General features: G+C 38.9%; 3 protein-coding genes and 1 non-coding gene across 4 annotated transcripts; 2 read left to right on the top strand and 2 right to left on the bottom strand.

Moving 5' to 3' along the window:
- Positions 1-4,999: 4,999 nt before the first annotated feature.
- On the top strand, positions 5,000-5,108 carry LOC141635834 (small nucleolar RNA R71). Its single transcript, XR_012540492.1, has one exon. It is a non-coding gene; the product is annotated as a small nucleolar RNA R71 (small nucleolar RNA).
- A 25,187-nt stretch (positions 5,109-30,295) lies between these two features.
- Positions 30,296-31,293, bottom strand: LOC141627624 (protein FAR1-RELATED SEQUENCE 3-like). The gene is made up of 2 exons (XM_074440857.1): positions 30,884-31,293; positions 30,296-30,749 (listed from the first exon to the last, which is right to left on the bottom strand). The coding sequence occupies exons 1-2, from the start codon at positions 31,291-31,293 to the stop codon at positions 30,296-30,298; spliced, it is 864 nt and encodes a 287-aa protein (XP_074296958.1).
- A 22,341-nt stretch (positions 31,294-53,634) lies between these two features.
- LOC141627623 (protein FAR1-RELATED SEQUENCE 5-like) lies at positions 53,635-55,438 on the top strand. Its single transcript, XM_074440856.1, has 3 exons — positions 53,635-53,687; positions 53,927-54,027; positions 54,480-55,438. The coding sequence occupies exons 1-3, from the start codon at positions 53,635-53,637 to the stop codon at positions 55,436-55,438; spliced, it is 1,113 nt and encodes a 370-aa protein (XP_074296957.1).
- Positions 55,439-59,453: 4,015 nt separating this feature from the next.
- LOC141627622 (uncharacterized) lies at positions 59,454-61,324 on the bottom strand. Its single transcript, XM_074440855.1, has 8 exons — positions 61,113-61,324; positions 60,792-60,969; positions 60,615-60,659; positions 60,390-60,551; positions 60,103-60,288; positions 59,872-60,008; positions 59,655-59,744; positions 59,454-59,547 (listed from the first exon to the last, which is right to left on the bottom strand). Exons 1-8 carry the CDS (start codon positions 61,181-61,183, stop codon positions 59,454-59,456), a joined length of 963 nt encoding a protein of 320 aa, XP_074296956.1. The 5' UTR covers positions 61,184-61,324.
- Positions 61,325-72,089: the final 10,765 nt, after the last annotated feature.

Raw genomic sequence — 72,089 nt, 5'->3', positions numbered from 1 at the left:
ATCGACTGCGTACGCTGGCAATTAAACACAAAATCGTCAAAAATTTATTTTTCCACTTCATTTTCCCGTCTCTCTCTCATGAACATTCAGTAAATCATCTTACGCATTGTGCATAAAATAAATTCCTGCAAAAAAAATCTCAAAGGCGCACATTTTTCAAACCAAGAAATTGCTAATTAAAAGAAAATAAGTTGAAAGTCCTAATGCAATTCAAATGAAATAACAAAGTAAAAAACCTAATTATAAAAAATGTACAAGCCGGGTTGCCTCCCAGTTAGCGCTGGTTTAAGAGGTCCCGCACGACCTTTTTACCTCAGTTTGCAGCTTCTAAAATTGGGTCAAAGTATAGTACTTCGACCTGCCCAACGAAATCGTCTGCACCGTGATAATGTTTTACATATTGGCCATTAACTTTGAACCTTTCTCTCAGAGAGGTCTCAATTCAACCGATCCGAATTTTGTAATGCTCTTGTGACCGTATATGGGCAGTCCACCTGGATTTCAGCTTACCAGAAATAAACAGATACGCGCATTAAAAAGAAGTACCTTATCGCCAATATGGAACTCGCGCTTGATGATTCTCTTGTCGTGTCGCCGCTTCGTTTTCTCTTTGTAGATCCTAGCATTATCATAGGCCAGTGACCTAAATTCCTCCACTCATTCAATTGTGTCATGCGTTTCTCACGAGAGAGGTTAGGATCCAAATTCAAATCACATATAGCCCACCAAGACTTACACTCCAACTCAACAGGTAAATGACATGTCTTACCATAAATCAATCGGAATGGTGACATCCCAATTGGCGTATTAAACGCAGTCCTATAAGCCCATAAGACATCATCTAACTTAAGACTCCAATCTTTTCGTGATTTAGAAACAACTTTAGCTAAAACCTCTTTCAATTCCCGTTAGAAATCTCGGCGACCACTAGTTTGGGGATGATACCCCAAACCTCTACGATGTTGGACACCGAATTTAGTCAATAAAGCACTAAGTTGTTTCTCTTTAAAATGCATTTCCCCATCGCTAATGACAACCCTAGGGACACCAAAACGAGGGAAAATAATCTTTTTAAACAGTTTAATCACGGCCTTTGCGTCGCAATGGGGAGTAGCGATAGCTTCTACCCATTTGGACACATAATCTACAGCTACGAGGATATATTTATTACCTTGACTGCTCGGAAAAGGTCCTTGATAATCAATGCCCCAGACATCAAAAATCTCAACCTCTAGAATGCCTACCAGTGGCATCTCATGTCTCTTGAAATATTCCCGATCTTTGACAAGCATCGCACTCAGCAACAAAATTGCGACTATCTGCATGCAAAGTTGGCCAATAGAAACCAGATTGGAGTACCTTAGCCACAGTCTGGGACGGACCATGGTGACCACCATAGGCAGAAGAGTGGCAAGATTCTAGGATATGCTTCACCTCCCATTGAGACACACATCTCCGGATAAGACCGTCTGCGCATTCCTTGAAAACATAAGGATCATCCCAAAAGTATTGTCTAGCATCATAAGCGAACCGCTTCTTCTGCTGCCATGAAACCTCGGGTGGTATCTTACCTGTCACAGCAAAATTAGCATAATCAGCAAACCACGGAGTGGATAAGACCCTGAAGTAGTAATAGCTAACAGACTCTCATCAGGAAAAGAATTATTAATAGGTAATGAATTCTCCCTTTCTGTCAGCTGCAGACGAGATAAATGGTTAGCCACCACATTCTCTGCTCCCTTCTTATCTTTGATCTCCAAATCAAACTCCTGCAAAAGGAGTATCCATCTCAAAAGTCTTGGCTATGCATCCTTCTTAAAAAAGAGAGTCTTCAGCACTGCATGGTCAGTATAAACAACAACCTTAGAACCTAACAAATAAGATCGAAATTTTTCTAAGGCAAAAACTACAGCCAGAAACTCCTTCTCTGTGGTATAATAATTGACTTGAGCCTCATCCAGAGTTCGGCTTGCATAATATATGGCATTCAAAGCTTTATTCTTCCGATGTCCCAAAACTGCACTGATCGCATAGTCGCTGGCATCACACATAATCTCAAATGGGAGGTCCCAATCAGGTGGCTGAATGATTGGCGCAGAAACTAGGGCCTCCTTTAACCTGTTAAAAGCTAAAAGACACTCATCAGTAAACTCAAAGACAACATCCTTAAGGAGCAAATGTGTAAGTGGTTTAGCAATTTTTGAAAAATCCTTAATGAAGCGCCGATAAAAACCAGCGTGACCAAGGAAACTCCTCACTCCTTTAACATTCACGGGAGGGGGCAATTGCTCAATCACCTACACTTTTGCCTTATCAACATGTATACCTTTATCAGATATCAGATGCCCTAACACAACTCCCTCATTGACCATGTACTGACATTTTTCCCAGTTTAAAATAAGATTAACATCTATACAACGCTACATGACTTTATCAAGGTTAGCTAAACAACGATCAAAGTCATTACCATAAACTGAGAAATCATCCATAAATACCTCCATAATGTTCTCTATATAATCAGAAAAAATCCCCATCATGCACCTCTAAAAGGTAGCAGGGGCATTACACAATCCGAAAGGCATTCTACGGTATGCAAAAACACCCTGTGGACAGGTAAAAGTGGTCTTATTATGATCATCCGGATGAATAGGGATCTGAAAGAACCCCGAATATCCATCTAGAAAACAGAAAAATTTGTTAGAAGCAAGTGTTTCAGTCATTTGGTCAACAAAAGGGAGGGGGAAGTGGTCTTTCTTGGTGGCGGCATTCAACTGTCTATAATCAATGCACATCCGCCACCCTGTCACAACTCGTGTTGGTATTAATTCATTTTTCTCATTCTTAACCACGGTAGTCCCTCCTTTCTTCGGAACTACCTGAACTGGGCTAACCCACTTGGAGTTGCCAACTGTATAAATAATACCTGCATCGAGTAGTTTCATCACCTCAGCCATAACAACTTCCTGCATCTTTGGGTTCAACTTGCGTTGACCCTGTCTGTAAGGCTTGTGGCCTTCCTCCAGCTCTATCCTGTGCATACAAATATCAGGGCTGATGCCCTTAATATCGACCAAAGAGTAACCTAGAGCCTTCCTGTTTTTCTTAAGCACACACATTAAAGCAGAAAGCTGGTCATCATTAAGCTTAGCACTAACAATAGATGGGTACTGCTCCGTATCATCTAGAAAAACATACTTAAGATTAGGAGGAAGTGGCTTACGCTCTAACACCTTTACCTCTACAGCATAGACAGAATCAGCTTCAATGGTATAGCAAGTATTTACCAAATTCTCGTTGACCAGGCTTAAGAGCATCTCATCTTCTTCCTCTTTGAGCTCGTAGCTCTCCATTGAGGCTACCAAAGCATCGGCTCCTCAAAGCATTCTCCGTGTATTACCGCACACTCATCTAAACGGGTTAGATCGGCTAAGGGATCCTTGGCTAAGGATTCCCTCCATTATAATTAACGAGCCACTGTCAACAATATCAATGGAATAACATGTATCATCATCGGAAAAGTGTAGCCTTACGAGCAAGATCGAACTCAATGGTGTCATCCCCTACCTCTAAGGTAATGATTCCGTGTTTGACATCTATTACAGCTCCAGTTGTATGTAAAAATGGTCTACCTAAAATAATAGGTATCGACTGTCCTCTCCGCAATGTCCAAATCAACGAAATTGACAGGAATAAAAAACTTACCCACTCGAACGGGTACATCCTCTAAGACTCCTAAAGGTCTCTGAGTCGATCTATTTGCCATCTGAAGGGTGATATCGGTTACCTTAAGTCTACTAATATTTAGCCTTTCACAAAACGAGAATATGGCATGACACGACACTGGCCCCTAAATCGCAAAGGGCCTTTCCAATTTCATGGTTACCTATAGTGCAGGGAATTGAAAAACTACCCGGGTCCTTTAATTTAGGTGGTATATTAATTTGCGAAAGAGCATTGCATTCTTCCACAAAAGCAACATTACCATCATCATGAAAATTTCTCTTACGATTCAAAATGTCTTTCATAAATTTAGCGTAAGAGGGCACAGGTAATTAGGTCGGTGAAAGGAATTGTTACCTCGAGATTCTTGACCATCTCCAAAAACTTACCAAACTTGCGCTCCAGCTTAGTATTCTTTAAACGCTCCGGATACGGGACTGCAACACTAGCCGTAGGATCAGTAACCTTCGGCTTCCGTAAGTTTAAAACCTCCGTCAAATCATCAATAAGTGTAGAATCATGCAAACTAGTTGACGGATTTGCGTCCTGCACTGGAGACCCGGTCGATCGACCATTGGGCTCGGTCGATCGACCAATCACTTTGGGCGTGAATAGTTCTGGACAGAGACTTTTTCATCGACATCCGGTCGATCGATCGGCTTGTTGTTGGTCGATCGACCGTAGTATCTTGGCAATAAAGCTCGTTTTTGCACCAGATATTAAATTCTTCTTTTCATCCTTTCCCGAGTCTTCTCTTGGCTTATCAGGACCATCATAAGAAAGGCCACTTCGGAGATTGATGGCATTAATGGTTTCAATTGGCCCTTCACATTTGCTTGAAGAATTGGCAACTTGCTTAGCCTCTAAATTCTCCAATTGCTTGACAAAATTCTTTGTAGACTCAATCCCGGCTGCTTCTATTTTCGCGACTTGAACCAAAAGAGTTCGGATTGTCTCTCTCAATTCCTCGGTCTCATTTGAGTTATGAACAAGAATTTTAATTTCTCTCTCGGGAACCTTAGAAGTCTCGAGCTTTTCGAGCCGGGCTGTAATAGAAGCTATAAGTGTCGCAACGGCACTCATTTCATCACTTTACTTTCGCGAGTTTCCACGTGAGCTCCTAAACTCAGCTCTATGGACTGCCATCTCCTCAATATTGTTCCAACCTTTATTCTGACCGGTATTATTTTGGAACCTACCATTCGCAGCTGCGTCCAGGATAACCTTGTAGTCATCATATAAAGCATTATAGAATAAGTTGCAAAGGTAACACTACTGGAAACCATGGTGAGGGACGGCCCGAACCAAACTCTTGAAACGTCCCCATGCTTCACAAAAGCCCTCATCAGGTCCTTGCTGGAAATTTGTAATTTTACTTCTCAAGGCATCAGTCTTTGCAAGTGGGAAGTACTTTTTGTAGAAAGCTAATGCTAGAGATGTCCAATCTGTGACTCCAGCTGCTACCCTATCAAGGTAGCAGTACCAATATCGCGCCGAATCCTTCAAGGAGTATAAGAACGTTATCCCCTTTACTTCATCCTGGGTCACCCAGTAGCCAGACATGGTATGGAACAATGATGAGTCCGTGAAAATTTCCATGTGCTTCAAAGGATCCTCGTCCAGGAGAAGAAAACCGATTTCGCTCCACTAAATCAATATAAGAGGAACGAAATTCGAAGTGACCAGTAGTGGGGGTAGGTAATACGTGTCCCTTTGGAATGTGCTGTTCTTTTGGCTGAAGATTGCCATATATCGTTGTCATGTTCGCAAAACTGAGAGTACTCAAGTCTTCCTCTCAAAAACGTGTCTTCTAACTGTGCAAGAGCAAAACTAGAAGCAAGAGTAAGCAACGGCCTCAAGGAACCAAAGTTCCTTAAGACAAGAAAAATAAAGCAAACAGAATTACACCGTCTCCCCAGCAACAGCGCCAAAATTTGATACCGTCGTTTTGTATCAAATTAAATTTATAAATCCGAACTAAAACTATAGCTAGTGATAGTAAGGGTCGAACCACAGAGAGACAAGATCAGTTCTATTTGCTATTTTCAATTAATAAAAGTAACAATTAAATGGGGGTTTCGAATTTGTTTGATTCTAATGACTAATTGCTAAAATACGAAATTTCTCAACAAGATAAAAAGAAGATCAGGAACTTCGGTTCACCATGGCTAAGGTCAGGTCAATAAGGTAGTAGAGGTCCTGTAATACGGTCTCAGGAAATATGAGCAAGCCTTTCGATCAATGATCAAATTAACCTTACGGTCTTCTAATTCCCTAGAATTTCTCAAAACTTTCGTTCAAAGGAAATTCAAAATCTAATGATAACTTAACTACTAATCTTTCAATCTAGCATGATAGGTTTATCAAAAGAAAACAAGATCAATATAGAAGAAAATCATACTAATAAAATTGACCCTAATTTACACCATGGCTCACCTCGTTCCCAATCAAGAAGATTACCTATGCATGATTAAAATTATAACAATTGCAAAATTAAAAGCAAAGAATAAGCTTGACATGATTGGAATTGAAATTAAGACAAAAAATTAAAACTGAATTGCTGAAAATAAATTAGTAACAACAAGAATTAAATTGACAAGAAAATGAAAGAAGAAGGAAATCGCATTAAAGCTTACTAATTAATTGATGAACAAAGTAATAGAAGTCGGAATCCGTCGTCGCACTTTCTTGTCTCCCAACTAGATCTAAAACTCAGTTCTTGAATAATGAAAAGCATTGTCTAAATTATTCCTCCGTTCTACTAATAAACAATGGCAAAAAGTTAATTACAATTGGGCTTTTTAAAAGTCTAACACGAAAAATCAATCTCAGCCTCGCGGCCTGGTCGATTGACTAAGGGGCGTGGTCGATCCACCAGCCAGTGCAGTACAGTAACTCCTGCTGAATGTCCACGGTCGATCGACTGAAGAGCTTGGTCGATCGACCAACTGAGCTGTGCAGTAACCTCATTTCCTATTCAAATCAGTCACTTCACTCCAATGCACGCATCCCAAAGTGAGTGAGTACGAACTCCCTTCTTCCAAGCTTCCCTGAAGATGCCTCCGGAGGACGATTTAGGCTTGATTTAGCTCACTTCCACTCATTCCTACAATAAATCATAGAAATTGCAAAGTAAACCGTTTCGGGAGAAATAGTAGCTTTAAGCTAACGAATACGCATGGAAATACATGCCAAAACTGCGAATAAAGTGTATAGAATATGCACGTATCACATATGTTGCCGGGTATCCTAAAACGGGACGGAAAAGGGTTGAGGGTTGGATTAGGCGGACCGCAACCGCGGATCCGCCTAATCCAACCCTCAACCCTTTCCCTTATTTCTCATTCTAAGGTGAGGTTGCATTTTGTGAGGCTGTCAAAATTAATGTTGATTAGTTCATGCAGGTGTAGGGTTGTTTAATGTACATATATTTTTCTTTCATGCATGTGCAACACTAATTCATGCACTGATAAGGAATTTTTTGTCTCATGAATGTGCAAGAGTAAACTGATTTTCTTACTCAAATTGCTTGGGTCAACAACATCTGTTGTTGCAGCTTTCGATTTTGCTGAAAAATAATCTTTGACTGACCGACCTTCTTTTAGTAGAACTTTTTTCTTGGCTGAAACACTCTTTCGCCCCATATCTATCAATGATTTGAGGGATATTGTAAAGACAGTTGAAAGATACACTGTTGTACAAATCACATGTTTATAATGAAGACGGATTGCAACATTTCACAGTAAATTATGTTGCAAAACAATGGTGAAGAGCATAATACAACTTGATGAATACAGATCAAAACTAAGTAAAATTGGGAAATGAAAGAACGTTAATGTAAAAGTCAAACCAAAAATATAAAATATAAAATATATATATATATATATATATATATATATATATATATATATATATATATATATATATATATATATATATATATATATATATATAGTCGGAATTCGGTGAGAACTCCTAAATATTTGAGGATTGAGAATTAGTGAATACAATATCACGGGTTCTTCAATACAATATCATGAAAAAAAATTAGACTTGTCCAAAAAAAAAATTTTTTTGAAAAAAAAAAAATTTTTTTTTTTTTTGCCAATTTTTTTTTCGTGTGATATTGTTTGAATAACCCGTGTGATATTGTATTGAACAACTTTTTGTGATATTGTAATGAAATCCTCAATCCTCAAAAAGATAGTGTATACTCACATGATCCCATTCCTATATATATATATATATATATATATATATATATATATATATATATATATATATATATATATATATATATAGAAATAGGATCCTGTGCGAACCTAAAGTTCGGTGCGAACTTACGAACTAACTAAGATTAGCCTTATCACACATACTGCATATCCACACAAAACACAACAAGACTGACACTCCTTATCTCCTCTCTCCTCCCATTTTCACTTAGCAACCACTCATCAACCACTTATATCCCAACGTCAGCTGCCGGTGGCCGGACGTTTCACCGGCGAACCATCTCCGACAAGAGCCCCACCAACTCGCCGGCGACCGTACGTTTATAACCACGACACCTCACAAACACTCCACGGACAAACGACCCTCTTTTCGTCGCCTTCAAAACCGCCCCACATACTCGCCCCATCGCACTGTTTCCCATTTTCGACACCAACATTCACCTTATTCTCCGTCTTAATCACGACCAATGTCGCCCCTTTCATAACCTGTCCATTACTTGGCAACTCCAATTCTTTCACATACCACAATTTCATCACCAAATTCCCGACATTTTGGAAATTTTCCGGCTACAAAACATTTAGATTCAATTTTCCGTCTCCAAAATCCCCGATAACGTTGCTGGGTCAGTTAGATTTTTGAAATTTTAGTTCGTTTTTGGTAGATCTAACATTTAGATCGAATTCTAAGAAGTATAAAACCGAAACTTAACTAGTTCTGGTTGTGAATGCGGATGAGATGTGTTGTGTGGAGGTGTGTCGCGACGAGGAAGGCGTGTGAGCAGCAACGAATAGAGTGTCGATCTGTATGGTCGCTGTGGTGGCGTAGGGCTGCTCGTAGTGGTCTTCGGTGCTGCTTGGTGCGGTCATTGTGGTGGTGGTTGCATTGGTATTTGCAGTTGTGATTGTTTTACTGTAGATTCGTGGTGTTTTTCAGTATTGTTTGTCGGTGGCGGTGCTGCTGCTGCCTGGTTGTTGCGGTGATGTGTGGTCAGTGGCGATGGTCGTGAGATGGCAGGGCTGGTGATGTCGTATTAGTGGGGGTGGTGACGTGTCATGAGTGGTGGTCGTGGTATGGTGTTTGTCGGCAGTTGTAGTGTTGGTGGTGGCAGCGGTGGGGCAGTGGATAAACAAAATACCGTCCTAGTTACACTTCGTATAACTACTACATACACCTCGTATAACTACTAGATACACATGTATCCAGTAGTAAGACCATGTGTATCCAGTATTAATAACATGTGTATCTGGGGTAGTTAAATGCAGTTTCGCACCGTACTTTAGTTCGCACGACCCCGACCCATATATATATATATATATATATATATATATATATATATATATATATATATATATATATATATATATATATATATATATATATATATATATATATATATATATATATATATATATATATATATATATAGAGAGAGAGAGAGAGAGTGAGTGAGCATCCCATGAGTCTATCATCTTAGATGAGTCTAGCATATCAATAAGAACTGTTGGATCTTTTGATCCAACCGTCCTGTTTATGACACGTGTTTTAATTTATAAAAAATAAAAAAAAAATAAAAAAAAGAAGTAGGCGCGCTAATATAATAAGAACGACACATTCATTATTCCTCATAAATTTTCACTTCCTTTTCTCTCTCTAAAACGCCTCTCTCTCTCCCTCTAAAAACCGTTTCTCTCCTTTTCTCTCTGGCAGTTAATTCACTAAACCATAAATTTTTTCCGGAAATTTTATTACATCAAGCAAAATCGCACTAATCAAGTGAAGATCATTATTATATTTACTCAGAACAATCGTTTCGAAGACGACGAAGAGGTATAAAATCGCTCTATTTCATTATATTGTTTTTAAACATATTTCGCCACTGCATGTTGTTGCTGTTGCTATTATTGTTGTTATTGTTGTTGTTTTTAGTGTTGATTATACTCTTTCTTCTTCAAATATTCATCGATTTAGGGTTTCTATTTTGCTCAAAGCAGGGTATTGATTTTTCCGCGAAAAATTAGGTTATTATTGTTGTTGTTATTGTTGTTGTTGTTAGTCTCGATTATAGTGATTTGAAGCGTTTATTAATTGATCGAAGAAAGAAATTGAGTTTTCAGTAAAAAAAATTAGGATATTACTGTTGTTGTTGTTGTTATTGTTGGTGTTGTTAGTCTCGATTATAGTGATTTGAAGCGTTTATTAATTGATCGAAGAAAGAAATTGAGTTTTCAGTAAAAAAAAAAATAGGTTATTACAGTTCTTGTTGTTAATGTTGCTGTTGTAATTGATTTAGGCTAATTGTTTTGCTCGAAGTGAGTAATTGATTTTCTGCGTTCAAGTTTTTCGCTTCAAAATCAAGGTTAATGATTTGTAATAAATGAGCAATTACTGTGTGTTACCGTTCTGCTTTCGATTGATTTATTTGTTCGTCGTGTTGAGTTATTTGTGATTTGCAGGGAATGTTCATTTTCCTGAAATTAATAATATTTACGAACAAATCTACGAACAAATATTATCAGAAAAGCGCTATAGTAAAAGTGTATCCCCTATCCTTTTAAAGAGCGACAATTGCTTCGTGATGATGTTATCGTAGTTTTATATCAAAACAATTGTTTGAAAATACCGTAACATTGTCTCATTCTCGTGAGGATACTATCATTCTTATTCCATTCCACATTCTTTCTCAGACTCGTCCACCATCATTCCTCTTGAGTTTAATAGTGTAATTGTTTTAGTTTTAATGTTATTTGTTTTGGTTTTTGATAAACAATCTCGGAAAGCGGTAGGTAGTACTGAAAAATCTGCCGTCAGTAAGAAGGCTAAAGTGGAAGCATCGGAAAAGACAACGAGCAAAAAAGCGCCGACACGAAGCCTTCAAAAACCGTCGGCCACGAAAAACGTCGAACCATCTCATGTCGATCAAGTATGTCCCTATAACTCTTCGTCGTGTTGAGTGATTTGCATGAAATGTCCCTTTTCCGAAATTAATAATATTTCTCAACAGATCTACATTATCAATTGTTTGTAACACTATCGAGTAAAAGTGTATCCCCTATCGTTTTCAAGAGCGAATCGCTTAGCATACGTAATAGTGTTCGTAGTTTTATATCAAAACAATTGTTTGGCAATACTTCGTAACTTTGTCTCATTCTCTCGAGGATACTATCATTCTTGCTCCATTCCACATTCTTTGTCAGACTCGTCCACCATCATTCTACTTCAGTTTAATAGTTTGTAATTGTTTTATTTTTAATGTTATTCTGTTTTGGTTTTTGATAAACAATGTCGGAAAGCGGACGTAGTGGCGAGAAATCATGCCGTCGATAAGAAGGCTAAAGTGGAAGCTTCGAAAAGACAGCGAGCAAAAAGCGGCGACACGAAGCCTTCCAAAATGCCAGCACCGAAAAACGTTGAAGCATCTCATACGGATCAGTATGTCCCTATGACTCTTCGTTGTGTTGAGTTGTTAGTGATTTGCATGAAATGTCCCTTTTCCTGAAGTTTATAATATTTCTCAACAGATATACATTAACAATGTTACTGTAACACTAATACAGTAATAGCACATACTATCTCCTATCCTTTTAAAGAGCAGCATCATTACCTATCAGTGTAGTAGCTATAATTGATTTACTTTTAATCTTATTCTGATTTTGATTTTTGGAAAAACAATGTCAGGAAAGCGGAGGTGCCCGAGAAATCAGCTGCGACGAAGAAGGCAAAAGTAGCAGCATCAGAGAAGACACCTAGCAAAAAGGTGCCGACACAGAAGCCATCAAAACCAACAGCACAGAAGGAAGTCGAAGCATCTCATGCATCTGAGTATGTGTCTAAAAATCTTTGCTCGACCGCAAGTCACTACTATTAGGGTTTATGATATATTGTCTCATTGTTACAGTAAAACAGAATCAATTGATCTTTAAAAATTTATTCGACCGCCATTATTCGTATTCCATTTGTCATTTCTTCAACGACTTGACTACCATCATTCCTTTTCAATTTAATAGTTATGCATTATATTGTTATTGTAAACTTCGATTTTAATTTTTGAAAATAACAATGTCGGGAAAGAAGAGGTACGAGAAATCGGCTCCCACTAAGAAGGCTAAAGTGGCCGCATCGGAGAAGACACGAGAGCAAAATGGTGCCGACGGAGAACGTGCCAATCGACTAAGAAGATGCGGACCGAAAAGTTGTCAAATCCTACAAATTGAAAAGGCGACGAAGGTGCCTACAGAGAGTCTACGCCAGGCAACACCTGCTCCTTCAAAAAGGTGCCAGTGAAGGAAATTAAGGTGCCCTGCGAAAAGGTGCTTAAGCCACCAGCCAGCTAGTACCAAAGGAGCGGGTGCGAAGGTTCCGATCCAAGCAAAGTAAAAAAGAAACCAATGTGCCGAGGAAGAAAGCGAGCGAGAAAAGCCGTCGCATGATGTGCCGGTGTTGTCGAAGGAGCAATCGGTGCCCATTGAGAAGCAAGCAAGTGCACCTCCTCAAAAGGCGAGAATCGTGCCAACGTCAAAAGGCGACGACTAAGCAATCAAAATCGGTTGCAAAGGAGCCAAAAGAAGAGGTGCCCAAAAAAGTTACTGTAACAAAGGGTCAAACCCCGAAGGCAGCAATGGCTAAATCTGCAGAGTTGGTGACAGAAGAGGTGGCAAAGAAGGTGCCCAAACAAAAGACGGCGGAGAAGGTTGTAGCAAAAAAGAAAGTTTCAGCGGCAAAAGACCCAACACCAGAAAAGGTAGTAAGAAAGAAAGAGAGCGTGAAGGTGTCTGTAAAAAAGAAACCGACAAACGCAGTGCCAAAAAAGGTGGCAGAAACAAAGAAACCAATACGAGTAACAAAAAAGAGACCTAGAGATAAGCCCATGTCATCTGAAGAAGAAAGTGATAGAGATTATAAGGTTTCAGATGACTCGAGCGTCAGCTCCAAAACGTCGAAGAGGGCTAAAACAGAGAAGAGACCAGCCAAGACGGTGGTGAAGACTGAAAAAGAAGAAGTCTTAAAAAAGTATGTGTCTTTCTAGTGGCCAAAACTTGTATGTTTAAAGTTTCGATTTGATTTGATGTTAAAGAACACCTATCGTAACATTTTTATCTTTGTTTCAGTGCTACTGTAACAGATGTACCGTAACATTGTCGATTATACTTGTTTGTTAATTGATCGTAGAAGGAAATTAATTTTCCATTAAACAATTAGGTTGTTGTTGTTCTTGTTGTTATTGTTGTTGTTTGTGTCGATTATACTGATTCGTAATAAATTTAGCCTAACTGTTTTGCTCGAAGTCAGTAATTGATTTTCTGCGTTCTAGTTTTTCGCTTCAAAATTAGGGTTAATAATTTGTAATAAATGAGCAATTATTGTGTGTTACCGTTCTCCTTTCTACTGATTTATTTGTTCGTTGTGTTGACTTGTTTAAAGTTTCAGTGTTACAGTAACACCTTTACTATATCCTTGTTTTGTTGCTTTCTTACTGTTGGTTTGTTGGCATAAAATAGTGTCACACTATTTAAGCAGTGGTGCTAATTTACACTTCCTTATTACAGGCCGGATAAATACCCAACTAAGTGCAGGGCCCAGTCGTTGGTCGATGTTATGAGCAAGTTTTCCGTAAAGCAAAAGAAAGCCATTAAAGAAATTGGTTTTGGAGGACTATTGAAGATGAATATATCAGTAGTCCCTTCAGGGCTAACAGACTTGCTTGTTGAGGCTTTTGATTACGACAGTTTCAAGGTTCATGTTACTGAAATAGAGGAGTTTGTGCTGTCACAGTATGATGTTCATGACCTATTTTTACTGCCGGTGAAGGGTAATAATGTGATGCTGACCGCGACTGGTCACGCATCCCAGGCTGAGGACACTGAGTTAAAAAAACAAATGGAGAAGGAAGTTCAACATCTCTACAGCACAGAACATCAAGCTAGATTTGGTGACTAGTTGGTTTAAGAATAACAAGGGCGCCTGCGGTGATGAGTTTAAGCAGGTGTTCATTCTTTATGCGCTCTCCACTTTTTTAGCGCCGACTCCAAATTATTCTGTTGATTTCAGGTTGTTGAAGGCTGTGGATGATGTTGAAAAAATAAAAGGTTTTAATTGGTCAAAGTATGTCTTTGAGAAGGTAGCTGAGGGTGTCAAGGGGTTGAAGACAGGAACGGTTAAGTGTCTTTGTGGGTGTATTGTGGTGCTACTGTTAGCCTACATTCACCGGTTTGAGTTCCATGGCGAGGTACAACCAACCGACTTACCTCGATACGGCATTAGACAGATGAAAGTCTTTCAAAAGAGTCAAAGACGAAGGAAAGATTGGCTGTCTAGGAGCTGATAAGTTGTCAGAAACTGTCTATCCTATTTGTCTTGGCAAGGGATCCCCAACTGAAGGTAATGTGGCACTGTCAGTGTAATATCATCACTGTAATATGGTCACTGTAATATCGTTACTGTAATGGCTTTACTGTAATAACATTAATGTTACCTTATGTTTTAGCAGGATTTTCGGTGATCTAGAGCGTCCTGCCAGGGATTTATATGTAGGGTGATCTAACTCGAATAACTTGCCTGATTGATATAATTAAATGTAAAACAAACTAATAAATAATGACACAAGGATTTTATAGGTGGAAAAACCCTGGGAATAAGGGAAAAAACCACGGGCACCAAGCCAGGAGTGATTGTTACTATGATTTTGGATAGCTTTGACGGGGGTATTGTTATATCAGGCGTGACAGACGAGTATATTGCTTAAGAATACAAAGTATATGAGTAAAAGTGATGGTCTCTCAGATGATCCTTCTTGTCTTCCCTTTCTTTCTATTTATAGGTGGTTGCTTTCAATCCCTTTGTGCCGTTTAGGTTTTCCTGGTAAATAGGGAATGTGCCCTATTTACCCGGAGATGGTTGCTTCTTTCTTAGCCGTTGCTTTGACTGCTCCCTATATTTTTGCCTTACGGAATTGGTCTTCCTTTTTTGTAGGGAACATATGAGCGCTTGTTTGTTGCCTGCAATGGCCTGGTGCTTTACCTTTCAGTGCTAGTTATTTCTACTTTGTCTTCAATCAACTCCTCGCTTAGTGCTGTCCGTCTTAGAGTAATGCCTGGCTTTAGATCTCTAGAGCCTGGAAGTTGTCTTTGGCTGTTGCCTGGCCTATATCAGGTCAGGCAGGATAATTTAGGGCCCAACAATTGCCCTTATCTTCTTATTCCTTTATTGGTCGGCCGGGAATGAGGAGATAAAAATTTGGGCCGTGCAAGTGATTTGTGCGGGGATTTTCTATCGGATTCGAGAATTTGTGTTTGCTTCAACTTCTTGTAACGGTTACTTGCCATAAATAGGGTAGGTTCACAAAACCCTAGGAGAGTCATGATTGATCTTAACCACTTGCTTTCCTAGCCGTTATGGTTTTGCGGCTATAAATATCTTGTTTGTTTCGTGTATGTCTTCACATTCCAATCTCTAACTTTCTTCTTTCTCTTTCTAAAAAATTCTTCCTTTGCAAAAATTCATCTTTCAGAAAAAATAATATATGGCTGGTGGCAGGAGAAGGAAGGACAGCTTCAAAAGCTCTGCCGAGGTTGAAAAAGTTCTGTTGAAGTTGAAATGGCTTCGCCGAGGTTGAGGGGGTCCTGAAGTCATTCCCGAGGATGACGTGGTGGAGGTTGTTCCTCCTCCGAGGTTCGTCCATGTCTTATAAGGGGTTGAGTATTCTCCTAATAAGGCTTTAGCGATCTCTTTCCATGAGGCTAATCAATCGAAACTCGCTTTTGAGCATTATATAAAGGGCGGGGGTCTCATTCCTCATGGGGCCGAGGTTTGGATTCCGAGAATGGTCCTATCGGGGCTAATTGGAGTAGCCGGGTTGGTTCTGTATTTTTGAGTGGGCTTTCGGGGGTGGTGGTCAACTTCCCCTTTCTCCTTTATGGCCGAGGTGATTAGGGCTATTAGGGTTCCTCCGTTTCAACTCATGCCAATGGTTTGGAAGATTGTCCATTCTATTGAGCATTTATGTTCTAAGCATAAGTTGGTTATTACTCTGGATGATTTTAAGAATGTTTATCATCTGAAGAGTCATTCTACTGGGAGGTTCAATTTTCGAGTCAGGTCAAAGATGGCTCACCCGATCACCAATTTTGATTCGGGGGATGATAAAGGCCGGGCTCAGACTTATATGTTTATCAAGGTGATTCAATTGCCCCGACTGGACTATCTCAATTATCCATTGTTGAAGGAGGTAATCTTTCTTTCCGCATAATTTTTGGTTTGGTAATAGTATTTTTGGAGAGTTTACTTACTTTGCCCATGTTTTCTTTTAGTAAATGACTGGGTGAATGATCCACGATCTTGAGGGTCGGGCGACCGGATAGCGAGCGTTTATGGCGTTACTGAAGAGGAGAGGGCTTGGCACGCATGCAGGGCAAGCCGCTATGCCTCGTTTTAAGAAGGCTAAGCTGAGCACTTATAAGCCTGTGAAGAGCACTAAGGTTCCAGGGGCATCTTCATCAGGGAGTAAGTTCTTTTGCTTGTTTTGTCATTCTGTTTTCCTGTATTGGATCCATGCTTTTATTGCTGATTTTAGAAACTCGTCGTGCAGCTACCCGGGGCTTGCCGGGATTGCTAGTTTTGGTCTGTCTTTGGTGAAGGCGGGGTTTCTCAAATTACGGGGAGAAGTCAAAGAGCGGTGAGGCAACGGGGAGTGATAGTCTTGTTCAAATTCGGGAACGTGCGGGGGCTCGGTTGGTATCGCCCGAAAAGGTCGTGGATGAAAGTGATCGTCCGAGAAGAGGAAGAGAGTGGATGAGTCTTTGGGAGGAGTTCATGAGGTCAGGGGAGTCGGGGCTCGTATGGATGAGGTCCGGTTGCTAAGGATCAAATTCGGGCTCGGCTTTTGTGGTTGATGATCCTTATTTTAAGTACCGGCGAGAGGAGGCTTCGCTCGTGCTTTGGCCGCTATGTATCGTTCCGGGGATTATGCCGCCAACCTGGTTACCATGCTTCGGGGAGGTTTATATTTTTTGTCTTTGTTTGTTGTGGGTTTTTGTGTGTGTTTTCTTTTTTGTGGCTTAGATGGGCATTTTCTTTTGTTTTTAGAATGTTAATGATGTCTTTGAGGAGTGCTGTCAACCGGAATCGATCCATGGTCTAAAAAATGCCTTGGATTGGGAGGTACAAATCTTGAAAAAAGATCTTGACAAGTTTAAAGCGATTTGGAGGTGTCAAGGTGAGAATCATTCGTTGAAGGAGGATAATGAGGCGGGGAAGGCTCGGTTCTTTGGTGGAGTCTGCTAGGTGAAATCGCTCGGGATGCCTTGAAAGCTCTTCGAGGCCAAGTTTGATATTGCCCGGGGAGGAATTGAAGGGCTGAAAAGCGAGGCTATGCGGGAGCGATTAAAAGTAAATGAAGAATTGGGTGGAGAGGGACGAGGTTCGGGCCAGGTATAAAGATGCTGCCCTGTATTTCTTTGGCAAGGGTCGTGTGGATGCTATGAAAGAGCCTCTTTGAAGTCATGCCTTTTTGGAATCCCGATCGGGAATTGGGTGATCTCAATACCACGTATCCGAGCTTTGTAAGTTGCATCGATGAGGAGGTGGATTCTCCTCCATCCAAAGGGAAAAATAGTGATGTTGAAGGGGATGGAGATGAAGAAGAAGAGGCTGCTGATGAGGGGATTGGCTCTCCGCTCTTGTGTCCAAGGTGGGCTAGTTTGAAATATTTTTATATTTTTTTTTTTTTGTGTTGTTTTGGCCTATTCAGGGGGGGGGGGGATGTTCCCTGAACAAATGATTTAGGATTTGTTTTGGTTTTTGTTGGCTTTGCCTGAATGAACGGTGTGTTCTTTTTGCAGGAAGGATGTATTCTGGGTAGGTTTGAATATATATGTCCTTTCCCTTCTTGATTTTCTTTCTTTGTTTTTTTGACGGAATTTGTACCTGTATATTCATGTGATATTTTTGTTAGAATAATGCCTGTCGGGAGGGCTTATGGCCCTCATTCCTGTGTTTATGGGGAATGGTGGCTTTTACGCTGTCGGGAGGGCTTTTAAGAATGAGGGTGGTTGCGGTCGGGAGGGCTTATGGCCCTCGGCTGTCGGAGGGCTTTTTGACAAGTACTATGGTCTATTCCACCTTTGTACTTGTCTTTTTATGTATCTTGAGCTCGGTTTATTTTTCGGGTCAGGCGGCGGTGCCAAATTAGAGCATTTTTAGAAATCTTTGTTCGGGTTGGGTGGAGTGGCCCTCAATCCACGAACATTTGTTTAAGCCTAAAGTATAACATATAATAAGTAAAAAGAAGGCGTAAAACAAGTTTTCAGGATTTGAAATAAAGTTTTAGGTGAAATTAAGAATGATAAGCAAGTAATTTAGCACATAGCAGGTATGAAACTTAGCACATGTATATAGGGTGAGTAGTTTAACCTGCTTCTTGATTTTGGAGTTCTCCTGAGTCCGTTTCTTCTCCTGCTTTGGATGGAGTTGGAGTACCAATATTGGAGAAGTCAATGTTCCTTATGATGGAGGAGAATGGTGTGCCAGACTGGACTTTCAATTTTGATCCTGAAGCTTTTTCTCCCAATTTGTATCTTTATTTGGATTCGATTCTTTCAATTTTGCCACTTCGCCAACTGGATCATTTTTTGTTTGATTGTTCCATCTCCAACAACGTTGTTTGTTTGCAAAGCAGACTAATTGTTGCTCAATGCTATCTCCTGCCATTTTTTCTTAGTTTTTTTTGTGGTATTTTGATGGTGGGCTTTTGATTATTTTTGAGTTAGATGCCCCACGGTGGGCGCCAATTGTTTTAGCAGGATTTTCGGTGATCTAGAGCGTCCTGCCAGGGATTTATATGTAGGGTGATCTAACTCGAATAACTTGCCTGATTGATATAATTAAATGTAAAACAAACTAATAAATAATGACACAAGGATTTTATACGTGGAAAAACCCTGGGAATAAGGGAAAAAACCACGGGCACCAAGCCAGGAGTGATTGTTACTATGATTTTGGATACTTTGATTGGGGTATTGTTATATCGGCGTTAATTATTAATATTAATTACTAATTACTAATATGTTTCGTAAATAGGATGGGCAGAATCGATGAGGGTGAGGATGACGAGGCGGTTTTTCTTAAGAATAGTGAGGGAAGGAGTACATCTTGATGGAGAAGCTTCTGGCATTGAAACAGATGCCGAGTTGAAGGAAAAAGTTGTTGATGTGAGTTGTTTTTATAAATTTAATTGTGTGCAATTGTTACAACTCCCAAATCTGGTATCTAATTCGTTTCTTTTACGGTTTATTGACTTAGGAAACCGACCGATGTTCTTGATGTATAGAAGGGATTCCAACCTTGTTCACGAGAGATTTGCACAATGAAGGTTTTGGCGAGAAAGAAAATCACCACTAAATCCTGAATGCCTTAAATATGCCGAAGATGTTGTGCAAAAGGCTAAATCGTTAAAGAGGAGGGCGAATGACTTCCCGGTATATACAAGGTCCAAAGTCAGTAGGAAGTTGGAACCATTTCCAACAGAGAAAAGTCCTAGGACAGTTAAGTCAGAATCCCTGGTAAAGGAGGTATTGAGCAGTTTAAGTGAACAACATCATGAAAAAGATGAGGAGGAGGATGAGGAGGTTCATGACGAGGAGGCGGGTAGTGAGGGCAGGCAAGATGAGATGGATGAGGACGGGACTGATGATGGCCACGATGATGACGGGACTGATGATGGGGAGGATGATGATGAGGACGGGGATGACGATGGCGGCGATGTTGAGAGTCGTCTTAAAAACAAGAGCCTTCAAGAGGGTGTCACGGACATAGATAACGATGAAGAAAGTGCCGATGAGGAGGAAGACGATGAACAGGATGAAAAGGAAAAGGAGGATGAAGAGGAAGAAGACAAAGAGGACAAAGAGGAGGATGTAGAGGATGTTGAAAGCCAATCTGGTGAAGGTAATAGATCGAGTAACAGTGTTACTGTTATTACTTTTAGTTATAGTTTTACAATAACGCTGTTACTGTAATATGTTATATATATTAATAGTTAGTAATATAATATTCAATTACTTACTTCTGATGAGGAACAGGATGATGCAGATGAAGACGATGATGCAGATGAAGAGGATGAATCTGGCAAACGTGAAGAGGATGACGGAGATGAAGAGGAGGAGGATGATAAAGACGAAGAAAATTAAGACGGCAAAGAGGGGAGTGGTGAGGGTGATAAAGATGCATCTGATGAAGGTAATATAGTAACACTACTACAATAATCTAATCACTTGCACTAACACTGTTACATCATCGCTGTTATAGAGTTTTTATTTTACAAATAATTACTAATATTCAATTACTTTCCTTTTAGATGAAAACGATGATGCTGATGAATATGATGCATCAGGTGTAATACTCCGTATTTATAATACTCCCTCTATTTTTTTATATATGACTTTCTCACATTTCGAGACACTCCCTTCTCTCTTTAATATCTCTTAAAATATAAGACTAAATATTATGATATGTATACTCATATGAAAGAGTTTTTCGTAAGGAATTTAATGGTACCATTTTTATATTTTTTGAACAAATATATTTTTGTAAATATTAAAGTCAAAGGCTTACCTCGTAAATACAAAACGTCATATATAAAAAAGTGGAGGGAGTAATAATTTATAAGAATAATTTATGTAATTTAATGGGTAATTAAATGACATTTTTAATAATAAATATAAGTGAGACGTTAATTAAATAATAAATTAATAATTCAAGTCGGGAATTGGGCTTGGCTAATATTTGTGCTTTGGGTTTAGTTGGTGATCGAGTGTTGGACTGTGTGGTATTATTATATGGGCCGAATTTATTAAATTGGTATTAGTGTAATCGGGATTTATATCGGGAATTAATAATAATATAACAAGGTAATTATAATTATAATAATAATAATAATAAAGTTATGGCAATAATAAATTAGTAAATATTATATGAGGAAATCATAGTTATGGTGGGATTAATAGTATATGATAAATAATAATGATATAATTATAATGACAATTCCTATACTAATTAGAATAAGGAAAGTTACTTAGTTTCCTAATTGGCCTCGTATTCTCTAAATCTTACACTATAAATACCACCTTAAATCTGAGAAATAATTCACAAATTAAAAGAAGAAGCTTTAGGAGACGGAAGAAGAAGGAATTAACATAAACTAATTAATCAACTCGAGGTAATTATTCATCTTAAATCAATTTATATTCTTTTCATGCAAGCATCTTTAAGACAACCGTGTGACTTATATAGACCACCATAGAACTCGAGATTTGGACCTAGAGCAACCTTGGACTGCAAAGTTTCTGACCTGACCATAATTGACCGTTGTTGACCTTGTTACGGTGGTTTTTGGGGCGGTTGAAAGACGACTGGGCAGGAGGGATTTTGGGTTAGGTTTCGTGTGATTGGGATGGTTATTTGACCCACTAATTGGACACGGCTTAACCTGGGGTTTGGGTGGTTGATATTGTCGGCAGAGGGCGGTTGTGCTGGTGGTGTTGGGGTGGTCAGTGATGGTGGTTTGTGCGGTGGTGACGGAAAACAGGGGAGGAGGTGTTGTTCTAGGCAGGCGGTTTTCGGGGGGATTTTGGGGGTTGTTGGTGGCCTGGGTTAGGGGGTTTCTGGGAGGTTCTTGTCGAGGGAGGATAGGAGAGTTGATTAGTGGTTTTAGGTGGCGGTGAAGGTGGCATTAGGTTGTGGTTATGGGCGTGTTTTATAGGGGTGGCAGGTGGGTGTTGTTGGTGTCGTGGGGATTAGGGCGTGCGTGTTTGGGTTGCTGGTGGTGGTGGAGCTGGAGGTTGGTGGTTGTCAGGGGTCGGGGTGCGGGGTGCGGCAGGCTGCTGGTGTCCGGCTTGGGTGGTGGTTGTGGTGGCTTGTGGTGTCGGGTTTGGTGGGTTTTTAAGAGGGGTGTTGGTCACGATTTATAAACCGTGTATGGGGTAATGTGTGTTTGTTTTTGTGTCGGGTTTTAATTATTTTATTAGCTCGGGTGAGTCGGGTTTGTAGTTAAATCGGGTTTTTAGTTATCATAAACCTTTAGTAATTATAATAAATAATTAATTTGAATAATTAAATAAAAGGAATAAATAAATAAATGAATAAATAAGTTAGTAATTATAATTGTTGTAATTGTTATTATTATATAGGTGACGAAAATTGTGAAGAATTATAATCGGATTGGATTTGCTTTATTTATTTGGATTGCGTAATTGGAGTGCTTGCTTGCCAGGTAGGATAATCTACTCAACTATATCTGTTTTTCGTGTTTAATGCATGGATATTATTAGAAGGGTGATTGGTTCATGATTCCTTGTTCAATTAAGTTAATTGAGTGATTTATATTGTTGGTTGTTGGAGTTATGCATATTATATACGATTATATTGTGGAACGGTTTATGAGAATTGGACTGCCCCAGGCTTAGTCTCTGGTGGATAACGTGAGTGGTGATTGGACTGCCCCAGGCTTAATCTCATCTCTGGTGGATAACGTGTGTGAATAATTGGAAGGCCCCAGGCTTAGTCTCTGGTGGATAACGTGGATAGTTGATGTTGAGATGTGACATGTGAACAGTTGAGATTGGAATATTGACAGTTGTGAGAGATTGGTTGTTTTAATATATTTTATCCTACTCAACCATTGGTTGACGTGTTTGCTTCTGTGTCAAAATAAAATTGATGCTTGCTTTAATTGATGGCATCCTGTGGTGAACCATTTAATATTTTCGGTTAAATGGGGAGCAGATTTAAATAGCAGGTTTTGAGTTAGCTGGATATGGGGAGCTTGGTCGTGTGAGCTTGCGGACCTGCAGGAGTCTAGATCACATATATAGTTATATCACTTATTTAATTTCCGCTGCGAGTTGTATTTATTTTTATATTAAGTTTTAGTTGATTAAGTTGTAATGAACATGTATTCACTAAAGTTTTAATTTAAAGTACTTTGGTATTGTTGTACTTTGTTATTCACTACCTCGGGAAACCGAGATGGTAACACTTCTATTTATTTGGGAATGTCTAGCTAAAGGCTCCCAAATAAATGGGGGTGTTACATCAGGGCAGGGTGACAAAACAACTAGCGAGACAGAAGATGGATCTGGTGAAGGTAATAGTGTAATGCTGTTATAGGCTTTCTGTTACTGGGTGCTTTTTTAACAAACAATTTAGTAATATATTCATTATCTGCTACATAGATGACAAGGAAGAGGCCGAAGGTGATGCATCAGGCCAGCCTGAAGATAACCGAACTAGTGAGGCAGGTGAAGAGGCATCTCCTGAAGGTAATTGAGGAATCTATTTAAACTCGTTGTGTCAGAGGATGTAACTATAACAATGTTACTGTGACGTAATTTTAACAGAAATTTACAGTGTATCTATTGTGCCCTTTTTGGTTCAAAGAAAAATTGTTAATATATATTGAATCCAATTACCTGTGACACAGATGACGAGGAAGAGGCGGAAGTTGATGAATCGTGCAAGCTCGAAGACAACCTTGACCAATGAGGCGGTGAAGAAGGATCTCCCGAAGGTAATAGAGAAATCTATTTGCACTCGTTGTATTAGCTGATATAACACTGTTAACACTGTTACTATAACACTGTTACAGTAACGCTGTTACTGTGTCGTAGTTTTATCAGAAGTTTACAGTGATATATATTCAATTATCTACTACACATATGACAAGGAAGAGGCCGAAGATGATGCATTGGGCCAAGCTGAAGAGAACCCAACGACTGAGGCAGCTGAAGAAGGATCTTCTGAAGGTAATTGAAGTAGCAAATTTACAGTAACAATGTTAGTATAACTATGAGGCATTGTTGGTCCGAAAAACATTAGTAATTTATATTCAATTCAATTACTTGTGCCACAGATAACAGGGAAGAGGTCGATGATGATGCATCAGGCCAGGATGATGACCAGCCAACCAGGGAGGGAAATGAAAAGGAAGATGACGATAAAGATGAAGAAGAGGATGATGGCAATGAAAAACCAGATGAAGAGAACGATGATGATAAAGATGAAGACAAGATCTTTGGCGATAAAACGAAGATAATGAGAAGGAGGATGAAGCAACGGTAATGAAGACGCTGATGGGAATGATGAAAAAGGTGAGGAAGGAGAAAAACCCGGTGAGGTTGGTGATGAGACGGTTGGCGACGAAGAACCAATAACTACTCAAGTCGATCGGTAGCGAAGATGACGACGATGATGAAGTTGATATTGTTGATGATTGCAGTGATGAGATCATGTATGACGATTACGACGAAGATACTGGCGACCACTATTTGTTACATGTCGAAACAACTGAAGACTGGATGCGCGTGATGGATCCTCGCTACGGCTGCACAATCGAATGTGGCCTACCAGCTCCGGATCTAACACTTGTGTCCAAGACTATGATAAAACACAAGGAGATAATGGCGCCTATTCTTGAAGTTAGGAAAGAAACAATTGACTATTGTTTTATCGACGATGACGAGAACCTCTCAGATACGTGAGTACTTTATTTACTCTTGCACTGTGATAAACAAAACGTTTTACTTTGCAAGTGAATACTGTTTCAACCTGAATAGTTATTCTTGTTAAAATTGTTACTCTATTAAAAGGTGTTCTGACTATTACATCTCATTGTCCAACAGGGAAAGGCTTGTCTCGTATGGGAAGTATCACTTCATTCCAAGGGAAGATTTAAATTCATTGGCTCCTGGTGAGCTTGTTTATATAATGGTGACTGAATGTTGGTCAATGTTGCTCAATGACCTCATCTTCAGAAAGGTAGCAAGTGATACACCATTGAGGATCTTCATGGGCTTGGGTCAATCTGTATGTTACTGTAATAAATAAATTTTTATTCTTATTGATTTTGTGTTTCTATAATGTTTATTGACTTTGTATTTATATTTATTTTTGTAGGACGCATTAGCAACTATGGCTCTTGGAAAACCCGTTCGAAACAGACATTTAGAAGGTGAAGTTTTGTTGTCCTTCAGACATTGGATCAAATACAACCTGAGTCCACTGAATTTCAACTGTGATATGGTAAACCACATTACTGTTAATTTTTTTTTTTTATTCTTATATAAGTAGAGTGTATAGAAGTTCTGTTTAGAAATGATATATATCTGCTCAATTGCAGATATTCATTCCACTCATTCTGGAGGACCACTTTTTCTGTGCTTGCATAAATTTCATGTCGCAAACCATTGACTACCTAGACAACAAACCCTTATATGCCAGATCCCGAAAAGCAAAAATGGCAAGAAGTGCGGTAAGTTTCTCTACTTACAGTAACAATGTTATACTTTTAAATTTCCATTAAAAAATTTGGAAATCATTGTTTCAGTAACATAGATACAATAACAGTATTACTTGTGCAGGCAAATATCATGGGGAAAATGTAGTCAGAAATGCAAATTGCAAAAGGCTCCAAAGTGGAAAGTTTCCCACTGCAGAATGTGAAATTTAAATGGCAGAGCATTGCAAAAAATGTGGATTGTGGAGTTTTCATGATGATGCACATGGCTTTCTACACGGGGAATGTTTTTGACTCTGAGCTGGGGGATGAACGGAAAAGAATGGTGTACCGTGCTGAAATATGTGCAATACTTGTTCTTAGCGACTTGAATCAAGTACGAAAAGAGGTGCAGGGGAGGATATCAAAATTCAGGAATGAAAGAGAACAGCTGAAGAAAAAGGTGATGCAAAAAAGAAGGCTGGAAGAGAAGAAGGAAAAAAAGGAAGAGGAAAAAATAAAGGAGCCACATGAAAAACAAAAGGAGGAAGAGCCCAAACAGCCGAGGGTGAAGTCGGTTGCTTACAAGCGTTCTCCTAAAGCAATTGGTGAAGATAAGGAGATAATATTTAAATTTCATAATGATGATGCTATGGGATGTTCTCTAGGTCATGGTGAAATTGACGGTGAAATATTCCTAGTCTCTGAATTTATGAGAGCAAATCAGAAACTGTTGTCCAGTACAACTAATCTGAGAAGGCACGTTCTTTATTATGCGTTTATGGATGATATCGACTTCCACAAAAGGTAAAATACTTGTTGTTCTTTGTAAAAGTGTTCTTTGTTATCTTTGTTTATGTAAAAGTGTTTTTTAAACACTTTGTTTATGTTACACTTGTTTCTGCGAAAACTCTTGAGTAATCGACTCTTATGGTTCGTAACACCGAGATCCCGGCTGCGTTTGGAGACAACGGGAGGTTGACAAGAGCCGATATACTCTCACTACGTCCTAGGAGTCACACAAATTGGATGGTGTTTGAATGCTGGTCTCTACTCTTGAATTATGTCGAGAACAAAGAAAAGAGGCACAAGGGGAGCAGGGCCAACCATACTTTACTTAGGACTAGGTCACATGGTAAGTTGCATCGGTGTTAAATGTCTGCTTCTGTTCAATAACATATGATTCTTTTACAGGGAAATTTAACCCTTACATTTTTTTTTTTATTTTTTTTTTTTAAACTACAGCATGCTCTACTGGCTGTGATGAAAGAGGATAGTGAACAGTCTGATATAAAGAACGAGTTTTTTGAAATTTGGGATAATTTCATCAACGCGAGGAAGGCAAATTACAGACTTGATGCCGAACTTATTTTTATACCTTGTTTGGCTGGCTATCACTACTTATGTGTGTGTATTAATTTCCTCAACAAAGAGATTAGTGTGATCGACGGTCAATCGTATGCTAATCGGGGAGTCTTCATTCACTTACGACATCGCAACGGCAGCAGATAAGTCCCCCGAGTTGTCAAATTGTATGTTTACAGATTTCAGTTGTTTCGATTTCAATGTTACAAAGTAATACCTATCTTTGTAACATTTTTATGTTGTTTCGATGTTATTCTTGTTACACCTATCTTTGTAACATTGTTGATTATCTGATTTCGTAATTGATAGTAAAAGGAAATTAATGTTCATTTCGATAGGGCGGTTGCATGAGTGACTACCGGACACAAAAGGTGACGTGAGGGTAACTGAAATGCTCGGCTATCCTGTGGTAAATGTGAAGTTTAAATGGCGAGAAACGGGCTTCCGTATTTGAAAAGTCAGCCTGTATCACTATGACAGTAGTCTCAATTTTTGGGATATTCAAACAAGTCTTCTTTGCTCAACAACACATTTTATCGGCGGGCATGTGCTTCCCAAATTGCTGCATGTTTGCTCATGGCTGACATCAACAAAATACGGGCTGAATTGTTGGACGCTGTTGAAATCTTCAAAAAATCAAAGAAAACAATCTGGCCTGATATAGCTGCAAGGAGGGAAGCCGCTAGAATGCTCAAAGGGAAGGCAACAGAACATGAATTGTCAGACAAACAACCACCGATTGAGAATGAACCGAAGCCACTCAACACCGAAATGCTTGTACTTCGTTTTAAAGTGAAAATCAAGTGATGTACTCTAAAACAATGTTACTTTAACAACGTAATAGTGGCTGTCATAGACAGTGGAACATATTTTGGAATATTTTGGAATATATTACTAATAAGTTTGTTCGAAAAGAATAACTTATTATATGCGAGAATTCATTAACTATGTTATCAGAATAACAGATGTGTGATTGCAAAAGTGAAAAAGAAAACATAATTTGACGTTTTGAATTCTTCACTCTTATGCTATTATAACCGCACTTCATAGGGAAAACGAAACATGGGTTGGATAAATTTCATGTCTTATTTTGTCTTTTCGAATTCAAAAATTAACTGTTTTTTTAAAGCATTTAATTTTGAAAACAGTTTTTAAAATGTTAGTGTTTTTTTTTTTAACAAAAAAAGTCGAGACAAAATGAAAATAATGTTACTGTAACACTGTGATAGTAATAAATGAAAATTATAATAAAAGATTTTGACGCTTTGAATTCTCCACTATGTGCAGCATTTATAACTGGACTTAATTATTGGGAACAGGCACGTGGTTAACATCAATCATCTTTTAAAAACAGTTTTCAAAGCAGTTAATAAAAGTGGTTTTTAAAGCAGTTAATTTTTTTTTTAAAAAAAATAACTGTTTTGTTTTTCACAATTATCTATAAATAATCTCATTTTAAAAAAACACAATTATGTTACTGTAACAAACGGTTTTGACGCTTTGAATTCTACAATCTGCAGCAGTTATCTTTCTAAAACAGTTTTTCACTTTCTTCAAAGTGACATTTTTCAAGGCAGTTATTTTTTTTATTTTTTTTAAAAAAACTGTTTTGGTTTTTTCAATTATCTATAAATAATCTCATTTTCATTCAACATTTACACTTCATTTTCTAAACAAAAAAATAAGCCAAGACAAATTCAAAGGTTTTTCATGTCTAATTTTTTTTTTAATCTTTTGTAATATTAAATATCTATAAAGATTATGGATGGTTTAATATTAAAACTGTTGCTAAAATTTTATTTATTATATGACTACCTTACTCTAATTTAGGGAAAACAGTTTATGTTTGTTTATAAATAGGTTTTGTTTTCTCTAATTTAGGGAAAACAGTTTATTTTTCTGTTTTAATAGGTTTTTTTTTTTTTCAGCAAGAGAAAAATGGAACGAATTCAAAGGAAACTGGAAGACACCAAGTTTGAACTGGAAGAAATGATAAGGCATAGAGATTCATTACTTGAGCAGGTTATATCATCTGATAGTAAGGTAATAGAAATGCTAGAACGAGTACAAGTGCTTGAAAAAGACTTGAACAATCTTTGAAGCTCATCTCAAGTTTCGATGGCGGAAAACAAGTATATTGGGAAAGCTGCTAGAAGAAAATAAGGTGAAGAAATACATCAAACCGATTTAGACCGTCGGTTTCTCCTTGGTGTTACTGACTCTTAGGGAGTCATATGCTAAAGTCAACCCTTCGATTAACATGAAGTGGCCTCTTGTTGTCAAAGCTATTGAAGAGATGGAAGGTTACATGAATATTACGAAAAAGGAGTTACTAGGGGGCGAAAGCGACGTTCATTCTCCTCCGTGAACAAACGACTAAGAAGGGAGTAAAACATTTAATATTTCCTTAATCATTACGATTTATGCTTCTGTGATGACTTATATTTAAGTTAACTATCATTCTTGTTTGGAAGTATTTCGTTTTTAATCAGTGTTTGTAACACTTGTGTTTAATGAATGACATCTTAATTCGGTTAATTGTCCAATTTACTATTAGAATTGTGGTATATTAAATTGAACAACGATTATGTAACTATGTTTAAAATTGTCAAAATACGCTCCTATCCAACCCTAAACCCTTTTCCTTAAACTAAGGTTGTTCGTAGTACAACACTGTTACAGTAAAACCAAAACTAAACCCTAGGGAAGGACGGGTGATACCCTGTCGTGGACGGGATTTAAATTTGGGGAAAAACGCTCCTAAAACGGGACAGAAAAGGGTTTAGGGTTGGATTAGGCGCCGGGGCCGCTTGAGCCGCCTAATCCAACCCTAAACCCTTTTCCTTAAACAAAGGTTGTTCATAGTACAACACTGTTACAGTAAAACCAAAACTAAACCCTAGGGAAGGACGGGTGATACCCTGTCGTGGACGGGATTTAAATTTGGGGAAAAACGCTCCTAAAACGGGACGGAATTCGCGGTGCCGCCTAATCCAACCCTAAACCCTTTTCCTTAAAAAATCGTGGTGCAAAAAAACCAAAACTAAACCTTAGGGAAGGACGGGTGATACCCTGTCGTGGACGGGATTTAAATTTGGGGAAAAACGCTCCTAAAACGGGACGGAAAAGGGTTTAGGGTTGGATTAGCGGCACCTGCCCTCCGGAGACGCCTAATCCAACCCTAAACCCTTTTCCTTAAACAAAGGTTATTCGTAGTACAACACTGTTACAGTAAAACCAAAACTAAACCCTAAACCCTTTTCCTTAAAAAATCGTGGTGCAAAAAAAACAAAACTAAACCTTAGGGAAGGACGGGTAATACCCTGTCGTGGATGAGATTTAAAGTTGGGGAAAATCGCTCCTAAAACGGGACGGAAAAGGGTTTAGGGTTGGATTAGGCGACACCGCGAAATCCTTAAACAAAGGGCATATTTACAAAACAAATCGTATAACACTGTTGCTGTAAAACTTAGGAAATATGCTCCTAAAACGGGACGGAAAATGGTCCTAAAACAATATTTATTGCTGTATAAAATGTTGTAAGTGCTGTATAAATTGTTAATTATGATGTAGGAAAATTGAATGACTTTTCTTTGTGACATGTTATTGTCACAAAGAACACACAATTCTACTTTTTATTTTCTTGTGACATATTATTGTCACAAAGAACACAAAATCCTACTAATTATTGATAAGGTCACAATGTTCTTTGTAACATCATAATGATATCAAACTTTTTCTTTTTAGCTTCTTTCTGTTTGCTTCATCGGCTATGCGAAGAGGGCATGTTCTCTGTCGTGGGTAACTCTTTCTTTGCGGTATGCACATAGCCTCTTTGGCTTGGCTCGCTTTTTCAATGGCTTGTTGTTTAGCTGACTTCAATCTTTTTCCACTGCCCTTGTTGCGTGCTTGTTCCGGAGGGTGGATAGTGACTTCAGACGACGAGATGCAGCCCAATAGAATCTCCATCTCTTGGTCTTTTGTAAGCGGTTCAATACATAACTTCTGCCGGAACTCAACTAGGAAGGATGCTAACTCTTCCGTGTGTTCAGCAGGTAAAGTTTTGAGAACACCAACTATCTGACGGAACTCTGACCATACGTTGCATAAATGACTGTTATCAGACGTAGCCATATATGAATCCTCAATGACATTCCCATTCGAATCAAGCCTAGAAGTAAAACAGCAGGTTACTATTTATCATGGTGAAAATGTTACTATAAGAAATTATGGTTACAATGTTACTGTAAAACAATTACTGTAACAAGTCAAAACTGTCACTGTAATAATGTTTTCGAATCAAACCTGTTTGCTGCGTGTGTGTTATTTAGCCAACGATCTACAATGTACTTGCATGGTATTCGCCCAATTCCTTTGCCCTTGTACACCCACACAATATGCCTGCAGAGTAATCCAATTCTTTTGAACAGTTTACACTCGCACACTGCATTTGTGCTTCTAAGGTCAAACCTCACCTTGAAAATTATGTCTGTCTCAGCATCGATTACATGAATTATGCGCACATACTCCTCCTTCTCAAAGTCATCAACACCACATGAATCGGCAGCCATTACTTCTTCTTGAAACACCTTGATCACAGCATGTGTGTATATAATAGCGCCAAGCTTTTCTATAGGTAATTCTGTCTTAAGCTCAGGGAATGAGTGGTCACTGTTATAATCATCGCACCTTCGTGTATAGCGCTGCTGGTCCATAGCAGTTTGGAACCTGGTTTTAATGCAACAAGGATTCGGCAACAAATTATTTATGTAACAATGAAACAATGGTACAATAACATACACTGTTCCCGGGTACTGTAAGGAATGAAAAAGAGTTGTTTACCTCATCCAAAATTCGACCAGTGTACCAAAGTGATTCTCATAGCGCTTGAAAAACGAATTTGTACTTTCTGATCGTTATGTTGTTCTTAATACGCAGCTGTGGACAGCGGGGGCCCACGGGGGCGCTTGGGAGGAAAAGAGAAACAAGCGTTTGCATTTTTGTATGGAGTCACCACCAATTTTTATGGGAAATTGGAACCGTTCGAATACCTCGTGTCATGTCAAGACACAAAGTAGAGACATGAACACTAAGCAATCGTTACCCTTAGCATTCTATTTCTAGAATGACTCTCGTGGATGCCAATGAACACGGGTGTTCACAGATATCTGGAGTAAGGGGTGAGGGTACGTATTAGGAAGCTCTTTTGATCGAACACCTAATCCCGCCCGCCTCGATAGCGGCCTCTACTAATGATTAGGGAAGTTATTCGTACTTGATATATCGTCGATTGTATGCATGCAATGCAACATCCAAGTTTTAATACTAGCATTTGAGAATTAATACTAAGTCGGTGAACAATTAATTTAACAATCAATTGGGTCGAAGTAGGATTTAATGCTCAATTACATGTGAAAACATACAAGCAATAAAAGAAACATAATAATTATAAATTACAATAATGAAAATTACAATGATTACAATGGATTAGGCGATTTATGTCGGAAATACCTTTAAAACGGATAATTTGAGAAAAAGAATAAAAGAAAGAATTAACGAACAGATCAGAAGGTGATAATACGATTAATAGTCAATTATACGTAGACTAATTAACTAAGTCAAAGCAGAAAACGGAGTTCAGGGACAGAATTCAACCCGGAACAGGTGCAGCAGAGCTGCGTCCTTTGGAATAGGCGCAGCAGATGCTGCGTATGTTCCTGACCTGAATTCTAGCTGTGAAGCCGGAATTGCGTGTTGTTAATACTCGTTGGTAAATTTAATGATTGGATTAATTTATTTACTCGGATGAAAGTGGTTAATAGGTTATTTACATGTGATTGAGGGGTCATAAAACAATAAAACATGGATAAGACGGAATATAAACGAATTAATTACATGGACGAATGATTGATTAATTACAGGAGTGAAAGAAATAGGCTAAACAAGATGAATTGATGACAAATTAATGACGAATAACATAATAGACAGATGAAAATATATCAAAGGTCGAATTCCAGAAACTCAATATGAACAAATTGAATTCCTACAACCCGGATTGAATTTAATGACGAAAACCCGCAAATATGAGATTATAAGGGATTTAAGTCGGATTTATGATGAATAAAACATATTAATGATGATGATTATAATATACATGTGAAACTAATGTGCTATTGCGATGAAGAATTAACAAACAAACGAAACAAATAGACACGGACAATTACACGAGGACGAACGAAGAAGAAAGGAAGCGAGGAAGCTGCGGCGGCCTCACGAAGAGCGCGCAGCAGGAACTGCGCTCCTTTGAAGAGGCGCAGCAGTTGCTGCGTCCTTTCTCGACGGTTATCTACTGGAAATCCGTAAAAAGAGGTTTTAAAGCGTGGTTTTAGAAATCGGTTTTAATGATATTTTCGACATAAACCTTACATTAATGGTACAAAAGCAAATAACAATAATAAATAAAAGAAGGATTTACACCCTCAGACTTACATGTTGACGAAACGAGATGAACTAAGATATCGATTAGTGATGCTCGACGCGAATGTAAAGAAAGTGCCCTCGTAAGAGGAAAACAATTAAATTAATTAAGTTGATTGATTGTGGAGTTGGTCAAATTGGTCGGTCATGCAAACGAGGCTGGTACTCAGAAGGATCCGAGCTTACGTGGTCGAATGTTCAAGCTCGTAGACGCCAAAAAGTAAGAACAAAGTCTAGAATGCAAAGGGAGAAGAGAAGGGCGGACACTCGCGTGAGAAATATGAGGAGCGAAGGCTCCTATTTATACTAATCACGTGGAGGAATTAGGGTTTCGGAGACTTTTTGGACGTGAATCTCGGAAAGATATGAAAAATATACGAGAAATACGCAGAAAAGAGCCTGGGAAGAGGCGCAGCAGCAACTGCGTCTCTTGGAAGAGGCGCAGACACTGCCTGCGTACGTTGTTCCCAAGGGGTTTCCTCCTGCGGAAGAAAGATTTCTGTGTTTGAGTTATGGTAGGACGGAAATAATTCGGTTTTACTTAATATCTGATGTGAATATTACGGGAAATTGTTTACCAAAAGATAAAATTTATGAAATATGGAATAGAAATATCCGGAACATCCCAGAACATTCTGACTCGGGATTTAACGGTTATCAAAAAATGAAGACGGTTTTAGGCCCGGACTCCAAATGTACTCTAATTACTGTCAAAACGACCGTATCGGCACGTAGATGACAACTAAGAGTTAGACATAAATGTTTGAGCGATCACTTGACGATAATCTTACGAATTGTCACAAATCGTTCCGCGTACCAAACATGCGGCCCAATCATCACCGGGTGGTTTGCGAGAGGTGCAGAAATGAGGTATCTCTGAGCCCCACTTTGGCGAGGCTTGGACAAGGCGAAAGTCAAAGTATAGCCATCAGGTCAATCGAAGATTACAACCTGACGACTATGGCGACGCGAGGCGGCTCAAGGGGTCTGAACCAAGGACCTGTCGTCGGGAACATTTTAGAGTCTGTCGACTATCGGGGTGAGTCGTTTAAAGTCCATTAGACTACGTAAGGAGGCTCGCCAGCCATAAGAAGAGATCATACCTGAGACTTCTTCTCGAGATGCTTCCGGGGTGCATAGGAGCTAAGGTTAAGACCTAAAAGATATATAAGGATTGTGCTAGGGTATGGGGCCCTAAAGGAAAGCATTGACGGGAAGGAGGCCAAATATAAATTCAACTTAAGGGTAACCAAAGCTTGGGTATAGGAACTATATTGCTTTGGGAACTTCTGGGGAACGACACCTTTGTCGAACTCCGCGGGGAAACACGAAATATTGTGAGTAGCAGGACACAGGCGGGAGCTGCTGAGAGAAAACTGCTTGGGTAGTCTTCGAGAAACAATTGCGAGTAGCGAGGACACAAAGCGGAAGCGAGGGGAAATCGCTTAGGTAGATGTTAATCCTCACGTCTTGAGAGGGATGAGACGTCCGCTTACTCTCGTTGGAGACATGATTGGGAATTATTCTTCTTGTCATGAGAGGGAAAGTATATCCGCTTACTCTCATTTGGAGACATAATGAAGGTGTGTCGAATTCGTGAAGGAATAAATGCTCGTTGCGACAAGCAAAAGGTCTTGGAAGGAATAAATAACGTGCGACTCTGCTGGCATGGAAATGCGGGCCGGAACGAAAGAAAATCGTCAAACGGACCAAAAGAATAAAATAGCATCGGGGAAGAGGCGCACCAAAGATGGGCCCACAAATAACGAATTCATAACGAATTTTTGAAAATCCGTATGGAGGGAACACAAGGAAGAGGCGCAGCAAGAGCTGCGTCTCTTGGAAGAGGCGCAGCGCCCTCTTTGCGTCTATTCCCCAAAGTGTTATTTGCGTAAAAACGCGATAATCAGAGGTTTATGTTCATTATTTCGAAACACAAATCACACAATTTCTCTCTCAAATCTTCACCATTTCCGCCAAGGTTTGATCCAAAAGCTTGCATTAATCATGAATAATCGAGGTATGTGTCTCGTTCTTGCATTAATCGTCTACATTTACTCAATTTTGAGCCGAAAAAATTAGGGTTTATGACCCATTTGATCGAAATTTTAGGGCTTTTTCCCCAAACGCATTTGCCTTGTCAAATTGACATTAGAAATGGATAATAGGTAATATTAGGAACATAAACATGTATTTGTCTCGGCTTTTTGTTGAGTTTTGAGCCTTTGAGTGAAATTTGAGACGGTTTCACAGCTAAACCGTAAATTGCTTCGAAAATAGCCTTAGGATTGCCCATTTGCGATGAAACTTGATATTTGGGATCCTTGAATGATGGGTAAACTTTCTACCATCTCGGAATTTTGGTTTGTGACAGCTTTTTCAGGACACTTTTCTAGGGCATAATCGCCGTTATAACGAAATGCTGCCGAAATTTCGACTCGAATCCGGAACTAGGCTTCAAATTAGGCTTGACTTGACCCAAATTACCACATGAGTGATCGGGTAGGTGGGAATATGGCCAAGGATGGCAAGAAAAGAGCGATTTCAGGGCTTCCGAAGGCTCGAAAATCCCTTAACCAAGGCTTGTCGTCACGTGACGCGGCCTAAATTTGCTTTAATGTTACAGGTGATGAGGCTTCTACTTCTGGGAGAGCACCCATGGAGATAGACGTTGCTACTGTCGAGGAGGCTTTAGAGCAGGCCTTCACCGCTGCGGTGATGGCTGCTGGGGACGAGGTCCATGAGGAGGAGGCTGTCGAGGAGGAGGAGGCCCCGAGACGGGCCAACGTTGGGCGAGGAGGTCGTCAGCTGAGAGGAACTCCTGCGTGGGTTGAGACTTGGGAGAGCAGGCACCTGCTGTGGGCTGTAGAGGGTCACCTGTCCTACAGGACGGTGAAGAGTTTGGTAAATAGGAATTCACTACTCATTACTCATCCTCTTTCATTCATTTGTTCAAATTCCTTTCAAATTTTATTCAAAACTAAAGATAGCTTTTGTTTCAAATCACAATAGGAGGACGGGAACATCAGGTCGTTCTCGGGTTACACGACAGCGATGGAGCACTACGAGCGGCTGTCGGCGGAGGAGCGGGCCATGATCGAGCGTGGAGCGTTCGGTCCTTTAGTGCAGGTCGGGAGGGACATCGCGAAGAGGAAGCTGCGGGCTAACCTTAGCCTGGTCCGCGCTTTCTTGGACCGATTCTGGGGTACGACTTCCACGTTCCACATGCCTTTCGGTGAGGTGGGAGTCACTCTGGAGGACTATGGCATGATTTCTGGTCTGTCGTACGGTGCCCAGACCTTTGGCGGAGTACGCTGGAGGGCCTCCTTTCGTGGCTGAGGTCCTTCGGCCTAGGAGCCCGAGCCGACTGCTGTTGAGGACGTCGATGGGTCCTGTGTGGTACTTGGGCGAGCGCTTGGCTCGTCAGTGTTTTCGGGACGTGTTGACGGTTCCCGTCGATCCTCCCAGGACGATGTTGAGGGAGCCTTCTGAGGCTGAGAGGGAGGCGGACTTGGCTGGTGTCGTGGTGACGCCCTCCTTCGCACTGGCGAGGACTACTCGGCGTTCCTACGGGAGGTTGGCGTCTTGGCGGTAGTGGTGAGCATCTTTTATTTTTCCTCTTGATTTGATTTTGAGATTTATGATGAAAGATCATCGATTAGTTAGAACCATTTGTCTTTGCAGGAGGTCGAGGCGGCGGGCATCGAGCCCCCAGAGTACCCCGAGACCCTCGAGTACACTGACGCGACCGGGAGGACGACGATCTCCGAGCTGCGTGACTTTGACGTAGCCGTGACGGATGCTGGCCTGGACGATTGGCAGCATCTGATTCGGAGGGTGAACCTCTAACTTGTATAACTTTTGTGTAAGAACACATTTGATTGAGTTTGTTCAATTGTTGAGAATTTCTTTTTGAAAATGCAGGTTGCGCCGTCTCGGTTTGTGGCGTTGTGGAGGGTGGCCAACCGGCTGCGAGCTACTGCCATCGAGGCACTTGTCGGCGGTCGAGGTCGTTAGGTATGAACCTTATGCCTATTTCATTTTTTATTTTTGATTTTCCGATTTTGCTTGAATCGATTGACATGAGCCAATTTATTGTTTACAGGGTGACCGCGAGCTGGAGCGAGAGTTGACCTAGTCTCGGGAGGATACAACTCGCTTGTTGAGGGAGATCGAGGTTCGGGACGCCGAGATCGCCGTTCTTGCGGCGAGAGTTGCAGATTTGGAGGGCGCCCAGCAGTAGTTTTGTGTAGCTTTTTGCCGTATTTTGTACATTTTGACACTGATTTTGAACATTTTTGGACTCTGTTTGGGGCTCGAGCCCCCAGTTTGTTGTACATTTCCTTTGTTTGGTGTATATACGACGGCCTGAGTACCTCTGCTGCTGGGTTGTGTTGCTTGTATCTGCAGGTTAGTTTTGAACAGGTTTGGTAGATGACGGTTTACGCCGTCATGCTGCCGAAATTTACATAGAAAACACGCAAAGCATACATTTATATATACATATGGCCTTAATTAGCGCAAAACGAGTGACTCAAAAGAATGCAAAAAAAATGCAAAAATTTTGTCGGAAATGACCGGACGGTAGGGAGGGTTCGCCGTCATGCTGCCGAAATTTACATAGAAAACACGCAAAGCATACATTTATATGTACATATGGCCTTAATTAGCGCAAAACGAGTGACTCAAAAGAATGCAAAAAAAATGCAAAAATTTTGCCGGAAATGGCCGGACGGTAGGGAGGGTTACCCCCTAAAAAAAGAAAAAAAAGAAATCTATAAGTTAGAAATGTAGAAATGAAATTAAGAAATTGAAATTAATATAGAAATGTTGAGATTCGGTAAAATAAATGAATTAAATGAGAAATATTAAAAATTATTCTCTAAAATGATGAATTAAAATGAAAATTACTTCCTAAAATGAAAATATACAAGTGTGATAAAATGGCAAAAATGTCGATGTCGCCTCGAAATGCGTGCCCGCGAAATTAGGAAACCTGAAACATGGTAATCTTCTCGTATTTACCAAAATAATAACCTGTAGGAATAGGAAATTATTCGTCATGGAATTAAGAAAGATCCAACGCGGAAATCACAGAAGTGAAGCTGAGGAAGAGGCACAGCATGAGCTGCGTCCCTTTGAAGAGGCGCAGCAGGTGCTGCGCCTGTTCCCAAGGTGTTCTGCTCTGACGAATTTTTGGAAACAGAAATTAGTATAAATAGAGACGTCGATGGAGCTTTTATTCATACAAATCTCCCGTCTCTTCTTCGTCTACTTGCATAAAATTCTCAAAATAAATTCTTTCGTCATGAATACTTTGGAGATCCGCTTGAAGGAATGGACCAACGAATTTTCGAATATGGAGAAGCATGATATGGGTGCTTATAATTTTGGGTCTTTGTTGAGTTTAAAACTCATCAAGGTTGTTAAACCGTTCTTGGATGCTTGCCTTGACTATTGGGACCCGAATTACCATGTTTTTGCGTTCCCTGGAGGTGATATTTGCCCATTTCCTGAAGAAATTGCTGCTATTGGTGGGTGGGATCCCGAACATTTGCCTGGCATTCCTTCTACTTCGCAAGGGTACAAGAGCAAATTTAGAGACTTGCTTGGATTGACTAGACTTGAGGTGGACCGTCTAGTTACCTCGAAAGGCGTGAGAATGTTGGACTTCATAGATCGATTCATCAACAGAGCCGACCCCACCGTTTCTCATGTTGCTAAGCTGAGAGCATTTGGCTTTTGCTTGTTGCATGTGTATGTCTTCCAAGGGCATGTTGATGCAGACTTGAGAGGTGATCCCCGTCTTCTGGGCCTTGTTGCGCAGATGGAGCTGCGCAGGAGGCCAGCTTGCTTATGCTTAGGAGAGATTATTTTGGGCTTGGATAGTAGGAAATCCAACCGCGATCTACCGTATTTGGGAAGCCTCGTCCTTCTGCAGGTAAAAGACGTCTTTTTTTTTTCTTCATTTTTTTTCGTTTTTATGGTGTCTAATACCCGCTTTTGGTAGGTTTGGCTTATGGAACAGCTCCGATTGATCGAGCCCCCAGTTCATGTGCTTTCCTATCATGCCCACTCGATTGCGATGAGGACGAGGTTGTACATGGTGGACTTCACTCAGTGCGTGATTCCGGAAGAACAAGTGAAGAGCGACGATGGCCGTTGATTAGGTGGGTCGTCACCGTGGTGGCACCTCAAATCCGTCCTTTGGAGTATCTTCTTTGGATCCCACTAGGTCCGTGCGCATTCCTGGATTGGAGTTTATGGTGTGCATCTTCCGGAAAGGCGATGAGACAAGTTGGGCTGAAACAGACGATCCGAGGCTTGACACCGTCCCGCAGACTGCTATGGCGCTTACTACAGAGAGCCGAAGAGAGTGGGCCATTAAATGGGCCCAAAGAAACATGTGGTTCTTGAATTTCTCTGCCAATGCCTTGCGGGTGTCGGATTCTTATCTGAGATGGAGAAAGGCTACTACTCCGGAAGAGCGCGAGAGACTGAGGAAGCGTGAGCCCGTTGACTACAAGGTGCGCGAGGTAGAGAAAGAGAAAGATAAGCACCTGACAGAGGGAGAAGAAGAAGCCGGGTTTCAAGTTGTTCATCCTTCGAAGAAACCAAAGACTACTCCTGTCACGGAAATGGTGGTTGGCAAGAAAGGAAAGTCTAGGCCTCGAGAAAGACCGTTGATGATTAGGTCTGAAGTGGCGCAAGAGCGTCCGGCTCGAGGTCGTGACAAGAAATATGACAAGAACGACAAGGGCAAGGGGAAGATGGAGGAATAGCCCGAGTCTTTATTTATTATTTGATTATTATTATTATTTATCGTTGTAATAAAAAGGTGGGGTTTTTAGAATCCTAGCCTGTTCTATTTTTATTATGTAGCTTACTATTATTATTAGAAAATGAATAAAATAAAAAAAGGTTAAATGGTTATGAAACCGTTGTGATTTTCTATTTATTATTCTTGTCGAATTTCAAATGCAATGCAAATGTCCTTCTAGTTACATTTTAGATATAATGGGTTGAATCCTGTGAAGGATTGCCTACGTATTCACGTAAAAAATGAAATCAAACCCTTGCGCGTAGTTCGAGTAAATATAAAAGAATAATTGTTCTAAGCAAGAGCTTGTAATGAACTGAGAAAATAAGCATGAGCTTTTACTTACTCTGAAGGTGCGAATTTAGTTTATTTGATGATACGAGGATGACAAATTTGTCAAAATGCAAGAGCACAGTGACATTAGCTTATTTCAGCTTGGCCAGGGGCCGTTTATTTAGTGCCACAAGAGCGACACGTGGGGTTACGCGAGGCGCGTTTTCGTTCCTATTCTAGGCATAGTATCGTTTTAGTTGGTCAAGGTTTGTTGGGTTTGAAAACTCATTCCCATCTAGGTCTGTTATTCTAACCGCACCACCTGGGAGTATGGATTTGACTAGAAATGGTCCGGCCCAATTAGGTTTGAATTTTCCCCGTGGGTCAACAGGTAAAAGAGCTCTAACCGATTTAAGTACTAAGTCTCCTTCTTTGATGTTTCTTGGCCTAACCCTTTTGTTGAAAGCTCGTTTGATACGTGCTTGATATGTTTGGACATTATGCAAGGCGCGTAGCCTACGTTCATCCAAGAGGATGAGTTTTTCATATCTATCCCTCTTCCAATTGACTTCCGGGATTTGACTTTCTAGTAAAATACGCAAGGATGGTATTTCTAGCTCGACTGGTTGTACAGCTTCCATGCCGTATGTCAAATAGAAAGGAGTAGCCCCAGTGGGCATCCTAACAGATGTACGATACCCCCACAAAGCAAAGGGTATCTTGCTTGGCCAATCTCTATAGTTGTCAATCATTTTCTTGAGAATCGTGACAACATTCTTGTTTGCCGCCTCTACCGCGCCGTTAGTCTGTGGCCTATATGGCGAAGAGTGGTGATGCTTAATCTTGTATTTGGCTAGCAATTGCTCGGTCTCAGCTTGGAAGTGTGATCCATTATCACTAATGATTTCATGTGGGCAACCATATCGACAGATGATGTTGTTTTGTATGAACTTTGCCACATTTTTAGCTGTAAGACTAGTGTAGGAAGCCGCTTCTACCCATTTGGTGAAATAGTCAATTGCTACTAGAATGAAAATGGTGACCTCCTGTTAAATTTGGGGTTATCTTCCGATTATGTCAATTCCCCATGCGAGAAAATGGCCAAGGGGATGTCATTGTATAGAGTAATGAAGGAGGGACATGTTGTACATTCCCGAAGATTTGGCAATTGTGGCAATGTCTTACGTATTTGATGCAATCGGATTCCATTGTGGTCCAATAATACCCTAGACGTGTGATTTTCTTTGCCATCATAGGCCCACTCATATGAGGACCGCATTCTTCGTCGTGGACTTCTTCCATCACCTTTCGTGCCTGTGAATGATCAAGGCAACGTAGGACTACACCAAGAGGTGTTCTTTTGTATAATTCTCCTTACATGAGAACGTATTGGGAAGCTAGTAGGCGTATAGCACGTTGTCCCCTCTTATCCATATCCGGTGGATAGGTACCATTAAGCTTAAAATTCAGGATTGCTTGGAACCAGGGTTCCTGCGCGATCTCTTCTTCATCGGTGATTTGGTGGACATAAGCCGGCTCTGACCGTCGTTCGATGCACAAAGGCATTTCCATCATGTGATCCGGCATATTAATCAGAGATGTAAGTTTCGCAAGAGCGTATGCAAATTGATTTTCTTCCCGAGGTAGGTGTAGGTAGGTTACGTGATCAAAGAATTGAGCGACTTGGTCTATTCTAGCCTGATAAGGTGCGAGGCTTTCGCTTCAGATTTTCCAAGATCTTGTAACTTGGTTGATGATCAGTGATGAATCCCCATGTACTCGGAGGTTTTCAATGCCTAAGCTCACTGCCGCTTGTAGTCCAATGAGACAAGCTTCGTATTCTGCAGCATTGTTTGTCACCTCGAAGTCGAGTTTGTGACAATTGGTGTATGCTCGCCTTCGGGGAGAAATGAGCAACACTCCTATTCCGAATCCTCTTAAGTTCGATGCTCCATCAAAGTACAGGTCCCAGGAATCTACATCAGTTTGGAGTATATCCTCGTCTGGAAATGACCAAGTATCTATTGTTTGTGCGTCATTGATAGGATTTTCTGCGAAAAATTCGGCGACGGCGCAACCTTTTATAACTTTCAGTGGCACGTATTTGAGGACGAATTCTGAGAGCATCAGGGTCCATCTTGCTAGACGTCCGTTGAGGACGGGTTTCTCGAAGAGGTATTTGACTGGATCCATTTTGGAGTATATTTTGACGGAGTAGCTAAGCATGTAATGGCGTAGCTTCTTCGTTGCCCACACAAGAGCGAGGCATGTCTTTTCGAGTTGTGAGTATTTGCACTCGTACTCCAAAAACTTCTTACTAAGATAGTAGATAGCTCTTTCTTCTCTTCCTACAGTTTGAGACAGCATGGCACCCATGGTTGTTTCGGTTACTGTGAGATATAAACCAAGAGGTTGATCTCGTTGTGGTGGCATGAGCACTGGTAGTTTAGCCAATATCTCCTTGATCCGGTCAAATGCCTTTTGACAATCATCATCCCACATGGTGTGGTCCGTTTTCTTGAGTTTCTTGAAGATAGGCTCGCAAATCATCGTAAGTTTCGATATGAATCGACTTATATATTGTACTTTTCCCAGGAATCCTCTGACTTCTTTTTCTGTTTTAGGTTATGGCATTTCGATCAGAGTTTTGATTTTGGAAGGATCTATTTCTATACCTCATTGGCTAACAACGTATCCCAGGAGTTTGCCAGATGTTACCCCGAATGTGCATTTCTGAGGATTGAGCCTCATGTTGTACTTTCGTAGCCTTGCGAAGAACTTGAGAAGGTTCGCAATATGTCCCTCTCTTTCCTTGGATTTGACAATCATGTCATCTACGTATACCTCAACTTCCTTGTGCATCATGTCATGTAGGAGTGTAGTTGCGGTGCGTTGATATGTAGCTCCGGCGTTGATCAATCCAAACGGCATTACCGTATAACAATAGGTTCCCCATTGGGTGACAAAGGCGGTCTTATGCATATCTTCCATGGCCATTTTGATTTGATTATAACCCGCATACCCATCCATGAAGGATAGTAACGCGTGGTCAGCGGTATTGTCCACCAATATGTCGATGTGAGGTAGAGGGAAGTCATCTTTTGGACTTGCTTTGTTTAAGTCCCTAAAGTCAACACAAACACGGATTCTCCCATCCTTTTTGGGTACGGGTACTATGTTAGCTACCCAGTCAGAATACTCGGAAACTTTGATGAATCCGGCTTTGAATTGTTTGTCAACTTCTTCCTTAATCTTTAGAGCCCATTTTGTTCTCATTCGTCGAAGCTTCTGTTTTACAGGTTTGAAACCTGGCTTAATCGGAATCCTATGTTCGGCGATATCCTTGTCGATCCCTGGCATGTCTTTGTAGGACCAAGCGAAAACGTCTTTGAATTCATTTAGGAGGTCTATGAAATCGGCCCTTTAGGTAGAGCTCAAGGTAGTCCCTATCCTAAGTTCTTGGGGTTCTAGTTCGGTTCCTACATTGATGGGTTCGGTGTCCTCTATTACTGGTCCCCCTTCCCCTTCCTGTAGTATTTCTTTGGCTACGTAGGGAGGTATTTCGATCGAGTCCGGGTCTTGGTCATCCTCAGTATCATCGTAAACAGAATTGCACTCAAGATAACGCAAAGAGTAAGCAGAACCTGATTTATTCATATTAAAATTTGAGTAAAGTTGAAACAAAGAAGCCAACTGATCCATGGTCAGTGGCGGCAAAGGGACAGTGGTTGGGGCATTTCCCGAACTACTGTGACTACTCGAGGCTAAGCTAGGAGAAACAAAGGGAGTGGGGATGACGACAGGAGTAGACTCTCTAATGACTTCTCTAGACTCGACTCCGACTCCGACTCGAACTCATCGTCTTGGTTCTCCTTTGAACATCTCTCCTTCTCCGGTGGTGAGCTTGAAGAGTCTTCCTTGATTGTTGGTCCATTTGATTGATTTTCTCCATCCTTTCTGCTTGTCTTGCGTTGGTTTCGTGATTAACGCGGTGGGGTTGAAGCAATCGTCTTGAAGTATCATGGTAATGATCTCATCTGCGCTTGTGCCCTAACGAATCGATCTTCTCCAAACAATAGGCTAACAGCTTGTTCGTCTAAGCAAGGTGCTTGACGGGTTTTGACGGTAGGAACCGTTTCTGGAGGGATAAAGTAGCAATCGTGAAAGATCTCGATTCCGGCTAGCTTCCTCTCGAGATAATGCCAAGGTTCGGGAAATCCGTGAAAGAGTTCTAGACTTCCTTCTTGAACAAAGTACCCATTTAAAGTAGGGAGATAGGGTCGCATTTGGACTCCTACGTGCTTACGGTTTTGGACTTGGACAAGCATTTCGAGAACCTCCTCTTTTGTGGGTTTGTACCCTAGTCCAAGTGGTATCCTCTTTGAGTTGCCTTCCTTGTATGGTGCGAAGGTGTTTCTTCGAGTAGGGTTTAAAGGCATTCCAGGGAAGTATCCCTGGGTTTTGAGTATGTGGTTGACCACCATGTTGGAGTAGGGATCATAGTATAAGGGTGTCAACTCACTTTCTATGACACTTACACTTTGAAAGCCCCCAAGTTCGTATACGGGATCCGCAAGGACTTGATTGTTCGATTGTTTTTCGATTATTGCCTTGATGGGTGACGAAGTGATTGTCACTACTTTGCCATTTAGTGGGATCTTGATCTTTTGATGAAGGGTGGATGTTACCGCTTTGGAAGCGTGAATCCACGGCCTTCCCAGAAGTATGTTGAAGGAAGCTTCGATGTCCACTATTTGGAAGTTAACCTTTCGTTCGATTGGCCCTGTGGCTATGGTTAGGTTAACAAGTCCTACTACCTTTCGTCGTGTACCGTCATACGCACGCACACCTTGATTGGTAGGGGTCCAATCCGACTCTTTCATGCCTAGCTTGTATGCCGTTTTGAGGGGTATGACGTTGACTGCAGAGCCATCGTCCACCAAGGTCATTGGCACATTCTTCTTTAGACAAATGACAGTGATGTATAGAGCAAGGTTGTGACTAGCGCCAAAAGGTGGCAAATCTTCATCCGAGAAAGTAATAGGATTACTTAGCTTCGGTGAGTCTTGGAAGACCAAGTTGACTACATCTTCAGGAGTGGAGTTATGTGCTACATTTAGTTTGGCCAAAGCTTGCAGTAAAGCTTGGCGATGTGGGAATGAGCTTGCTACTAATTGCCAGACTGAAAGTTCAGCCTTTGTCTTCTGTAATTGCTTGAGCAAATGATCAGTGGAGTCATCTTCGTTGTCACTTGGTGTGATGACATTGGTTGGACCATTTTGAGTAGTGCTTTGATATGGACGACCCGAACGAGTTAGATGGTCCACATCTTGGTCTTCACCATTTTGGACTATTTCTTTGACTAGGGAGTTTTCACTGAGATACTCGTCCTCGTCATCGTCGGCCCAAACTCCATTGATTGCAGTTAGCTTTCTCATTCTCATGATATCCCCTTCTAGTCGTATGATTTGGTCAACTAGTTTATCAACCACGGTGATTACTTCTTGCATAGTAGCATTTTGAGAGAAGATTAGTGGCACATGTTCTTCGGGTGTTGCGTTGGGATCATGTAGAGTTGTCACCATGTTTTCTAATTCCCAAACTTGTCTATCCACACTCCTTGCCCATGTGATGAAGTCGAAAATGGTAGGGGAGATAGTAGAGTAGAGCCCTTCATTCTCGATTGCATAAATTTCATTTTCGCATGGAGAAATAAGGTGTGAGCAATCTAAGGTAGATTCATCACTTGTGATCACTAGAACTCCAAGAGGATTCTCAGTGTTGTTGGGCTTACCTCCCGGTGGTATTGGTAGTCGACCATCTTCAATCATGTCTTGAAGCACGTTTTTCAACTTGTAGCATTTTTCTGTGTCGTGCCCCTTGCCCCTATGGTATTCGCAGTACGAATTCTCGTCCCAGAATTTGGACTTCCTTTCTGGTTCGGGAGTAGGTCCAATGGGTTGGAGTTTACCATGCTTCATTAACCTTTTTAGAGCGTTGGAGTAAGTGTCCCCAAGATTTGTGAATTTCCTTGGTGGGGTGCTTTTCTTGGATGGCTCGAGAAGATTAACTTTATCGGTCTTGCTAGTAGAGCCGTATGAACGACTTGTGGACCCTTGATATCTTCGACCTACCGTTTTGGACAAGAGTCCTTTACGGATGTCATCTTCAATCCTTGTCCCTAGTACGGTTAAGTCCTTGAAAGTTTTGATGTTTTGGTATCTCAAATGATTGGCATAGATGGGCTTGAGATTATCCACAAACTTTTCCACAAGGGTAGCTTCATCCGGGCGTTCAACTAGTTGGGTGCTAGTTTTCCTCCACCTACTTAGGAAGTCGGTGAATCCTTCTTTGTCATTTTGGGTAAGAACCTCTAGAGTACGCATGTTTACTTGGATCTCGGCATTATCCGCATATTGTTTAGAGAACTCGATTGCGGCATCTTCCCAAGTAACGACCTTCTTGTGATCTAAGGAGTAGAACCATTGCTTTGGGATAGTGTCAAGAGATGAAGGAAAGATCCTTAAGAACATCTCGGGTTTGATGCCTTTGATAGACATGTAATCCTTGAAGGCACGGATGTGGTTCAAAGGGTTCTCATGCCCCTTGAACTTAGGGATATCCGTCATATTGAAGTTGGTTGGCAATTTGGAATTGACGGCCTCATACTTGCGATTGTTCTCCCTATAAATGTCATCCCCCCTTAAGGTACATCAATTGCTCCTCTAAGTATTGGAGTCTTTTCTCAGCTACAGTCATCCCCATGAGAGGATTTTCATCCTTGGATTCATTATCAGTCACCTAGTACTTCACTTTCATGAGGAGGCAACCTTCCCTCTACGGCATAGATACGGCCCTCAATGAGCTCAAGGCGGTCATAGACTTGGTCTTGGGTGACTTGCATTTGGGCTAGCGCGGCTAGGATTCGATCATTACCATCTTGAAGTTGGTGGAGATTTGTTTCGCTGGATCCAGGCATCTTGAAAACTGGATAAGAGATCGGCGATGAATCAAAACACGATCGACCATTCTAACACACTCGCTAAAAGAAAGAAATGTTTTGACTCGTGAAGTGGGTGTGTGCCACTTGTGTTGAGTGAGCTTTGAAGAAAGACAAGGTTTTTGAAAATGTGTGTCCTAGTCAACTATAGTGTAGTTGTAGGAGTGGAATCGAAGTGAGGTTTTGAAATGGGCTTGTGGCACGAATTTTGACACGACAAACGGACAGAGTTTTGACCGGATTTTGCGCTAATTGAAAGCCTATTTCGAAATTTTGTTTGAAAATGGGTTTTGATTTTTTGAAAAATCGTCATGGTTTTGTTTAGAAGTGGTGATCACGTAAGGTACAAACATTTATACAAGCATTATAACGGGATGCTGAGTGCATTTAAAAGGGTTTTGGTTTAAAGGGTGGGTTGCCATACCGAACCATCAAACCCGAAGTCGTGGTGGGAGGCTCGTGCCAAACAAGAGTAAGGCCGATTCTAGTCCATTTCCTCAAGTAGTGAAGGCTCTTGATACAAACAAGAGTAAGCATCATGGTATGGATGACGTCAATCGCTATCCATTCTTAGGCCCAAATAAGAATTAGGACCGTTTAGACGGGACGATTGGTCGAATGGGTTAGGTTGGGCCTAGGAAGGCCGAATAAAACGGTCTAGGAAGACCGAGTTATGAAAACCGACAATTGTCTTGTACAAACTATTCCCTAACCTTGTTCAAGTTTCACCCTTGCTACACGTAAGTGTATTATCCCCAGTGAGTCGCCAAAGCGTGGACAGCGGGGCCCACGGGGCGCTTGGGAGGAAAAGAGAAACAAGTGTTTGCATTTTTGTATGGAGTCGCCACCAATTTTTATGGGAAATTGGAACCGTTCGAATACCTCGTGTCATGTCAAGACACAAAGTAGAGACATGAACACTAAGCAATCGTTACCCTTAGCATTCTATGTCTAGAATGACTCTCGTGGATGCCAATGAACACGGGTGTTCACAGATATCTGGAGTAAGGGGTGAGGGTACGTATTAGGAAGCTCTTTTGATCGAACACCTAATCCCACCCGCCTTGATAGCGACCTCTACTAATGATTAGGGAAGTTATTCGTACTTGATAAATCGTCGATTGTATGCATGCAATGCAATATCCAAGTTTTAATCCTAACATGTGAGAATTAATACTAAGTCGGTGAACAATTAATTTAACAATCAATTGGGTCGAAGTAGGATTTAATGCTCAATTACATGTGAAAACATACAAGCAATAAAAGAAACATAATAATTATAAATTACAATAATGAGAATTACAATGATTACAATGGATTAGGCGATTTATGTCGGAAATACCTTTAAAACGGATAATTTGAGAAAAAGAATAAAAGAAAGAATTAACGAACAGATCAGAAGGTGATAATACGATTAATAGTCAATTATACGTAGACTAATTAACTAAGTCAAAGCAGAAAACGGAGTTCAGGGACAGAATTCAACCGAATAAAGTAAAGAAGTGCGTCCTTTGGAATAGCGCGGACAGATGTTGCGTCTGTTCTCGACCAATTCTAAATTTGTGAAGTCGGAATTGCGTGTTGTTAATACTCGTTGGTAAATTTAATGATTGGATTAATTTATTTACTCGGATGAAAGTGGTTAATAGGTTATTTACATGTGATTGAGGGGTCATAAAACAATAAAACATGGATAAGACGGAATATAAACGAATTAATTACATGGACGAATGATTGATTAATTACAGGAGTGAAAGAAATAGGCTAAACAAGATGAATTGATGACAAATTAATGACGAATAACATAATAGACAAATGAAAATATATCAAAGGTCGAATTCCAGAAACTCAATATGAACAAATTGAATTCCTACAACCCGGATTGAATTTAATGACGAAAACCCGCAAATATGAGATTATAAGGGATTTAAGTCGGATTTATGATGAATAAAACATATTAATGATGATGATTATAATATACATGTGAAACTAATGTGCTATTGCGATGAAGAATTAACAAACAAACGAAACAAATAGACACGACGAATTACAGAGGACGAACGAATAAGAAAGGAAGCAGGAACTGCGGCAGCCTCACGAAGAGGCGCAGCAGGAACTGCGCTCCTTCGAAGAGGCGCAGCAGTTGCTGCGTCCTTTCTCGACGGTTATCTACTGGAAATCCGTAAAAAGAGGTTTTAAAGCGTGGTTTTAGAAATCGGTTTTAATGATATTTTCGACATAAACCTTACATTAATGGTACAAAAGTAAATAACAATAATAAATAAAAGAAGGATTTACACCCTCAGACTTACATGTTGACGAAACGAGATGAACTAAGATATCGATTAGTGATGCTCGACGCGAATGTAAAGAAAGTGCCCTCGTAAGAGGAAAACAATTAAATTAATTAAGTTGATTGATTGTGGAGTTGGTCAAATTGGTCGGTCATTCAAACGAGGTTGGTACTCAGAAGGATTCGAGCTTACGTGGTCGAATGTTCAAGCACGTAGACGCCAAAAAGTAAGAACAAAGTCTAGAATGCAAAGGGAGAAGAGAAGGGCGGACACTCGCGTGAGAAATATGAGGAGCGAAGGCTCCTATTTATACTAATCACGTGGAGGAATTAGGGTTTCGGAGACTCTTTGGAAGTGAATCTCGGAAAGATATGAAAAATATACGAGAAATACGCAGAAAGGGCTCTGGGAAGAGGCGCAGAAGAAGCTGCGTCTCTTGGAAGAGGCGCAGACCTGCGTCTGTTTCCCAAGGGGTTTCCTCTGCGGAAGAAAGATTTCTGTGTTTGAGTTATGGTAGGACGGAAATAATTCGGTTTTCCTTAATATCTTATGTGAATATTACGGGAAATTGTTTACCAAAAGATAAAATTTATGAAATATGGAATAGAAATATCCGGAACATTCCAGAACATTCTGACTCGGGATTTAACGGTTATCAGAAAATGAAGACGTTTTAGGCCCGGACTCCAAATGTACTCTAATTACTGTCAAAACGACCGTATCGGCACGTAGATGATAACTAAGAGGTAGATATAAATGTTTGAGCGATCACTTGACGATAATATTACGAATTGTCACAAATCGTTCCGCGTACCAAACATGCGGCCCAATCATCACCGGGTGGTTTGCGAGAGGTGCAGAAATGAGGTATCTATAGCAGCCCAAGGCAAGGTCACGATGGTAGGAAGGAATCCAATGGTGTCTGTCGTCGAACATTGTAGTCAACCAATCATTATCTTCCAGCTGGAAATCTGAAATGACCTTCTGCCACTTCTCTTCGAACTCCGACGGCTCCATATCAGGGTCCCAAACAACAGCGTTGAAGCGAGCAAGGAAGTCTGTGTCTCTGCAGAGTGCTGAACCAACTTTGTCCGTGATCTTTTGTGTAATATGCCACATACAATAACGATGACTAGCTGTCTTGAAAACATAAGGGAAAGCCTGTTGTATGCCAGTCATAATGAAACAGCAAGTCGGAACGTGATATTGACCAGTGATAGGGAAAGAGCAAGTGAGTAAATTATATGTTAGTAATTTAGTTACAGTAACATTGTTATCGAATAACCTTGTAAAAGAGGAAGAGATGGAACAGTGGTAGTTGGAGTCAGAAAGTTGTGGTACAATAAATTTAAGTAAGTCTGTTACAGTAACATTGTCACACTATTACCTTCTTTATGCCAGGGCATTGATCCGTGATCATGAACTGCGGCTCTTTTTGTCCCATGGCAGTCAAGAAATGCTGAAAGGTCCATTGGAAGGAGATGTCATCCTCGTGTAATAGGAGACAACCGGCAAACAACACCGACTTTCTGTGGTGATTAACACCTGTGAATGGTGTAAAAACCATATCATACTTGTTGGTTCCTTAAGTAGGGTCGAAGCTCACAGCATCCCCAAAGAATGAGTAGTTTCTAATACATGTCGCATCAGCCCAAAAGAACTTTGTTAGACGGTTTTGCAGATCAACATCATAGGCGAAGTAGAACTGGGGTTGGGTCGCTTTGAGTTTCTCGAGTCGATCGATGAAAAGGTCAGCATCTCTTAACTCAATGTAGCACTTGATATCTCTTTGAAAGTTCTTAAAATCTATCAATGTAGCACCGATATTTTCATACCCATTGACAAGTTCCTTAACCTATCTAAAGGTCAATCCAGCGCCAATATTCAACTTGGAGTTGTCCAAGATAAGCGTCTTCTGGAACATATCAAGGGATCGTGAAATCTTATCGAGATCTCTATTACAGACAGAGGTGAGACGATGATTGTGGACTTCAGAAAACTCGTCAATCATAGCTGGGCCATCAAGGCCATGTAGAAGGGCAAATCTGACGTACGCTCGGCATCCAATTCTTGTGATTTTAACTCGCCGTGTAACTGTACTAGCTGTGGACGAACCATCACCCATATTCTCATCATCCTTGGTTACGGGGCCTTTGTTTCGGTTTAGATTCCCTGAACCCTTGACGGTTGCAGACTACGAATTTTTGGTGTGCAACACCACCTCGTAGTGTTTTCGTACTGTGCTTCCGAGGGGTAAATCCACATGCCCGAGCATAAACCTCGTAGAACTTGATTCCAGCCTCAAGGGAGGCGAAAACTGCACCAATGGTAGGTCTAAACTTGTGCTCAACCACACGCATCCATCGCTCACCTCCATTAGGCGTGTGAGACAGAACAAGCTGATTATTTGGTTAAGGATTGGGTTGCTCTTGGACAATTGGCGTAGAATGGGGTTGAGTGACAGTACTTGAGTCTGTAATACAAAAAGGAAAATATGAGTATTAGTGACCTGAAATACAACGGTGGTATTACAAAGAGTAACATTGTTACAGTAATACTAGTACTATGACAATGTAGTGACATAAGGATGGACGGGAGAACAGGAATATGCGAAGAGGCTGGACTACAATTTAGAACAAGAAACTAAAGTACATTGAAGTAACAGCAGAACAAGAGGACGTCCAGAAGTGGTACAACATATGTTATATATGCAATGGAAAATGAATATGTGTGATTGTGTTACAGTAACATTGAAATTGTAACAAGCTGAGCCTGTAAGCATTGACAGCAGAACAGGAATATACAGACAGGGGAACAGGAATATACAAGACAGGAAAATAGGACAAATATAATGAAATTTGACCGAATTTGAACGAGAAAATCAACAAATACAAGGATATTTGACCTAATATTTAAGACAAAAGCAACTACGAGTATAATCAAAGGAAAGGAGACCGTAAATTGAAGTAGAAGTGAACGGATTTCATTAAAATTGAAGCAAACATAAAATCGATTAACCTAAAAAACTGAAAAGCAACAGAATAAAGACAAATATAATCAAAATTGACGGAATGTGACGATAAAGGAACTGCGATTGTAACGCGAACGAGGAGGAGAACGCAAATATGAAAATTCGATAGGAAAAACAACAAATACAAGGATATTTCACCTAATATTTAAGAGAAAAGCAAATACGAGAATAATCAAAGGAAAGGACACCGTAAAATTGAAGTAGAAGTGAACGGATGTCATTAAAATTGAAGTAAACATAAAATCAATTAACCTAAAAAACTGAAAAGCAACGGAATAATGAAATTACAATAGCGAATGATCAGCGACATAGAATCCAGATGAAATCGCGAAAAGGAAAACTGAAAACGAAAGGATTATGGAAATTACCTGTTTGCATGTTAATGTCGGTAGAATCTGTATCCATTGTAGCAACGAGAACCTGGAAAACAGACGAATTTGATTGATTTGTGAATGAATTGATAAAAGCGAGTAAAAAACAGGAACCTAGGGTTTGTTTGCTTGATTCAGAGGATTATTTTGACTTAGAGAGATAGATAGAAAGCGAGGAAAGAGACGGAGGAGAGAGAAAGTGAAAGCTGAATTATGAGGGGAGGTTTGAATTCTTAGCTTTTATAGGTTTGTTATAATTTTCGAGATTTAATCTCGGTAGTTGATTAGGAGTAGATCTAATGGATGAGATTAAAATACTAGACTCACCTAAGATACCTAGACTCACTTGATGCAATTTCTATATATATATATATATATATATATATATAGAGGCGGGATCCGGTGAGAACGATCACTCGGTGCAAACGGTGAGAACGACCTACAATAGTAATTTAATCAAAAACATCACGCGTGATTTCGACAAAAGCTAGCACACAGCTAAACACGACTGTTTGACCAAAAAATCAACAAAATCTCTTTCTCTCTCTACTTTCCAAAATTTTCCCCCAAATCTAATCAAATATTTTCCGCGAAAACACAAGAAATTCCGCGAAAAACACACAGACTATAGCCGCCAAAATCGACTAAATTGATCGTAATCAATCGCGTTGATCATCTAATTGATGTACTGATATAATACTTTTCTGGTTGTTTTGGTGTGATTGATGCATTAACAATCGATTTTGTGATTTCGATTGGCATCCCAGAATTATTTTAATCGTAGAAAATTATGGATGTTGAGGGTTCTAGCGATTTGGGGGAACATACTGATGCGATTGTTCGGTGCTAGCAATGATATCGTCGATCACCGTCTCATCTAGGTATGTACATCTGAAAATCAGATGAGATAAGTCTTTTATATTAATCGTTGCAATAAAATCGTCTGATTGATGTATTTATTGATCATTTTGATGCGTATTCATACTAATTTAAACATATGAAGACAAATTATTACGATTGCTGCACGTGTATCGTTAGCCTGATTGATATTATGAATTGATGAGTCTGATGGATATGAACAGTTATCTTACCGGTCTGGTTAGTGTATATGATATGCAGTTTGTTTTAGAGTTGATTATTACACTTGCTGATCAAATTTCTTATGCACGCTATACAGTATTCCGTGTGTTTCAATATCATGAATATTAGTATAATTGATGTATATGCCTTATATGGAAAACGTGCCTGGTAGAAGAACGAAACCGCCCTTTATAGACCAACGTTTATGAAAGACATGTATATTAGTATAGTTGATGCGTTTGTGTTTTGTCAGCAGCGTATCTAGAATTATAATTAAGGGATATACCGATTCGTGTCATAATAAACATTTGACTTTCTGCCTGTGACAAGATTATAAGACATGATTGATGTATCTTGACGTCTACGTTAAGTAGTCAGTAATGAAAAATACGAAATTTCAGCGATCAGGCACAACTTTCTGAGATAATTTCTGTGGTTTTTTTGTTTTCTAATTGATTTCGTGCTTTTGACTAAATTAGCGTACCTGAACATTATATTTGTTGTGCATTAGTTATTTGAGCTTGCTGCTTATACCCTTATTGTTCTACTGTGTAGCGTGCATAGATGCAGGCTCACCAATCATTGAGACAAACCCGAAGGAAAGAATACCCGTATGTGCGCCAGAATTGAAGCCTGTTTTGGGTATGATCTTTGATAAACTAGATGATGGGCTAGATTTCTATAAGGCTTATGCTACTAACTCTGGTTTTAAAATGCGAAAGTCGACACAACGAAACGTGGATGGGGTTGTCATGACTAAGTACTGTGTGTGCAGTAAAGCTGGAGAAAGTAAGCCTAGAGGGAAGGTAAAAAAGAGACAAAGAACTAGAATTTTATGTAATGCAAAAATTTTTTTCCGTAGAAATGAAAAAGGTCAATATGTTATTGTTGACTTTCATGAAGGACATACCCATCTCCTCTCAACACCAAACACCGTGGTGCATTTGACTGAGTCCCGAGAGTTAACCCTTATACATAAATCCATGATTGTTGAGAATTCTAAGGTGAATAAAGGGCCTGTGCAAAGCTTTAGAATGTTCAAAGAATACGTGAAAGGGTATCAAAATGTCGGGGCATCACTTGAGGACTTCAAAAATTTTTGGAGGGATGTGAAAAAATTTATTAAAGGGTATGACGCGCAAATGATGATTGAAAATTTCATGCACAAAAAAGCCATGTGTAGTTCGTACTACTTTGATTTTGATGTTGACGATCGTGGTCGACTATCTAGGGTTTGTTGGTTTGACCCTATAGCTATAAAGAATTACAGTCTTTTTGGTGATATGACGTCTTTTGACACGACGTTTAATATGAACACGTATAAAATGATATTTGCCCCTTTCACGGGGGTTGATCATCACAAAAAATGCGTGTCATTTGGAGCAGGACTTATAAGGAAAGAGACTGATGAGGATTTCGTATGGTTGTTTCAGAATTTTCTAAGTGCAATGAGCAATAAGTATCCTGTATGCATAATTACTGATCAGGATAGGGGCATAAGATCGGGGGGTTAAAACAGTGTTGGGGACAAAACTCAGCACTGAGATATTGCATGTGGCATATCATGAAAAAGCTGCCGAGACAAGATCGGAACTACGCTATATCGGGAAACTAACTTCATGAAAGAGTTGTGCTCCTGTGTTTGGGCAGAAGATATCGAACCGTCTGAGTTTGAGGAACGGTGGTGCTCAGTTATATCTTCATACGGGCTGACCGGCAATGAATGGTTAGATACCATGTTTGACAAAAGGGCTTTTGGATCCCGACCTATTTCGGGGATTTATTTATGGGTGGACTAATGAGAACCACGTCCGTGTCCGAGTCCGAGAATAGCTTTTCGGAAATTTCATGAACCCACACTTAACTTTGGTTGAGTTTCTTATGAGGTATGAGAGTGCTATGGATGCTCAGCGATGGAAACAATCTAAATTAATAGCCGAATCAAAAACTCCTTCCCGATCTAGAGACGCCTCACCCTTTGGAAAAACACGCTTCGAGTTCTACACCCCGGTGATGTTTTCGAATTTAAAAACGAGTGGGTGGTCACTGTTTCACCTGTGGTGTTAAAATATTAGGGGTTACTACCGTGTGACATCCCCATTATTGATCGTGAAAAAGACAAGGTTTAAATGTTATCTTTATCTCTGACGAAATGAAAGTGAATCGCACTGTAAAAAGTTCGAGAGACATGGAATTTTGTGCCGTCATGCGCTTTACGTGTTGAAAGAACAAGGCCTTGATGAGTGTTCGAACAGTAAGATTAAGTCGGTGGAGCAAATTGGCAACATGTCGGCCGATTTGTAGTAATGTGCCACATACTTTAATTGAAGATTGTAACTCATTAGATGTTAGACGGCACAAAATTGGTACCTTATGGTCCGAGGTGTTCTCGTGTGTGACGCATTTGAACAAAAAGCGAGTATGTTGACGAATTTTGGGAATTTTGAAAGATTTTAAAGATAAGATAAACGCACAAACCAGTACGTCGGAATGTAGTAGTAGTAGTACCACGGGTGATAGGCTGAGAAAGAAGAATAGGGAACTTGAGATGCTCTTAGGAACAAAAATACCAAAGGAAGTGGTTGTCTTACCTCTGTCTGAGTCAAAAACAAAAGGGTCTGGAAAAAGAATGATGTCCCAAAGGGAAAAAGCTACAAAAGAACAGAAGAAAGCGGCCAGGAAATGCAATGCTTGCGGAGAGTTAGGATTCCATGATAGTCGGAATTGTCCTGGGAGAGTATGATTCCATGATACAGTACGCTTATTAATTTGATCAAAGTGAAATAGTTTCCTTTCATCTGTTTAATATTTCGGTGGTAGATGATTGACAGTATCTATGTATCCTCTTGATCGAATATCCGATGCCTACGAGGAGTCTTAAAACGCCTCTTTAGCCTCTGGTCTATCCTTTGACTCGTGGAATTGAGTTGTTTTTACGGTGATGACAATTGCGGATGATACATTCTTTGCTAATGATGTTGCCTTTTCGATTCATCTTTGTATTAATGATTTGTCAGATTGAATATGTTTAGATCGATTGTTGTATCTAATCAAATTTGTAACCGTTAATGTTTTATAGCATTTGTTCGTTTGGGAATGAACAACGGAAAAGAGATGCGGAACACATACCCAAATATAATGAATAATGGCGGGAGGAATTGAGACTTCATTTTTGCTCTGCTATATGGGATTTTTGAACTTTTTTTTTTTTTTTTTTTTTTTTTTTTTTGATTTTTTTTTTTTTTTTTTATAGCATTTGTTTTATAGCACAACATAATAGCGTATCCACATGGATTATATGTGCATCTGGCAAGGCTGAAAGTGTATCTGTCAGAATTGTGAATGGAAACACTTTTTTTTTTTTGTCGGAAGGAAACACTTGTTATATCATATACAAGTGAAAGTTTATGGAAGGCTTGCGTTCTAGATATTAAAGAGCTAATGAATCTGCTCATTTTTTGATATGTGAAATGGTAAAAAGTAAGCTTTCAGATTTCTTCACAAAAAGCGTGACTATTAACACGACTGTTGCACATGTTTTTCATGAAAATCGTACACATTAGTATTAATTGTGAAAAAACGCAGCGTAACATATTAATAAACAAAGATTCGCGAACTCAAGTTACATAGACAAAATCCTAATATTGTATGACATCTAATTATCTATTACCTGATGATTTCATTAGACACGATTGATTTCAATAGTCACAAATGATATTGTACAAGGCGTCTTTTAAAAAAAAAAAAAGGTTGTTGGTGGGTTGTTAAAGAATATAGTATTGGTATGGTATCACAATTGATGTTGTGGTTATTAACATGTTTGGTAAACATGTTAACATGATTGATGCACATGTTATACATGATGAGCGTGAGTATTAACACGATTGGTGCACATGTTATACATGATCAACATACTTAGTAATTAAAGAGGTTGCCCGAATCCTAGCCCATTGCCACATAGACACCACCATTTGTCTAAACACAGACAGACGGTATGGGATGCATATCCTACATATTATCCACAAAAAGTAGATGCCCTTCCATTACAAACGGTCAAAGCTATCATGATTCCATATCCAACGGGATGCCACAAATGAAAACAGCATGAACCAAAGGCGTTTCAAAAGACGCCTTGTACTTAGAAAACCAGATACACAAATAACGTAAAGGTAGTTAATACAATGCAACAAAACCCCAATTACACCATCACAAAGTCCATAAGATGTACATGACGTTTACTAAGCCTACATGTCAGCCACAATCCTGCCAAACGCAAAGCCGCTCCCATGACTTTTAGTAAGCCTACATATCACACATGAGAAAAGAAAACAATGTAAACCTTGCACTTGTACAGATGTGATCAGTTAAAACTAACAATAAAGACATAATGAAAAATGAGATTTATTTTGAATACCTTACGATTGTTCTCCTGCCAACGTAACAATTTGAGCGCGACGTCCTTCCTAAATCCAGCCAACGCCTTGAAGTTGCTTTTGTCCTGCAGACCTCGGTTGCGGCCAGCTTCTAACCACTTGAGGACATGAACGCCGCAATCAAACCTTCGACAAACAAAACTATAATAAGTACCAACACAGGCGGCCTTACTTTATCATCCGTGCACAAGTCACCCCATGTCCAGCATACAAAAATCAAATAAAAACATGGGACATTTCGTCGCGACGCACATACTGCATTAAATGTACCTAACAACTGACCTAGTGTGACATACTCATTGAAAAGTAAATTAAAAAAGATGAGTACTTGATTTTCTTTTGCGAGGAACATCAGAGTCGAAAACTTAGCTAGAGGCACCCCTACAAGATGCTTGTAGCCTTTGGACCAAGCATAAGATCCGGAAGACATTAGTAACCTAAAACAAAATGATACATTGAACCTATTAGTCATGAATCCTCAAGAAAGCATTATCGAACGAGAACAATTATAATATTTTTAAAAATATACCACTTCCGCAGCAAGTTCAGTGTCAGCCCGGATATCCTTAGGACGTAGTGAGTTCAGAATATAGTTCGTCTTCATCTCCAGATCACACACAATAAGAAACCAGTGTTCATTATCAATGATGGGTATAAAAACCTGTTGACAAAAATAAAAGACGTATGGTATGAATGAAATGGGTTTGATCTTCATAAACGAAAAAATACGAGTGTGATACATATCCACAGGTTAGAAAAACAGAACAATATACTTACGGCTTTCACACACACCCCATCTGTAGGCATATATGATGTTTTGATGTAATTGCGACCAAGATTTTTATCTCGTTGAGGATTGAGATGCTAGAATAGACAAACATATCGATTATTAAGACAAACATTCAAATTGATAATAGAAAGTTAATCACGGATGAGAAGGGTAACACTCACACGTGCGATGGTAGATGGGATATACAACAAATCGGCTTTAGCATAGTTGAATAGATCCGAACATATCGATCACCTAAAATTGAAAAAACGAGTGTTGTTCTATACTACATAAAAATAGAAATAAACACGTACGAAAATTAAGTAGTCACCATACCATATCCGCAACCCACTTCCGGGGTTTCAAAGAGCACATGCCTTCCTTTGTTACTTGACCAAAGCTTGTCTTGACGACTACGTCACTACAAAAATAACATATACACCAACGAAAAAAAGCTTATTATGTGCTACTTCTAACAACACATATAAAGTTGACAAGGTAAACATACTAAAAAGGATGAAACATTACTCTTTAGCTGATTCTCCCGCACGTATAAGGAACACGTAGTCTAACAGGTGCGTGTCAGTATATTCCACTTCTTTTACAGCCGCTTGTTTCCTTTAAAAAACGAAAAAGGACAATATATTTAGTAAGGTTAACGATCACTTGCAAACAAAAAAGAAAACAAAAAAGAAAACAAAAAAAAAAAAAAAAAAAAAAGAAAAAGAAAAAAATGGGTGCTTGCCCAGATTTGACGTTAAGACGCTTCGCAGCCATCAACACTTGTTTTGATAATTCGTTCTGAGGACACGACAAAACCGCAAAACAGTACTTCATCTTCTGTTTAAGAAGGGTCTTGCCAATTGCAGCCCCTGATCTAGACTGGATGGTTCAATATGTGAAACAATTGTTAATGAGAAAGTTGTGATTGCTTATTTACTAAACGTACATAGCCAAAAAAAAGGACGTATCTTACATTTATGAACTGAGATTTGAGCAATTGGCGGGACCCCGTATATGTCTCCATGTAACACATCAGATAAATGCCATCATCAACGACGTCAATCGCATGCGTTTTGGGGACGAATTCTTCACATGAGAAAAACTGGACTGTCTTAAATCTGAATGATTTGGAGACCATGTCACATCGAACAAAATCCCTCTGAAAAAAGTCAGATTACAATCAGAAACGTCAACGGAGTAAGAAAACTAAATTAAACGTTTGACAAAGTGAACGGGTGTGCGCAAAAATCATGTTCTCACCACCATGCGAACAGAATCAGAGAAGTCCACTGATTTAGGATGCATAGGATGAATGACTTCAATCTTTCGAGACACCATGTTAACACGGACCGAGATGCGGCTCACGGAGTGTAAAGGGAACATCATCGGTTTTGAAACACATATATTAACCTTAGTAGAAACCTAAACAGGACAAAGCGACAAATGATACTAAAAATAAAAAATACGAGATCTTTGAAAGCTCACCAATTTGACGTTATCGTATTCGGTAATATCTTCACATTTGATTCCCTGAAGTTAAACATATTTAACAACCAAAATAAAGTCAGGTAGGACGATAGCAAGAATATCTATATAGGAAAACATAACATTGATTAAAACTGAAGGTTAAAACAAAGATAAATCAATCATAGGGAAACTTACATTATGAGTCACAAAAGCGTATAAACGCAAAGGGGATGAGGCAGCTTTTAACTCCTCTCGCTTGTTCAATAGATTAGCCCATGCATTTATCACATTTGTAGAAATCTTTGTGTCTGAGATAAAGGACACTAAATCGTACCTTCTTAGCTGGAACAAACGATTCCTGAACAATACCTCGCTGAAAATAACAAGACAGTCAGAAACAATAGACAAAAAATATAGATACGTTCTGATATACTAACGAATTACCCCACAAACTGATCACGATTAAACATTTAACTTTAGATTGAAATAGGTTGTAAAAAAAAAGATTATAAATACCTTTCATCAGATCCTTCCTCAAAAACCAAGTCAGAAACATCTTTCTCCGGTTGGCTCAATTCAGAAAACATGGATATATTCCTTTGAATAAAAGGTGACTTGTATACGTTTGGAACAGCTACACCTCTCTTGGTCTCTATGTTAGCAGCATGGTGGACTACGTGAACTGATTCAACAGGATCATTAGGACAATCGGGAGAAGCAACAGGTGCATTAGGAGAGCGGCAGACGGGGGGAAACAACGATTTGCAGAAGGACAGTCAGTAGAACCAGTGGCTGCGATTTATCTTGAGATTGAAATAGATTGAAGGTCGGGAACTCGGGAGCAACTCGTCTTTTCTTTGGTATGGGTACATCCACTGGATCCTTGTTGAACGCGTTACCCAACGCGATGGCGCCGCCACAAAGGTAGGATCGTTCCAACAAGGATCGTCATTGCTGCCTTCTGGTGTAGATGGAACACGACCGCCATGAACCGCGGAGGCTGACCTACCCCCTGTAGTAGACGTATCCTTAACAGTGTGTGAATCTGATCCTGAACCCGAGGCAGCAGCAGATTCATCAGTGCGCTTGTCACTGCCACCAACAACTGGGTCACCCCGTCCGCGATCCACTTTTGTCCCAACCTCATCTTCAGGTACACCAGGTGGTGTTAACTGGAAACCCCCTAGTAGAGAGTCTGCCATGGCGGACAGGTGACAAACAAGCTGAGAATTCGGCATTATACGCTTGGCGTATTAATAGAATCTGCGAAATTACGAAATGCGGTAGCAAGGGCTTTTTTGTGCTTGCGGCGTTTCAATGCAAGAACTGACGTGTGATCTGTTGGCATCGTGCCCATCACGTCCATTGTTGTCAGCCGCGTCATCTTCGTCATTACCAACAATATCATCATCCTCAGACACAACATCAGGTGCTGTTCTGCCACGGCTCTCCACATACCCAGGACCAAAGCAATCTGGGTGCTTTACCAACTGTGAATCAATAAAACCAGAACCAAACCGATGAGCTTCCCTTTTTTCTCTAGATATTCGCAAAGAAATCGCTTCCTTCGTCCATGTACATAATGTTGGGAACATCCGCGTAACTGATCTAGCCTTAAAAACCGACCTATCAAGGTAAATGAAAATTAAAACCATGATAGGACCTTTATAGATCTTCTTACAGCTCCCATTGGCCTCCTTCTCCTTATCATCTCTCCACTGTTCAACACTTGCAATCAAGTTTCTTCGGGTAAAATCGCACCATCTCAGTTTTGGAATCACGGAGACATCACTCAAACACTTGAGTATTCGCACACTTGGAACACTTCCCTTAATTCCCATAAGAAACGCAGACACAACATATACGATAAAATTTCTCTTGAAATCATCCCCACCTTGTCTCTGTTCAGCCATCTTATTCAATAGGTGGGTGTAGGTAACTTTGTCAACACCTCAAACCGAGACTTCCATGCAAGTAACCATCTCTACAAACACCTCGGTCGATCAAAACGAGTGGCTTGCACTATTTCTACCTCACCCATAGGTAACCCCGTGGCAAGATGAACATCTTCATCCCGAATAGGCAACGGTTGTTTAATAGGGAAGACGTGAATGGATCAAATCCGGAGACAAGCCGTGTGCTAAGCGCCGGGAAGCATATCCGTTTTAAGGCACAGTATACCGCCAAAGCCCATCTCTTGAATATCTGAAATTTGATTGTCGGAGAGGCCACTATTGATGAAATTTAAAAGACCACTAGGACTCATCCTTGTTTTCAATACCGGAAAATCTTCGGAAGGATCACATCCAGCTTGTTGCATACTTGAGACAGGGACTGCTCGATGTCTGCTTGTCCCTTCTCCATCAAGTGCCGATGTTTCTAAACGTGTTCTCTTCATAATGACACCTGTTATCATAAAAAATGTAGATGTCAAATGTAATCAATGTACCTAAATAACAACAAATGCGTATGGACATATGTGATAAACTGAACCTATATATCACAGTGCAAAACACATAGTAACCTCATTGTAAAGGATCAAGCGAAACAAAAATAAGCCATGAAAAAAGGTTTCCAGAAACAATATGCATAGGTACATTTATACACACAACATAAACTAAAAGACGTATCCAGCAACTCATTCAACGTACATATAGCCCGTAATGACGTACATGACCGGCACATAACCCAATAAATGAACAAAACTCACGTCAACACACAAACAATCCATGAAAAAAAAACTCTCCCTACATACCAAGGGCATCACAAATATGTTAAAGCGGGAAAAAATAAAATGCAAAACAAATGAAGATGTGGTCCCCTCATGAAAAGGGCACTGATGTAGTCATTGTTATTAAACTCAAAAATAACATACGTATGGGCTAAATAGACGTGATTAACGAGTATTAAAGTGCACCTACACCCTAAACTACACATTAAGTGTAAAACACCAACTGAAACACACAACAAAACAAAAAACAAATAAATAAAATAATACAAACAGTCAAAAAAATCATATACCGCACACACAAACTTATGCCAAGCATACAAAAATGCCACAAATACGTAGGACATATCAGAAAGACAAACACCACATGAATGTACCTATGAACTGACAATGTGTGTGATAACGATTACGACGTACCTAATGATACGGTACCATTAAAACGTATGAAAAAGGCAGATAACACACACAAGCTTAAATCTGAAGTAAACACAAGGACATAACGTGGAAAACACACATAAAATTAGCTCAACAAGAAAAAACAACAACTAGAAGGTTGTAAACAACACAAATCTCAGAAAGAAAAACATCAAAACTTCAATCGTGTTAAACTTAGAGTGCTAAACAGCAAAACAAGGAGGAAAAAAATGTAAAATCACACCAAGACGACGATGCTCCTAAGTTGAAACAAAACAAAAACCTGCATGCAACCGAACGGAAATAAGTATCAAATAAAATCAATGAATAATCCGAACATAAACAAAAATATACCTAAAATTAACCACGACAGTAATAACAAATACCTAATTAACAGATTCTCAACCGTAACGCAGATAAACCTGCATTGATGATTTCGAAAGACAACAACGAACATAGATTGACTTATCAAAGGATAATTGACTTAATAAAAGAAATTATCGAAGAAATAGGCATAAACAACTACAAGTTGAAGATCAAAACATACCAGAATACTTGCGAATTTTATAGAAAATAGAGCGATTAAGTAGAAGCGAACGTGAAAACGGTCGAATGATAATCAATCATCATTATCAACAATTAATCCACCGCAAATTGACGAACAACTGATTTAGAGAAGAAATTAGGTAAACTGCATTAATGATTTCGAAAGACAAATACGAAGTTAGATTGACTTATTAAAGGATAACTCGACTTAATAAAACAAAAAAAAAAGAAGAAATAGACATTAACAACTAAAAGTTGAAGATCAAATCATACCTAATTACTTGCGAAATCCATGGAAATACAGCGATTAAAGGAATTAGAACGAGAAAACGGCAAACAAATCATAATCATTCATTGTTAACAACAAGAAATGCACCGGAAATTGATGACGAAATGATTTGGGGAAGAAATTAGGGTTTATGGTGATTTGGGGGAAAAATGTAGAGAGAAGAGCGAAACAGAAAAAATGAGAGGAGAGAGAAGGAAATGATAAAAATCTCACAAATATATATGAACCGCGTAAAATTAAAAAATTAACAAAACCGTATAATAACTGTTATAAAATCCTACTATTGTAGGTCGTTCTCACCGTTTGCACCGAGTGATCGTTCTCACATAGGATCCTAAATCTATATATATATATATATATATATATATATATATATATATATATATATATATATATATATATATATATATATATATATATATATATATATATGTGTGTCAAACCAACATTCATAACAACTTCTACAATCCAAAATGCCAAAACTAATTACATAATTATTAGTAAAGCCTGACAAAAAGGAACATTTATACCTTAACATTCAATACCCTAAGTGCCCTAAGTACAAATACAGTACGTTGGCCAGAAAGTTGTACAAACTTATGATAGACCTACGTCAAATCAACGACTTCAACATAAGAGAACCTTCGACGAGCTAGTAAGGGTGTTGCTATTGCTTTCGCTTCTTCATGTGACAAAGGTGGCATATCCCGCAACATCTCATCAACTTGCTTAATTTGACTGTCATTAACTGGATTAAGATGGGTGTTTTGAAAAACATTTCTTCGTTGGTGAACATGCATGACGAATTTGGCTGCCATATTATCCGTCATAAAACACTTGCATCTTTTGGAAATTAGTCTACCACGACTACGCACTATCCTCATGCCATTAATGTCATTAAATCCTAAAGTTTGCAGGTAAGCTATCAGAACACCAGGTGAATACGGGAAGAAAATAAAGAGTTTAGCCCATAATTTACAGACATTGGCCATGGTTGCCCTATCAGAGCATTTATCAAGGTGATTGAAGATTTTTAACACAAGATTTGGATCAGTTAAGACATCATATCTTGATTGATTGCGACGATCATTGAACTCCATTTTGGTAACTTGATCAAGGTAACTCAGAGAGTCTGTTTTCTCTTTGACATAATATTGGATAAAAAGTTCTCGTTCTACTTCCTCGCGATTGACTACCCAACCTTTGCACCAATTTTCCATTTTTTTATGTTTCTGTATGCAGAATTGAAAAGAGGGAATAATTTTAAATGGAGGAAATATGTAAAACTTTACCTGACTCAGTATAATAGTTACTAACTTTAGTAGCTTTACTCACAGCGCATATGCTACTTAGTATGCATTGTTTGAACTTGATATTTAAACAATTTCAGTAGAAAATCAACAACAAACATCAACAACATGGGGAATCAGGGTTTGATTATTGCGTAATTAGGTTAATTAGCAAAAATGTGAACAACAAGACTACAAATCTAAGAATCTGCCATATAAGGACAATGAATTAGCGTAATTAGCAAAAATTTTGGAAGTTCAGTCCCTAATTTCATGATTTCAACTAATGTACGTGATAAGGTTATTTTCAGTCGTTTGCCTTAATCAAAATAAATCCCATACTATTACTAACAAAATAGCTAGTGGTAAGTTAGGGTCGAATCCACAGGAAGGCGGTGATTATCTAGTTTGTTGATATTTAAATCTGTCTTAAAGGTAACAATTTTATGGGGTTTGATTGAGTTTGATTTTTAAACAACTAATAGCAATTTAAATAAAGATGATAAACAATAATATTAAAGAGTCTAGGGATTTGGGTTCACTAGGTAGTCATCAAAGGGTAGGATTTAATTCATTGATTGAGCAATTTATATTGTCGAAAGTCATATGATCGGTCGATTCTAATATGTCTTTTTAGATTTAACTTAACATGCGATCGCTATCATTAAGTTGGTCTAATTCAATTATTGTGGCCTATACTAGTCTTAACCCGGTCGGTGATAATCCTAGTTTATGCAAGACTAATTAATCAATTCTGATCAGTAATCAACTAATTATAAGTAATACGATAATTGAACAACAATAGAAAGCAATTTAACAATCAATTCATAAGTAACCCCTTTTCTAACAACCTAGATCCCCTTTCACCCTAGATAAGAGATTTAGCTACGCATAATAGAAATAAGAACAACAATAACAATAATAAGAAACATGATTGCAAGCATAAAAGATGAACAATGAAATAAATGATTAATAATAAAGGAAAGATTAAGAACAATACCGTAAATAGCTAGATCCGGAAGTAAGAACAATAAATAAACTAAACTAAGTATTTGAGAGAGTTTTCTAAGGTATCTATATTAAACCTATGTAAAATAAAGCATAAATAACCTAGGGTATGAGTTTTGGTATTTATATCAATACATAACCGACTTAAGGAAAGTTGCGGGAATTATAAAACTGGAAGGTTCCTCGATCGAGCCAAGGTGGACTCGATCGAGGAACCACTTCCTCGATCGAGCCAGGCCTGGCTCGATCGAGGCACCAAAGTTCAAGAACACCCAACTCTCGACATTGCAAAGTTTATTGATTAGGTTGGTTCCTCGATCGAGTCAAGAGTGACTCGATCGAGCATGAAGTTCGTCGATCGAGCCAAGGTTGACTCGATCGAGGCACCAATTTCTCGCTTCGCACAAGATGAACTTCAAACGACCGCCATTTCTTCGTTACTTGTCAGAAACAAGCGATTTTTGCGGCGTTGGAAAGCTAAGAAGATAAGATTTTACATCCAATTGGAATTACTTGAAAATATATTGTAGAACTCGAGATATGGCTCTTCAATTTAGGCACTTGTAATAAGAAGCTCTTTTCTTCGTGTTTTCTTCTTAACTTCTCTTCCTTCATTCTTATGGATTCTCGTGCCATGCTTCGTGTATCCCTTCATGCCCACTCCGCGATGCTCATTTCATTCCTTTGCTCCTCAAATGCATCATTCCTGCATCAAACATCAAAAGGCGGAAGTATCGACATTCTAACTTAAAAGGCATGTAAATGCTATATAAACTAGCACGAAAAGCGTATCAAAAGCAATTAAGGGGAGGCATAAATATGTATATAATTATGACTCATCAGTACGTAGTTTCTTAACTTCCCCAACCCTCATTTCCAAGTTTCCCCAATCTAATTCACCAAAACCCTAATTTGACAAACATAATTCATTATTCCAACTGTAACACATTAATGAAGGCGTAAATTCAACTAATATAATCGACAAATTTAAAAATTACAAAGACAGAAATACTGAAACCCTAATTTCGCAAAATCAGTCCCTAATTTCATGATTTCAACTAATGTACGTAGTTGCTTAACTTCCCCAGCCCTCATTTTCAAGTTTCTCCAATATAATTCACGAAAACCCTAATTTGACAAGCATAATTCATAATTCCGACTATAACAAATTAATGAAGGCTTAAATTCAACTAATTTAGTCGACAAATTTAAAAATTACAAAGACAGAAACACAGAAACCCTAATTTCGCTAAAAAATAATCATATATATATATATATATATATATATATATATATATATATATATATATATATAGAGCAAGGTTCAAATGAGTCCCTCATATTATTTGAGTCTCTAAGTCCTTACTAGAGCCCTTGGATCATTCAAGATGAAGGGTTAAGATTGGAAGCAAAAAAATACACTTCACACTAATTTATCACTTTATCTCTACTCACACTAATTAATCACTAACACAAACTAACTAAACACAAAATCACTATATATATTTTTTCCACTCATCAACTTCTCTCTCATCTCACACATTTCACTCCTCTCTTCTCTCAAAAACCCAAATAAATCAAAATCTAAATAATTAAAAAAATCCAAATATATCAAAACCCAAATAAATCACTCACTACTCTCTTTCTCACTCACCATCACCGTCCACCGCCGCCACTCTCACCACCACCATGTGACCACTGTCGCCAACCACCACGGTTTTTTTTTTAATTACGTTTTTTTTTTTTTTTTTTTTTTTTTTTTTTTTAGATTTGTTGTTACTATGAAGTACATTAAATTTTGTTTGTGTCGCTTCTTTTGGTGATGGTCGAATGAATGGTGGTGGTTGTGCCGGTTTTTTTTTTATCAAAATTGTTCTTAGAATTTGTTCCCTTTTTAGTAGATCTACACATGATTATGGTTATGAGAAAGATTTAAAATTTTATATCTAGTTTTTAAAATGAAATTGTGATTTAAATTATAAATCTATTAAAAAAAATTAGATCTAGTTTTCTAAATGATTTAAAGTACACTTTTGAAAAAAAAAATTGTATTATTTCGTTTTTTTGGCAAAAAAAAAAGAGTCGTGCTTGTTATTGTTGGTTGTTGAGTTGGTGTAGTTGTTGACGACGGCAAAAGTTGTTGGTGGACTGAAATTACACTCATATAGGATTAAAGTTACACTCTTAATGAACTAAAGTTACACTCTTAATAAATTAAAATTATACTATGAATATGGACCAAAGTTACACTTTAATAGACTAAAGTTTTAGTTTTAATAGACTAACATTACACTTGTAAGAGACTAAAGTTACACTTTCAAGTTTCAATGGACTAAAGTTACACTTTAATAGACTAAAATTACACTTGTAAGAGACTAAAGTTACACTCATAAAAGACTTCTTGTAGATTAACCACTTATGAAATTTTCATAATTTTAACCTAACTTATTGTAGATTAATTGACTTATAAGTGTAACCGTATTCTTTTAGAAGTATAACTTTAATGTTTTGAGAGTGTAATTTTAGTCTTTTGAGAGTTAAATTTAGTCCACTTAAAGTATAATCTTTAGTCCATATTAAGTGTAGCCTTAGTCCATATTAAGTGTAACCTTAGTCCATTAAGAGGAGACTGTAATTTTAGTACATATTAAAATTATAGCTTTAGTCCATTAAGAGTATAACTTTAGCCATTGCGAGTGTAACTTTAATAGAGATAAGTGTAACTTTAATAGAGATAAATGTAACTTTAATATAGAAAACTATAACTTTAAGAAACTGTAACTTTAATAGAAATATGTGTAACTTTAATAGACAATATGTGTAACTTTAATAGACAATATGTGTAACTTTAATCTCAACCAAGATCTAAAGTTACAAAAAAAATAGATTTACAAAAAAAAAAACACAGATTTGAAAAATTAACCCAATAAAAAAACAAGACCTAAAAAAAAAAGTACCATAATAGAGCAAAATGTAATTTTAATAGAATAATGTGTATCCTTAATAGAAAAGGAGTGTAACTTTAATACAATACGAGTGCAACTTTAAAAGAACTTAAAAAACGAACTAAAAAAAACTAGATCTAAAACCAAAAAGTTTGAATACAAAATCTGAAAAAAAAAAATAAAACACTTTGAATGGCTAGTGCCGAAAGGCTATGAAATGCTAGTGCCTAAAGGCTATGAAAGTATGGTACTTCCCAGGGGAGGTGACATTCCATGGTTATGAAAGTATGGCCCAAAGGCTACTATAGTCAGAAATTATCACACTTTGAATCATGATTTCTGTTTTTGCTTCCATAACTCATTTAAAAGATGTATGACATTCTTGAGTGGGTGTACAATTAATATTAAAAAATATTAAAAAAACAAAAAACAAACAAACAATTTAAGTTGAGATATGTGAAGAAGGAAAAAGCAAAAAAAAAAAAAAAACCGACCCCAAACATAAATAATAAACACCAAATTTGAATTATGATAAACTAAATATATCGTGTGTGTAACTTTTTGATACGTTTTTTTTTTTTTCAAAAATATATTTTTTATTTATTAGATCTAAGATTAAAATTAACAAATTACATGAGATATATTTTACTAGATCTAAGAACAAAATAAAAAATATGAAAAAGAAAAAAATTATGACAAGACGAGATTTGAGAAAATAAATAATAAGTCGAGAATACGTATATAAATAAAATAAAAAAAACAACAAAAAATAACAAATAGAAAAAAAAAACGAAACATAAAATTTAACACCAAAAAAAAAAAAAAAAAAAAAAAAAAAAAAAAAAAAACGAAAATTGCAAAACAAATGTGAGGCGATGGTGGCGTCAACGGTGGTCGTGCGTGGTGGTGGCCGGTGGTAGTGGGTGGTGGTGAATGGAGAAAAGAGGAATGAGTGATTTATTTGGATTTTGGGTTTTTATTTATTTATTTGGGTTTTTGGGTTTTTTTATTTATTTGGGTTTTGATTTAGTGGGGTTTTTAGAGAGGGAGGAAGTGAAATGTGTGAGATGAGAGATAAGTGGGTGAGTGGATAAAAAATATATAGTAAATTAGTGATTAATTATGGTAGATTAGTGTGGGAGGAGAGAGTGTGTAGGATTAGTTATTAAACACCACTTTTGGGGACTCAATCTAGGCCATCCATTTTGCTTGATCTAATGGCCCTTAATAAGACTTATGGACTCAAAAATATGTGAAGGACTCTCTTGATCCTTATACTATATATATATATATATATATATATATATATATATAATAGAGTGATAATTTGTTATATTAGGTTTTTTTAATGCAAATAGGATTCATGTGATGTTAGGGGTAGAGTTTTATTTTATGTAAACCATGTTTTATCTCCTCCTAAATAACAATAACAATATAATATAATGTTGTATCATTACTATAAATCTAATCAAGTAGTTTAGTTACAGAGTTTTATTTTAATTAATTGAAGTATTTTAAATGGATTGATTTGCTACTGTGCGTTGTTCTTACTAAGCATTTAAAAACACAAGAATTCCAAAATCTTTGGTTAACCATTTTTTTTAAAAATGGAGAAATCTAGAGTTCCATAGGAACTCTAATTCCTGTATCATGTGGGAAGTGGCTGACCAAGCCCCCTAGCCCCTAGGTCATTCCCAATTCCTGCGTTTTTTTACTAATGACGTTTACTATTCTACCCCTATTAAAAACACACCCATTTCATTTTCTACCTCCTCTATCTGGAAAGTACTACGGTTACACTTGGTGTATTGCATCTTTTATACACTACCAATAATACTAAGACATGTGGTAGAATCTCTATTTCACCATAAAGGAAAAATTAGGAAATAAAATCAGGATTGAGAGGAAATTATTACTCCAAATATTGTATTATGTATTATAAATTTATAATCATTTAATTAATTAATAAAAACATTTTTTATTACTTTTAATTCATAATCCATATATTTTCTTCTAATTTATTTTCTCCCAACCCTAAACTACCCAGAACAAACCCTCTTAAAAATTGATGCTGCAACTTCCAACACTCGCAACACCGCCATCTACTCGCCAACTAACGCCATCCAAGTCCAGTCCACCACTCTCTACTCACACCCTACGTGTAAGACGGTCTTATTTGAATCATATTTGAGTCACCCTGCTCCGCCGTCAATCTATCATTTTCCCCGAATTCGTCACCCTCTGGTACCATGGCTCGACGGACCAAGCAGCCAT

The sequence above is a fragment of the Silene latifolia genome, chromosome Y, assembly GCF_048544455.1.
Source record: "Silene latifolia isolate original U9 population chromosome Y, ASM4854445v1, whole genome shotgun sequence".
NCBI lineage: Eukaryota > Viridiplantae > Streptophyta > Magnoliopsida > Caryophyllales > Caryophyllaceae > Silene > Silene latifolia.
This window is presented reverse-complemented; position numbering and strand designations above follow the sequence as displayed.

Excerpts from the sequence above, each read along its gene's own strand:
- LOC141627624 (XM_074440857.1), bottom strand. The coding sequence starts at position 31,293 with ATGGACCAGCAGCGCTATACACGAAGGTGCGATGATTATAACAGTGAC. Across the intron at positions 30,750-30,883 it reads AACACACACGCAGCAAACAG|GCTTGATTCGAATGGGAATG; the intron begins GTTTGATTCGAA and ends TTTTACTTCTAG.
- LOC141627623 (XM_074440856.1), top strand. The coding sequence starts at position 53,635 with ATGGATGTTGAGGGTTCTAGCGATTTGGGGGAACATACTGATGCGATT. Across the intron at positions 53,688-53,926 it reads CATACTGATGCGATTGTTCG|TTATCTTACCGGTCTGGTTA; the intron begins GTGCTAGCAATG and ends GGATATGAACAG. Across the intron at positions 54,028-54,479 it reads TGCACGCTATACAGTATTCC|CGTGCATAGATGCAGGCTCA; the intron begins GTGTGTTTCAAT and ends TCTACTGTGTAG.
- LOC141627622 (XM_074440855.1), bottom strand. The coding sequence starts at position 61,183 with ATGTTTTCTGAATTGAGCCAACCGGAGAAAGATGTTTCTGACTTGGTT. Across the intron at positions 60,009-60,102 it reads TCAAATCTCAGTTCATAAAT|TCTAGATCAGGGGCTGCAAT; the intron begins GTAAGATACGTC and ends TGAACCATCCAG. Across the intron at positions 59,548-59,654 it reads GCGGGAGAATCAGCTAAAGA|TGACGTAGTCGTCAAGACAA; the intron begins GTAATGTTTCAT and ends TTATTTTTGTAG.